Here is a 72,089-nt window from a genome sequence, read left to right as displayed (position 1 = left end):
AGCAGGAAAAGAGGCTGAATGCACAAGGTTTGGACAATTTTGCTGCTGACAGCAATCTCAGTGATATTGGGCCAGCTTCCTTCCATCCCATGGTTGTGTTCACAAATACCACTCTCTGTTCTCAGGAGTGGCAACATTTTACAGTTAGTTTATGATTTTACATACTTTGCAAGGAGGCTGTGACTCCCATGCCACAACAAGAACCTATAGCCTGTCTCTACCATTGTACATGATGTAAAATTACAATCTAATAAAAAGTTCTTTCTTTTGAGTCAACAAAATTCAAATGTGAGGTGTAAAAAAAAAAAAAAAAGGATTCAAAATGCCACCACAAACATGTACAGACCTAAGTGTGATCTCACTTAGAGTATAACAAAATAGGAGAAATCCATACAAAACAGAGAATACATTGCTGAACTCTAAGCATCAGCATCATGAAGATGAAAATCAGCTGTTTACAGGATTGTATTTTGTCGAAGCCAAAGAATAATTCAAGAATTTTAAAAAGAGAGAAATCAAATGCTATTATATCTAAAACAGGGACATAATAAAGAAAAAAAAAAGTGTCATTTTGGATTACATTGTATGGGTCTGTTTTATTTTTAATAAAAAATAAGTATCACAAAAATGGAAGGAGGCAAGCTAAGGGCATTCAGAATGATACAAGGACTCAAGGGTCTTATATATTCAGAAAGGTTAGAGAAAGTAGGTCTGTATTGTTTGGAAAAGAGGATCTTATGAGGGACTTCAACGAGATACATGAAACTCTAAAGGGACCACAGAAGAGAGATGCAGCAATGCTATTTGAGCTAGTGTCAAATGCAAGCTCAAGGGGACACAGAATTATGCCAGAGAAAAGCCTAACAATGAAACTCTTTAGGTGAAGATAACTCATACTAGGAGAAAAATACTGATGTCTGCAATGACTGTAAATAGACAAAGAGTTTAAACACTTTAAAAACAAAACAAAACACAACTTGAGAAAGTGGTGTTGAATCAAATAAATGTTTCTGTAAATGGAAAGACTCAAATCAAAGTTTGAGTTATGATCTTTGTCTTCATAAGAAGGTGTGACCCAGAATTAATTTTTTCCCCAACAGCATAGTGGGCGGTAGAGAAAAAGTGCTTTGAACTTGGCCCCTCAATATCCCTATTGTTTCACTCCCAGCATGGTCCATCAAGTAATCAAGTCAAAATGCAGTAATCAGGTGAAACATCAGGCTTAGAGAATTAATTGCAATGTCAGCCCTTGGCTGGCCCATCAGGTTCTCCCGTTTTAAACAGTCACTTCATTACTCAGCTGCACACCGTCTCACAGCCTATCCACCAGCCACCTCCCCAGCAGGGCTTTCACTCTAGCACTGACTGGGTCATGAGATGCTCAGCGGGCACTTCCCTCATCCTCCTCCCCTCATTCAGTCCAAAAGGGCAGCAGGCGGTGGTGGTATGGCAGCACATGCCACCTGCACCTTCCCCCAAGATGTGCATCCTGGCACTGGTGTCCTGAGGCTGGGGAAGTAATAGCCTGGTGCTGTGAGCAATCATCATACGAGTCCACCAGGAACCTGACCAGCTGGGAGAAGAATCATAAAATCAGAGAATGGCTTGGGCTGGAAGAGACCTTAAGAAGAAAGGCACATAACAAACATCAAAATGCCAAAAACTCTGGGGCAAAAATTGTGTTAGAACGACCTGAAGGATGAGGGAGACATCAGCACCTGAGGGGTAAAAATCCACGCAGTGTCTCATATCATCTCCAAATGAAGCTATTCTGTGCATCCAATTACTCTAAACTCTTCCTATAGTGAAATCATCAGGAAAAAAAAAAAAAAGTATGAATCACACTTGCAATTCAGTCAAGTAGCATCACCACAGGTTAGAGTTGGGTTTGACAGGGATCCTAATTTGTGTGTGAGTCCTTGCCCTGTCTGCATTTCTTACCTCAAGACTTCCTACAAAACTGCAGCAACTCTATAATCCTCTCTACATCCAAATCATTAACAGATATTGGACCTTAAGGTTATACTGTTATGGACATTAACATCAAGTTTTATAACATTGTAAATATGCATTCAAATACATCTTTATTCTCAGCTAACACATGTAACATTTCATCCCCCCCCCCATGTATTTATTGGTATTTATTGTATTAAAATTAATTACTATGATCCACTTGCCTTACCCAAATGTGCCCTAATTCCAAGAAAATTATTTCATTTCAGAGACAGAAACTCGTACTTTCACATACATAATTATAGAAAAAAGGTAACAGTTACCTGACAGAGGTAAACCTAGCATCTATTCAGCACCAAATTTCCAACAGAATGGCAATATTTTGAAATGTAGTGCATGAAGATATTTTACATCCAATTAGGCAGGGAAGCCAAGCTGAATGGGTTAAAATTTGCCACCGATCCCAGCTAGGTGATTTTCTTAACTCCCTAAGGGTTCAAACTGCAGTGGGAGGAAAAAAAGTAATTACGCAATCAATAGGAGAAGGGAAAATATGTCCCAAACTGGTTTGTCTGCAACAAGGTACAGATTCCTCAGTGGTCTGCAGGCACAGCTGAGTTCCTCAGCTTATTCTTTGGCCACACCCAAAATAAAAACTAAGGGATATTTTGGGGAATAGAAAGACACAGCAGCTCAGCTAATGTCCCAGGCAGTATATTCGTTACAGGCTCATCAGAGTGGATGCCTGCAATAGGAAGATTAAATACCCATTTACCAGCATCAGAGGAGAGTTTGGTTTTATAATGTATTGTCCCCTATTCCCCGTGAGGCTGCTTTGTTTGATAAAATGCTGAGTGTGGTGTAAAAATATCCCTCTCTCTGTAATTTGCACTCCTCTCCATTTAAAGCTATTCTTGCTGCAAACGAGAATTGAAAGCTGCTAAAATTAAGTGGTGTCAGTTCTCAATGACACTTTAATGATAGAGCGCTCGGCAAATGAGATGAGAATGAATTCCAGCTTCTCTGCTAAAGATAGTAACCAGCACTAAACAGCACAGTGCTCCAACCAGGCTACACTTCACCTGCTTCATTCATATTTAGTAGAACTGAAATAGGAAAACTATAATTAAAATGGTCATAAAACAAAAAATGCTAATTTCTAGCAGAGATGACAGGAAACAACTGAGCCTTGTGAAATCAAAGCATAGCCCTTCTTTGTCACGTCCGTACTTCCACAAAGGTTGTCACTGGCTGACCATGGGGCTCAGGTAGGGCTCTCAAGTTTTCTGTGCTGCAGAAACCGCTGCTTATAGAAAGCTTGGTATAACCGTGTTTAACTAACACTGGCATGGGAAAAATGATGATTAGGAAATCTTTTTGGGTTTGGGGCTAGATGAAGCCACCATCTCTGGAAAAGTCTTTAAGGAAAAAAATGTGTAAACATTTTCTTTCTCCCAGTATGATTTTAATCGGCCCTTCAAAGAAGTCCATGCAACCTTTCACTTGGATTGTACCTGTATCTTGACTACTGTTAGCTAATGATGCCTTTAAAGTATATCAACTGGATGCTGACAATTCTGTGCTCAACTTGTGCCACTGCAGTGTTGCAAAGGTGTTTTATGAAGGTTCTACTGTTCTCTGAAGCAAATTCTTTTGCTCCAGGCTTCTGAATGTGGCACAGCAATGGAAGACTCATCTCTGGTTCAGGGGGGAGATGAGAAAACCTCAAGTGTTGCATGATAGTTAAGTTTCTATGAGTTACTCTAGCAGAATTATGACAGTTTAAACCAAATTTACCAAAAGTCCCACCAGTTCAATTGCTACATCTCCTATTAATATAATAAGAAAAATTAAAAATAGTTAGAACGGGACAATAGTAGCATATTAGGATGCAATCCTAGATAAGCTTGTATTGAATTTTATGAAGATAAGCAAATGATTGTCAAGATGTGGTATATGACAGAGAGATTTTGCTCTTGCTTTTTGGGTAGCCAGGACTGGAGGCAAAAAGGGATCAAATGCATGCTGACACCAGCAAGCAAACCTGTTGGGCTTGTTTCAGCAATGGTCTGTACTCTCAGTCGTGTCAACGTGTTGCCACTCAGGGAGGCCTGAATGCTGGCAAAATAGTGAAAATTAATTTCAGTGTTTTTCCTTCTCCAAGGTACCCCAGCATAGGTGAGTGTGTGAGGCAGGTGAGAGAGAAAGTGGAAATTCCTTGCACATGGTTCACTCTCCTTTTTATCAACTTCTCTGAGGCTGCCTACTATCCTACCATTGTTTTTTTTTGTTTGTTTGTTTTTTTGTATCTTTGGTGTGTGTGTATCACAGATTCACAGATTCACAGATTTCTCTAGGTTGGAAGAGACCTCAAGATCATCGAGTCCAACCTCCGACCTAACACTAAGTACTCCACTAAACCATATCCCTAAGCTCTACATCTAAACGTCTTTTAAAGACCTCCAGGGATGGTGACTCCACCACCTCCCTGGGCAGCCCGTTCCAATGCTTAATAACCCTTTCGGTAAAGAAGTACTTCCTAACATCCAACCTAAAACTCCCCTGTCGCAACTTTAGCCCATTCCCCCTCGTCCTGTCACCAGGCACGTGGGAGAACAGACCAACCCCCACCTCTCTACAGCCTCCTTTCAGGTAACTGTAGAGAGCGATGAGGTCTCCCCTGAGCCTCCTCTTCTCCAGGCTGAACAAGCCCAGCTCCCTCAGCCGCTCCTCGTAAGACTTGTTCTCCAGACCCCTCACAAGCTTGGTCGCCCTTCTCTGGACTCGCTCGAGCACGTCCATGTCCTTCCTGTAGCGAGGGGCCCAAAACTGAACACAGTACTCGAGGTGCGGCCTCACCAGAGCCGAGTACAGGGGCACAATCACTTCCCTCGACCTGCTGGCCACACTGCTTCTTATACAGGCCAGGATGCCGTTGGCCTTCTTGGCCACCTGAGCACACTGCTGGCTCATATTCAGCCGACTATCCACCAATACTCCCAGGTCCTTCTCGGCCAGGCAGCTTTCCAGCCACTCATCTCCCAGCCTGTAGCTCTGCTTGGGGTTGTTGCAGCCCAGGTGCAGGACCCGGCACTTGGCCTTGTTGAACTTCATGCAGTTGACCCCAGCCCATCGCTCCAGCCTATCCAGATCCTCCTGCAGAGCCTTCCTGCCCTCGAGCAGATCGACACACGCACTTAGCTTGGTGTCATCTGCAAACTTACTGAGGGTGCACTGGACGCCCTCATCCAGATCATCAATAAAGATATTAAAGAGGACCGGCCCCAGTACCGAGCCCTGGGGGACTCCACTAGTGACCGGCCTCCAACCAGATTTGACTCCATTCACCACAACTCTCTGGGCCCGGCCATCCAGCCAGTTTCTAACCCAGCGAAGCGTACGCCAGTCCAAGCCCCGAGCAGCCAGTTTCTTGAGGAGAATGTTGTGGGGAACGGTGTCAAAAGCCTTACTGAGGTCAAGGTAGACCACGTCCACAGCCTTTCCCTCATCCACCAAGCGCGTCACTTGGTCATAGAAGGAGATCAGGTATCTCATACATTGGAGTAAAACAAACCTAACTTGCATACAAATCCTGTACTGAGAATCACTTTCAGGATGATAAAATCTCAAATCTCCTATGACTCTGAAGGTGTTCAGTACCTTGCAAATTTGGTTTCTTAGACTTAGAAGGGTGATAGTCAAACAAAAAGAAGAAAGAAAAAGAAAAAGAGAGACTGAGAGAGAGACAGAGAGAGAGAGAGAGAAAGAGAGAGAGAAAGAGAAAGAGAGAGAAAAAGAGAGAGAAAGAGAAAGAGAGAGAGAGAGAGAGAAAGAGAGAGAGAGAGAAAGAGAGAGAGAGAGAGGGAGAGAGAAAGAGAGAGAGAGAGAGAGAGAGAGAGAAAGAGAAAGAGAAAGAGAAAGAGAAAGAGAAAGAGAAAGAGAAAGAGAAAGAGAAAGAGAAAGAGAAAGAGAAAGAGAAAGAAAGAGAAAGAGAAAGAGAAAGAGAAAGAGAAAGAGAAAGAGAAAGAGAAAGAGAAAGAGAAAGAGAAAGAGAAAGAGAAAGAGAAAGAGAAAGAGAAAGAGAAAGAGAAAGAGAAAGAGAAAGAGAAAGAGAAAGAGAAAGAGAAAGAGAAAGAGAAAGAGAAAAGGAAGGAAGGAAGGAAGGAAGGAAAAGAAAAAGAAAGAAAGAAAGAAAGAGAAAGAAAGAAAGAAAGAAAGAAAGAAAGAAAGAAAGAAAGAAAGAAAGAAAGAAAGAAAGAAAGGAAGGAAGGAAGGAAGGAAGGAAGGAAGGAAGGAAGGAAGGAAGAGACAAAGAAAGAAAGAAAAAGAAAAAAGGAAGGAAGGAAGGAAGGAAGGAAGGAAGGAAGGAAGGAAGGAAGGAAGGAAGGAAGGAAGGAAGGAAGGAAGGAAGGAAGGAAGGAAGGAAAAGGTACCCTCTCTCCTTCAAATCAATTTTACAGAGCTTTGGAAACAGCAAGACAAAATAAACATTTAGTGAGAAGGAAAAAAGACAGTATTGCATCAAATACTTGCCCCAGGTCTTAGAACAGCAAAAATGAGGTGACATGCAGCCATACATGAGTGGACAACATGTCAGCTGCACAGAGGGTCTCTTCATCATCACACATGTGCCCTAACTGGCAGATTACCCCCTCAGACACAATGTTAAGAGACACAGGAAGAATGTTCTCTTTTTGAAAAGTGTCACATAAAGTAGCTTACCAGCCTGGTTGGCAGAAAATCATATTTTCTGATATTTGATGTCACATTTTATTAGATTTAGGATACTATTATCCTACTTACTTAGGGTTTGAAAAGTATCCTTTTTATAGCTAATGCCACAGGTAGAATGTTAAACTACAGACATTTTGCAGTAAAGGACTAGACTGTTCCTTATACACATCTGGTAATTTTTTGCCTCAAACAATGCAATAGTTGTTCGGTATTTTTTATCCTTTTTTGGTTATATTTGTCCTCATTTCATCCATTAACCTATGAATAAATCTTGTTATAGAGCCTACAGAACTCTGGACTATAATTTGAAATATTTTAATATATTTGAAAATATATAAAATGTATTGAAAATTATTTTTAATACCTATTGATAGTTTCATGTGAATTCCATAGCCCTGAAAGCAGTTGTGCTTTCAGTTTAAGTATAATGGTATTTGCACTAAGGCTCAGTAGTTTCCACTTGCTAGTTACTAAAATGCACTGTACACAATTTGTAATGTTTGGGATTAATTATATCAGTTCTGAACTACCCCTTTACATTTACATAGAAAAATCTTATCTCAATTTCAGTTACTACTAGAACTTCAAAAAAACCATAATTTTTCTTTTGTCTTTACCCCAAATTTTTATTGTTGCCAATTAATTTTTTGAACTTATAGCCATTTCACACTCTAGAGCTTTTAATTGATTTTTTTTTTCTCAATGTAAAACTACTCTTATATAAAACAGCAAAATCTGTGTGTATATAAGGCAGAATTTGATTCATACCTTCATGTCCATTCATCAAAATATGATTACTTCCAATATATTCTGGAGGAAAGTCATATTTATACAGGTGAGAATTGCCTTATTTAAATAGATGAGAATTAATCCTGTCCAGCAATTAAAATATAAATGTGTTTTGCATCAATTTTATAATATTTAGTGATTAAGTCATAGTTCTTATCCTTGATAATCTTGTGCCTTTAGTTACTTAACAGTGCTATAATTTAATAATAGCAAAGTCAGGCTGAACAGCAGATTCTAAGGTCTAAGAGATGAAGGAATCAAAAATATTCTCAGAAATGTATGTCATACCTGACATGTTCACACAGCTCAGTCATAATTTTTGTGAATATAGAGAAACATAAAATTCTAATCAAATACTAATATTTACTAAAATTAAATATCATAAGTTTGTCAGGGGTTCTTTAGTGTTATTTACATACCAATAGGAAGCAGCTCCACAGAAACTCAAACATATAATCTAATTTCTGATCAAGGAGGAATATGTTTTATAATATTAGTTAGTATTAGCTACCATCAGCTTTAAAATAAAATTCCAGAAGACAATGTGATGCTTTTAGTAAGGAGAAACAATTAGATATTTGTATCATTCTGTCTTTAATAGTTTTTTCTCTGAACAAAGATGTGAAACATCTAATTTCATGAGTATGAAACATTTAGGTCTGAAATAACAGACCTCTAAAGAAAATTGAGTCATAACATTAAGGGCTCTAAAGCTGGGTAAGAAATGCCCTCACTGCCAGATGAAACCTACAAGCTCATGCTCTTGTAGTTGCTGGCCTAGGTCGGCTGTAGGCTGATGGCTCGCTTTGCTGGTGATACCTGAAGATCTCAAGGCACATTTCACTGGAGTGAAGACATTAGTTTCAGTTACCTTGGCAGAGCTTAAGCTTGAGCAAAAAAATATTTCCTTACTTTGTCAGAGCAGTGTCCTAAGGAAAACTACCTGTTGACATTGAGTGTCTCCTGCATGTGAACAGAGCCTCATTCACATGCACTGACAATGCAATTGTCTCTTACTTAAGATTAATTTATCAATCCAATACAGCATCTATGCTATTTATATTTCTGTCATTATTACAAATATATTTTCCTATATTTTTATATATCATATTTTTCTGTATTTTCTAAAAAGTATCAATTCATCTAGTTCATCTAAATACAGGTGCAGTCAGGGGGTCCTTTTCTGCTTTCTTTTTTTTTTTTTCCTTGCTGTTAGTTTTAAAATGATTTTAAGATTTTCTACCTTTACTGAAAGTCATGTCCACATTTTAGTAAATTATTTCTTAAAATCACTCTATATTTTCTATTTAAAAAACTAACTATCTTCATATTTAGTTCAGGAACTGACCTTTAGGACTGATCTCCTTATTGTACATTTTAGTAGGCATAATTGTTTTGAAATATGAATTAACTTGGTAGTAGTTCATCCCTGAATACTCTGGATTGTTTTAAGAAGATGAATGTAACCTTCAGCTATGTTCTATAGAGATTTTATTTCAGATGTTTTCACTGCAATTTGAGATTGAAAGCTTACCAATATGTGAAGAATGCCATTGAGCACTAGGCCATATTTGTTTGTCTCCTGAACTTACTCAATTAGGAAAATAATCCATTATGGAAAATCTTGATTAAAAGTTGGCTTATTCTCCCATTTGATTAAAATTCAGCATTACACTGAATCAATTGTTCCGTACTTCTGCATAACCCGTATCAACTGCAGGCAGAAGACTAATTGCTCTATTGCTCTTGCATCTTACTCACCTTTTCTGTCCTCTGATTACAAAATCTGCTGTAGAACTATAAGCATATAGTGGTTTGGCCGAGTCCCTGATGCTGTTCTGTGGCTGGCTGAGTGCTACCAGAGATGGCAGCCTGAGGAGACTTGGGGTTGGAAAGGATTCTACTGGTCATAGGCTTTAGCTCCACAGCTGTCCTAGGATGGAGACTGTGTCATTGCTTATTCCTGCCATAAACTTAATGGGATTTCTCAGATTTCTGAGTTCTGAATAAGATCTTCAGGATTTAGTCCTTTTCATCTTTTTACAATGACATCACCAACCACAGTTAATCTATCTTTTAAATAAAATAATTTTATAGCTACGTAGTAAGTCCCAAATTAAACTTGCCACCTAAAAAACACCGCAACATAGTGGTCAAGGTCTGGTTGCTACCTGACAGCCAAGTAAAGGGAAGGGATGGGTCCTTTATCCCAAAACTTAACCTCAAAGTATTCTACATCCTTCCTGTCTGCATTTATCTCTCGAGGACCTAACCCGGTGCAGCTTTTTAAACTGCTGGACAGTTTGACTTCAGCCAAATCAGTGTCAAAACTCTCATAGATTTTGTTAGAGTCTGTATCTTCACATGTAGGAACAACAACAACAACAACAAAATCAGTAATGAAATACTAGTGGGTTAGCTTTTTAGCATATTTTAATTCTCAGTTTATGTCTGCTTTGGCAAATGAGATAGCTTGCAGCAATTATAAGTCTTGACTCAGGAAGATTCTCAAGCCATAAACTAGAACATTGCCATAGGTCTCAACCAAAACTGCATAGAGAAGTTTTTCCAATTTAATTTTAAAGAATTACTAATTCTTTCTACTATTTCCATAAGCAACATTTCTGCCAATTCTCCCTAATTTTCACACAGAGTGGCTTTTACTGAATATAGTTGAACTCTAATATTGAACCAACTAACTTCTAACATCAAAACTGCAGCATTAGGACTGTATTATTATTATTATTATTATTATCATCATCATCATTATTATTATTATCATTATTTCTATGATATTTAAATTACACTTTTGGCTTCTATATTCTTTTATTCTTTTTCCTTACATTGAGACATTTTTAACTGAGAAGTTTGTCTAGTGGAACATTTTAAAAGTAAAATAAGAGTTTACACTTTCAGCATATTAACAGCATACCATAATGTTATATATATATATATAGGAAAAACTATAGGAATAGTTTTTTATCTTGTTATTTATGGGGAAACAAGATAGAAAAAATTACATAAACACAGGAAAAGATCTTCAGCTGCTTCAAAGTTTTAATGGCTAAGGATGTGAGCTACTGCCCTTGCTAGTAAACAAACATTTTAAAAGTGACTGTAGCAATAATCCAAAATAATGAAAGAAACAGCATCTTTAGGAAATAATGTGCTTAAGTAATGTGGGCAGGTGAGGCTGAGCACAGGGGAAAGGGAGAGTTACTTAAATGACTTTGAGGTCAGTATTTGTGATGAAAGAAGAAGATTTATGGCAAAGTAATTCAATCAAAAAATCTGAAGCAGGTCAAAAGTATTTCATCCTAATGCAATATTATAACATCTGTAGTCTTTGTGTAATTAAATAAAAAGTGAAAGCAAACCATAGATTGTTGCTGAAGAGAGGAAAATAAAAGAAAAAGAGAATGTCAGCTGCAAAAGATCTCATTTTGGAAATCTACAAAGTGTTGATTGATAGGGCTAGTATTTTTCAAGCTCTGTCACAGCTGAAGTATAAAGCTGTCAGTGCACAGGATAATGAGGAACGCTCTAAAACATGCAAATAGTATGAAAAATCATTTTTCACATAATTTTGGAAGATGAGAAGAGATGTGAACTGAGGGGAGAGGGGAGGGGAGGTCAAGCTTAACATTCAGCCAAGAGGAGTAGGGGGCTGCCTTGCTGACGTTTGAGTTTTTAATTACTATGCAAGTGAAACAATGAGTTATGTGGGCCTTCTGCAAATTTTCCCACGGAAATTTTATGCTGACCAGAGGAGGAAAAGAGGCAGAGCTGCATCTTCAGAGTTAACCACAATGATGTGCTCCCCCAGAACAAATCCACCCAAAAGGATGATGCTCCAGGGGTCGCCAGCGCTGCAGGAACATGCTTGTCTCATGAGCAGGCTGTGTATTTCAGAGGTGACATTTACAGTATACCATCAATATTGGGGGTGTTTCAGTTAATTAGCCATTTTTATTAACATTGAAATACAGTAAAAACCAAAGTAAGTGTTAGGAATGTAAATTAGAACTATCCCTGGGCTGATCTAGCTCAAAGCAGTGAGCTATCACACACTGCCCCCATATTTATGATACTTTTAATTTTCTTCCAGTTAACTTCCAGTTGATTTTCACATCTTGTCACTGTGCATGTGCATATTCCTGTGTGCACATGTGGCTACAGTCATGCATATATCTGCACTTCGATGCAGTCAGTGCCAGCCAATGTTCAGAAGGAACAACAATGTTGTGGATGCAGTCTTTGTGTTGCTGGATTTTATTTTATTTTAATTATTTATTTTTTATTTTTTCATTAAACATGCTGTTTTCAAGAAAATGATATTCATTACAGACTGGTGAAAAAAAATATAACATTTTTTTTTTAATAGTACAATGATAGCATCTAATCTGTCAAAGAACAGTTTATATAAAATAATTATTTATAAAACAGGCCTTGCCAGGGCTTTATGGAGTGGTAGAAAACACTCAGCTCACATCCCTTTCTATTCAAAATTCTTTATTCCTAATTTCTTATTCCATATTAACTTTTGATTGTACCTTAGTTTCAAAATTCTTCCTCAGTCAGCACAGGTCTACATAATGGATCTTGCCTCTACTGAATCTTTTTGCTTACTTAATTCCACCAAGAATATCAGCTTCATATGAGCACACATGGGTGTTTTCAAGTCTGCCTCCACATTTGCCTTTGATTTTATATATGTTTTTCTTCCATCTCAGGATTCCTAATAGCAATTCCTGATCATTGTAATCCCTCCTAACGAGAGACTGCACAGCGTAATATCTTTACACATATTGGCATCCTTCCAATATTCTCAGCCTTCCCCAGTTTGACAGTAAATAGTCTGATAACACAAAATAAAGAACAATACTATTCTAAATCTTTTACTCTATGTTTTATACCTGGTCTTCTCTGTCTGTATGTCAGACTGCAATCTCTTGGAGGCAAAGATTGTCTCTATTCCACCTGTGCATTTTGCTGAACACACTGTCACACTCCACAAATTACAAATGATGAGCAATGATGATGGACCTTATTTTCTACTGCCTTCCATCTTACTGCTATTTAGCTCTGCACAAAACAAGTGTTAAAGAGGTGACATTTTTAATGAGCACTGTGGCTCCTCAGCAGCTCAACATATTCTAAGCTGAACACTCGTTCATAAAAGAGAACAAAAATCTGAACACCAGAAATTTTATCTGAATATTTTACCAAGTTACAAATTGATTTTCCAGTTGAGTTCTGAGTAAACCTGTTTTGTATTTCACTTTGTTAAATTTTGTTACCACGTCTTGATCATCAGGCCCTGGTCTTGCTGTTGTGAACAGCCTTATACTGAGTAATCCAAGAAAGCAAGCCTTTGTTCAAGAAAGTGAGTTTTGTTCAGACTGTTTCTTTTTCATTGGATTTCATCTTTGTTTCAGACCTGAAACAGCAGCTGATATTCACATCCAGATATTAGTAATGTCTCATATTTGTTATTTAGCAGGATAACTCTCTTTTGGATATATACAAGTTCACATTTAAAAGTAAAAAAATCTCAGTGCTGCTGCTGCTGAGTTCATACCTTTCTTTATGTTTTTGCTTTTATTCTGAAGATTGAAAGGGTACAAAGGTGAGAGTCTCCAGAAAGCAGATGTGATGGCTGCCCAGCACCCAAGTTGCCAGGCGGAGTTTCCAGAACAGATATGAGAAGCAGTATAGCCAAGCAAAAACACCCCACTCATCTAACATGTGGCCCACAGCCAACTTTTCCCAATAATGGTAGGTGACAGGCCAGAGCTGATCCAACGTGAATTTTAATTGATGGCAAAATCAAGTAACAAGCTTTTGTTGTTCATCTGTCAACAAAGAAATAAACATATAGCACAGTGTTTAGTGTTTTGTTTTGGTTTTTTTTCTTTGTTTTTGTTTGATTGGGTTTTTTTTGTTAGAATATATATTACATATATTTGGTAATTTGTTGAAGGTTTCTGGCATCTAAGAGAATAGAAAGTGGATTTTTCCCTGCTAATTTCCTAAAACATACTTTTCCAGAAGAGAACAAGGATAATACCTCTGTGGTCTGACAGAGCAAAGAAGACCCTGAGTTGTACTGATAAATTGATCAACAGCTCATGCAGTTAAAAGTTCTGAGTTAAAATGGTAACCATATATAACAATGCTTTTGCTTCACTAAAATACTGTGAAAAACGGAAACAGTTACTCCAATGCTGGGTTTCCAGAGCAAAAACTTGCCATTGACTTGAGAAAGCTTACTTATCATTTTAAACAGATTTCTGAGAGTTTTTACTGTTTTCATTCAGATTTTTCTTTAAAACATGAAAAATAAACACCAAAATTCACAGTGGGCCCTGGTTTAGCAAATACCCTTCATTAGCATACACAGCACCTTCTCCTTCTTATTTTTTAACCTCTTTATTGGAAAAAAAAAAAAAAAATTAACAAATCTGATCAGTCTAAAGGGGCTGAAAAGAACATTGCATTGTTTAAGGGCAGGCTTTCAAAACCAAAAAGGACTCTAGCCAATTTCTTATGACCGAGAGGTGGGTACAGTTTCACATGTTGCAAAGTATTCGTGTGCTGCTCAGGAGAGCACAGATTGCATTCCATCAAAGGCAATTTTTCAGAGCTTGTCCCTCCTTTTGCTTTCCACGAAAATGAATCTATACTATTTACATGGAGCGCTTAACCTTCAGACTGTCCTTACTACAGCAACACTACTCCTATTGCAGATACATGTTTACTTAGACAAATCTAATTTACCCTTTGTTAATGTGTGCTGTCTTTACTTGCTATATTACATTAAAGTTGAAATACAGTTACAAAAAAATTATCTTGCTTAAGATCATTCGTAGGCTTTCATCAAGGGAATAAATTTACCAATTTCCCTCTTAGTTTATAACCATCCACTGTACTAACTTGACCTTTACCTAAACAGGGCTATAATTGCAGTTAAGATTATATAATTTACAATAACAACAAAAAATTACTTTTGAGGAACTGCTACTGGGCATGAATGTCTCACAGCCATTAAATGCATCATTCATCTTGAGAAGAAAATTATTCTTATCCACGTCGACATTTTTAACATAAACTGTAGTACTCTCTGTTGGCACTTTTTTACGTACCCATTAATCTCAATAGTAAAGCATAAGTCTCACCCACCTATTCTCTGAAGTTTGGATGTCACTACTGTGTACAATAAAAATTGTATATTCATGAACTCCATTTGTTTTATGTCCTTCTCTCTGTCAAAGTCTCCCAAGCAGCATATGCTTTGCTCTGTGGAGAATAAAATCAAATTTGTCTGTCTTGTCATATTGTCATCAAAGTGATACTATCACAATTAGATTAACATTTTGTGAAGGAGCTGAAGGGAGGGAAAGGAAATAGGAGCACATTACAGAAAATCCCAGTTAACCCCTTCTGCAGCATCAGCCCCCCTCTCTGCAGCACCCAGAGGTAAGGGAGGTACCCAGAGTCTACAATAAGTGACAATGTCAAACTACTGCAGTCCTCCTTGGAGCCTGTGAGGATGCTTATCAGTCCCACAAAGTATGTCTTCATATGAAGGGTCATTACTGCTAGAGAGACCAACTGTTGGGAGCAGAGCGTTTCCCAGGCTTTCTTACTTAACAAGGCAATGATGAGTCAGTGCAGGGCTGTATGGGGCTGCTGCAGGGCAAACGGGAGGTCTATGGTTATGTCCTCACACACATGACAGCAATGTAGGAGTTCATAAGAAGAGCAAAACGAGCAACTGTGTCTTTTTTTCCAGTTATTACTTCAGCTCAACTTTCACATTTACTCCTTTTTTTAACAGAAGAAAATGTAAATTGATTATTTGGCCAGATGAAGGGGCAAAAAAAAAAAAAAAAAAAAAAAAAAATCCCTGTTGCACATAAGTGAAGGAATAATCACAGAGAAACATCCAAACTGTGTCTCTAAATTTCCTCACATTGTGCAGAGTTGCATTTCCCCACCCCCATCCAGTTCACAGGCAATGTCCATGCAATAAATTATGCCCGCACAGGATAAAGATATGTATCTGTACAACTTATCTTCATATTACAATTGTATCATCTACACATTGATGTCCTTCTCTGGGGATTACTTCTAACAAAAACAGACCCTGATACTTATCCCTAAAGACAGGTCTGCCAAGGATGTACTTTCTCTTTGTTCTTGTATGCGAAGTTACCCACCAAACTGATAAATTTGACTGCCAGGCACATATGTCACAGTACATCTAATCTATCTTGAAATTGCTACAGAAATTATCAGTTGTTCAGATAGGGCTTCTTTCTTGAATACTTTTTTTCGTAAAGCTGTGTGGAATAGTTACCTTAATATGCATTGCAAATTAATTTAGAAAGTAAAAAAATAAGCAAATTCATTAAAAAAAAAAAGGGGGGGACCAAAAATAACTTCTAAGTCTACATTTAGAACTTTACAACATTTCCTGCTGATAGACTCAATGTTGCCCACATCTCTGGGAAACATTCTTTTCTCTCTAGTCAAATCAGTTCCTTTTCCTAACTCTGTACTGTTCTCATGCACAAGGAATTAAGGAGTGTTTTGTTGTTGTTGTTGTTGTTGTTGCTTTTTATGTAAGGGAAAAATGGAAAATCACCTAGGACTGAACCTTATGTGCCATGAGGTTTGCACGTATTAGCCAAATAATGTGAGCGCAAACTGTGCATGCAAAGAGTAAGAGCAAATATTTTTGTCCTACATTTTTTTTGAATGTTGATTGTTTGAAGAGGGGGTCATAGGACGAAGTTCTGTGGACAGAGTATGGGGAAAGGGAGGGGGAACACACACCAAAGGGATGACAATGTAATGAATAGCAGTGCAAACAGAAGAGGTAGTGGGGAAGGCACAGGCAGAGTGATGCGCTGAGCAGAAAAGTATTTTGGTCACAAAAAAACTGTAAGGTTGAAGAGGAGGAGAAGAAACTTTGACTTTGAGATTTTGCCAAGAGGCAGCTTTTGGTAATCAAGGCAGTTCTAATAAAGCATAGAAATGAAAGCCAACTGGAAGAGATTCAGAAGAGCTGGAGAAACTCAAGGCAATGGTGACAGACTGTGCGTCCACTTAATTTGGAAATAAAGGGAATATAGGGAGGCAAGTACAGGGGGCAGATGAGCTTGAGAGATGCCTCTTCATATTGTCCAGAAAATAAGCTAGAGGACAGTGAGAGGTATAGGAAGAAAATAAGAGGAAAGCAAAAATGGCAGAAGGGTGGTATCTGTCCTTTGTAGAAGGCTGCCTTTCTCTTGAAAGCTGTCCATTTCAATGATGGAAAGGAAAATAAGTTTGAAATATCTTCTAGAAGAAGCTGTTCCATCTTCTTCCTGTAGAGCTTTGTTCACCCTTGTCTGAATGCCAAAAGAAGCTTTTGCTGCCATTTCAAACACAAGACCTGTAGACTGATATCATGAGTGCCCTCAACTCTCGCTGAAGTCCAATAGGAGTTAAGGGCATTCAGCACTTTCCAGGGTCAGGCCATGTATCACTTAAAAATAACTCACCAACATTAAACATCGTTAAGGAAACTAATGCTCATTAACTAGCAATAGACCACTGGGAAAGGATCAATAGTTGTCTCCGAAATCATCTTACCTATTACAGTATATGCATACTCTACTTAATGACAGTGAAGGATAGCGACACTGAATGATAGGTCACTGATGACAGTGAATGGGAAAGACTGTTTCTTAATTAATCAGGACAGTATTAGAAAGAATTCCACTTAACAGGGATACATCTGGGGCCCTAACCAGGTGATTAGGAGGAATGATGTTCTGTCCATTGCTGAAGCAAAGTGGCAGCTTAAGAAGAAGTTCACTGTAATGAACATCCTTTTAATTCTTTTGTTTTTCTCCAGAGGAGAGAGATTTTTTTGTCTTACATTTTTCATGGCGTTTCTTTTCTTTAACTATCTCTTAAACTGGTGTGAATTCATAACCAGGCAGGTTATGAACTGAGCTTGCCAATGAAAAGGTTTCTGCGGTATGGCACTAACATTCTGAACTGAAAGGCTCTTGTTCTCCAAGACTTGTCTGGGGAAATCTTTTGCCATATTTTGTTCTCATCTGTCTTCAAGGTCATTATTTGGCAGAGTGTGAACAGCCAAGACTCTCATGTTCTGTGGTGTATGAAGAGACTGCAGAATTTGGCTCAAATGATCAGTTTAGTTTCTTGTTTCTGATACAGTTCTGGATTCATTTTCCCTAAGGATCTGCATGCGTGAAATAGAGAACTCCAAATGTGGAACACTTTCTGCAGCCTTCAAGATTATCTCAAGGCAATTTTAAGAAAAATAAATAAATAAAGGCAGCATAATCTTATCTGCATTCCACCAGTACATAATGACCCTCCCCATCTGACTGAATTTATTGTAATCCCTATAAACCTAAACCTCAAAGAATTCCAGTGCCTTGCACTTCTCTTCTGCTGTAATTTATGAGAAGTGGGTAATGTGCCATCTGGAGGTTTCACTGCCACTGGGAAGCACGTTCAGCCCACAGTGGAAGCAAGTCAGGCCAAAAGGAGAAAGAAAATGCAGGGGAAGCAGAAGATCTGTCTTCAAGGAAAGAGTATCATGAACTCACAAAGATAAAAACTGCATTGCAAAAAAATCATTTTTAACTTGCATGATCGGCACATACACAGCCGATAACCCAAGGTCTCAACCTAAGGACATTAGCAGCATTACAGGGTAATCCTTACACAAGGACAAAATGTTCTTGAGCAATTTCTGCGATGCACTAGACACAAACAGTTGTGTTTTTTTCTCAAAACTGAAGTCTTGTCAGGCTTCTTGTTTCACCTCTTTTAATTTTCCCTGAATAAACATATTTATTGTGGTGGCTTCAAGCAAATTTCCAGTTCATATAATTTTCCTGTGAGAGAACAAAGGGCTTACTGGGTGGAGCTTTTAGGCTGATAGGTTGATCTATACCCAGGTCACGAGAGGTTTGAGACCCATTTTACTCACTGAAACATAAAAAGCAACTTAAACAAAAATAACATTGAAAAATGTGTATCAACAAAGTCATAATTAATAGACTAAGAAGAGAGCAATACAGCTGTCAGAATAGATCAAATCAACAAGTTAGACACAGGACTGAGAAGCATATTAGATCACAAAATATGTTAAATCATCCTATTAATACTAAAATAGTACGCCCTAACACAAACTTTAGCAGACCCCTAACACATTCTGAAGAGAATGTTAAGAAAGCAGCTGTCCATTTACTATACATATCAATTACAGAATACTTTAATATTGAAACAAAATCATTGTTTAACATCTGATCCATGTCCTTAGCACCACTTTTAAAGTTTTCTCTTCAAACACTTGCTCTTCCTCTTCATGGGTGACCAAATTTCTGTCTCTTAGCCTCTGCCACCAGCACAGCTGCTGAGGCAGAAATGTTAGCCATGTCTAAAAGAGTGTCCTGTTGGCCAGCAGATAGAGAAGTTTCAGATCCCTCACCAAAGGCAGAACCCCTTTTCCAATACACCATTTAATTCCCTCCTATTGTTATCCTTCTCATTAGTGCATGACTGATGTTTGCATCTACCTCTATATATATAGCCACAGTATAAAAAATTCACAGCTCATTATAGTCTCAAAATAGGAAATTCAAAGGGGATAGCAGGTTTCCCAGCTAATGAAAGATTTTTATTTTTTTTTAAAAAAAAGAAAAGAGAAATAGAAGAAAAAAAATTACAAACATTAAGTTGTTATATTTAAATTTAATCTAAAGATATATTCTCAAACTTTGTAATTCTTTTAGTCCTTTCCGGGCTCTAGTAATTTAAGAGATATCAGGTAGAACGTACTTTTATTCTAGGTTCTGGAAGAGGTTAAAAACTGATGATCTGATTTCCTCTCATTCACGTATACTGGAAACTCTAGATGAGCAGCCTTCCATGGGGTGTTTTCTGAAACAGGACACTGACCTAGCTGGTCTATTTCTTACCTCACCAACAATTTTGTCTAGATGAGACACAAAGTGCACTGTTTCCAGTCAAGTTGAAAATACAGCATATTCAGAATAGAATAGTTTCAGCTGGAAGGGATCTACAAAGACCATTGAGTCCAACCGTCACAACCTTCTCCGACACGGCATTGAGGACAGTTCCCACATGTCCTGTCACCAAGGAGACAAGATGAGCACCTCTCTCTCCGCTTCCCCTCCTTAGGAAGTTATAGAGAGCAAAGAAAACATCATTTTAACCATTTTTTTTTTAAATGGCATTTGAAGGCTGCGGAGGTTGCAAGTCTGACCTTCTATCTGTCAAACACTTAAAAAAAAAAAAGAAAGAAAGAAAAAAAAAGGAGGGTTGGTCTTTTATTTATATTAATGGATTTTGGGTGACATTATGTCACAGAAACAAAAAGCTTATACAAATAAATTAAAACCTTATTATCTTCAAATTTCATGAGAACCTTCTGAACATGAATCTGTAGGGAAACCCTCCCCACTTTTCTGGAAGCAAAGGCACTCTGCAGAAAAGACTACAAGATTCACCAAAACCCTGAAAAAGTAATAAATGTACAGCCAGATTCAGTAGTCAGTTGGTAAGGTGCTCAGCTAAGGCAGCCCTGTTTTTCTGACCAGGACAAAGGTTTTGCTAGTAGAAGGAAGGAGGATCCAAGGGGTCTATGTGGTGACAACAGGAAAATTAACTTCTTATGTGAACTGTTTTCAGTGGTACTTTCCCTGTTACTTGAATTAGCCAAAGGAACATGTCAAAACAAAAGGAATGCCTTCAAAACAGAGGACATTACACTTCAAAAGTCCCCTTTGACTTTTACCTGCCTGGGATCTGAGAAAATCTGCATGTCCAGTGGCTGAACCGCTCTAGCTGCCCCGGAGACTCTAAATCACAGCCATCAGGAACAGTCTACCACAATCCTCTACTCTCATTCTGGACTTTATATATATATATAAATATATATATATATCACGGTCATTTATTTCTGTGGTTTCTTGATCTCGGAAAAAGCAGTTCAACACCTACAGAATACTAACCCTAAGGAGTTAACTGTACAAGCAAACTTCAAGTATCCCATCATTGATTGCACGTGCTTCATGCTAAGCTCCTTCCACTATAATTCACTTTCTACAATAGCTGATAGATTTTTCCAGTCTTCCTCTGGGAGTCCTAAATACCTTTGCAAGAGAATTGCAAGAGAATTGTAAAAACTCTTCATTTTCACTAACAAAACTCAGTTCTTGAATGAAATGTTTAAAAATCTTTAGAACTACTTTATAACGCATGTTGAGTCTCTTAAAAAGAAGGAAATTTTGCAAACAGTAGAACACAGGTATCTGTACAAGAATGTGCTAAATGGCATTAGCAATTTGATTTTCTAACCTGATACCTGATACCACAGGTTGTGTAAACCCAAATCAAAATTCTCTGTGTATAATCTTACCAAGTAGCATGTTTATTCTGATACAGAGGCCTTCATTCCAGGAAGCATCTCTGTCCAGAAAAGTATTGACATTTGTGGTTAAATTTAAGCTTAAGTCTCATTCAGTAGGATGTAAGGACATTTAAGCACCTGTATGCCTAAAAAGAGACTGAAAGAGGGCATATCTGAGTCAGAATTTTATTAATGTTCCCTGAAGGTTATATAAGATCAAATGGGTAGATCGACTTGGAATTGTGTTGCAGTGACTTTGTACAATGTTTGGGAAAATGAAACCATTAATGAGATATCACCTGTATAATTTTTCATTGACACTTTGGGTAATAAAATGTGAAATGCTTTATTTCCCCAAATGAGTTCAGCACATGTGGATAATTGCCTGAAACAATATAATTTTTGTTTAACCTGTTCAATTGTCTGGTAACTTGTTTGTTCAAAATCAATATGCAGTGAAACGGTATTCCTGTGGTTTGAGTTTTGAGAAGCCCTGGTTTTCATGATTAACAATGAAGTCCTTTTTGGCAATACTGTGGTGATTGGACTTCAACATGTAACAAAAAGTAGTTTTTCCCATACAGGGTTTTCAGCTTAAATAATCTGGAATTATGTGGGAGTCATTTTCTTTGACTACTTCCTCTCTGGGAAGGCAGAACAGATTCATAGTCATTTCTTATATTTGTATATATCTGTGCATTCATTTTTCTTTTGCCATCTGTCACAGAATCAGCTTAAAAAATGGATATGCAAATATCTGAATCTGATTTTGATATCTATTTAACATTATTTATTTACATAAAATACAAACAAACAAACAAAAAGTATTCTACAGAGAAAGCACAGGGGACTGTAGACACTTCTGAAAATATTGAGATAAACTTCTTCAGAACTATAGCAATAAAACTGGCTTCTAGTCATAGTTTGATATTTTTTCCATCTTTGGTACTAGATCCAGATTTCTGGATTTCTTCTGCTAAAAAGAGCACAGATTCTGCGTCTTATGATATAGCTTGCAATTGCCAAACTCTGCATTTGTAATTTTCCACTTGAAGCCTCAGCTGGAAGTGTGTGTAACATCTGTGTGTGGACTTGGCAGGAGGAGCCCACCACACTGGTCAGTACATGAGTCCTGCCCTCCGTCTTGCAGGATCAGATCCTTATCCCAAGATTTGACAGAACTCAGAGCACAAACATTGCCAGACCAACATTTATGCTCAAATAATTGTCCAGCTTTTCAGGATTTTCCAAGAAACGATCACTGGCTTCTCTTTTCAGGCTAATCCAAATTTTTGTTACTAGGCAAATCCACTGATATAGTTTTAGTGATGTTAAAGAAGCTTCATCAATTTGCTCTAGTTGAAGATCTGGCCCATCACATTTCAGGGTGCTGAAGCCTTTAATTCATAGCTCTGTATCCGTTTAGTAGGATTTCCAATCTCTTATTTTAGTAAAATAAGTGTCACTCAAAAACTAGATCACACCCGTGTTTTTCTTACAATGATGGACATGGTAAGGAAGAGGTGGATTTTCTGCCATGTGGAACAACTACATCATGTACAATCAAACAAGAAAGAAAAGGGAAAAGAAGGAAACCACATCAACACAGTATGCATCCATTCATTTTACTGTGTCATTTAGCATATGGTCATTCATCTGATCAAGACAATAATTGGCATTTTTCCCAGTTAATTCAACTCTTTTCCTCTCTCTTTGACCTCTGTTGTAGCACCAGCCTTTCAGCAGGATTTCAGGTTGTGATCCCCTTGGAGAATGAATGGTCCTTATTAAGTGTCTGGAAGAAACCAACAACTTATTAGTGCATTGAGACTAATTATGGCGCTATCTTAATCATATAAAGGATTGCAATAAAAATTAACAACACACTTGAAATAAACTTTTTTTTAATGTCTCTTTCTCTCTCTTTATATAAATTGTCAGTGGAATAAAGTCCTATAGTTATAACAGCTGTCTTAATGAAGTCAGTAACTTTGCAAAGATAAAGTTTTTTTCTTTTTTTTTTTTTCTGAGGTTTTGTGATTATAAAGTTGTGAACTAAGTAATACTTTACAGAGCTTAGCCATGAATCATTCACTGAAACTAAGCAAAAAACCATGTGAACATTCCTGGGCATGCTATTCTTAATTATATCTAAAAATGTCTACTTAATATTTTGATATCTATTCAGCATTACATATTTGAAATCTAGACAAGTGAAGTCTAGACATTCAAAGTGCCTTCTCATATTTTTTACACTATTTATAAATTTAGATGCACCTTCAAAATGTTGCTATTACTTTCAGATAAGGTTAGATTGTGTGCAAACATATTTAGTTTTAATTCATATCCACTGCATAAACAGATTTTTCTGAAGGCAGCTATGCTATATGGATGAGAGATGAGAGCTAAACTGCAGAGCAGGTAGGCAAACCCTGTTTCTGTGGAACAGATCAAGAAAAATGAGTATTGCTCAATCTGTATACACCCGGGTGGCTTAAGACCTTTGAAGAATATGAAGAACAGAGCTGTCTTTTGATGTTTTTTGTTTATTTGTTTGTTTGTTTTTGTTTTTAATATTGTTTCATTTCATGGCAATAAATTAGCAAAGGTAGGAGACTTTGTTTACACACCTGAAATTCAGGAGGATGGCAATTCCCAGAGCTACATTCTACCTGAAATATTCAAGGACATGCAGCTGACACAGTGGGCCTCTGTCTGCAAGACAGACAGCTCCAGGCCACAAAGCTGCTATATAAAACTGTCTGTGTCTACCTAAATTAGAGCTGACAACCAGCCCTGCGTTTATAATGCTGAGTTCTCAACTTTTAGACACCAAAACCTATCCAGAAAAGGAAAAAAGTGCATTAGATTTTTATTTTATTTTATTTTATTTTTATTATTTATTTATTTTATTTATTTATTTATTTATTTTGCTTTGCTTTTGGACATTGTTTCTTATTCTGTTTCTTTTCTTCTCTTACCTTTATCCTCTTTTTAAAAATAAATCATTTGATACATCAAATCTTTTCCTCCTCTTTTTTGATAAAAATGCCTTAAAGTTAAACATTTAATTAAAGTTTTTGTTTGTTTGTTTTGTTTTTTTTAAGGAGATTATTTAAATTTAATAATATTAAATAGAAACAGTAGTTTGTACTGGATACTTGAAGAAAGATTCCTGGAGATGATATATATATATTTTTCTGAAGTATCACTCCTAATGAGCTGATTAAAACTAATTTTTCAAAAATAGCCACTAATCTCAGGTGCAAGGTTTCAACATTATCCAAAAATATATACACATGGCATTCTGACTAGCTATAACTCCCCATAAAGTGGGTGTCTAGGGCACTTGAACATGAGGACTTAAAGCCAACAGTTTTTATCAGTTTCACATGTATGCCTTAAGTATTTTGATTTCTCAAAGTCTAACACATTTTAAGACACATACACACAAAGGTCTGTTTTATTAAAAATGGCCATAAGCTTTTATGAGATGAAGACCATGGCCTGAAGAACTTAACTGCATGTTTATGAATGCAAAGCCCAATCCAAAAATTTGTAAAATTTAACAATGTCATTTTTCCAGCTTTTCTCAATACCTGATAAATGACCTTACAGCTAATTCAAATTGGTATTACTTCTTCCTTCCTTCCTTCCTTCCTTCCTTCCTTCCTTCCTTCCTTCCTTCCTTCCTTCCTTCCTTCCTTCCTTCCTTCCTTTTTCTTTCTTTTTCTTTCTTTCTTTTTCTTTCTTTCTTTCTTTCTCTTTTTCTTTTTCTTTCTTTCTTTCTTTCTTTCTTTCTTTCTTTCTTTCTTTCTTTCTTTCTTTCTTTCTTTCTTTCTTTCTTTCTTTCTTTCTTTCTTTCTTTCTCTCTTTCTTTCTTTCTTTCTTTTTCTTTCTTTCTTTCTTTCTTTCTTTCTTTCTTTTTCTTTTTTTTCTTTCTTTTTCTTTCTCTCTCTCTCTCTTTCTTTCTCTCTTTCTCTCTCTCTCGCTTTCTCTCTCTTTCTCTCTTTGTTCCCTCTTTTTACTTTATTTTACTATTATTTTTTTCAGGGGAGTGGGAAGGATTTTTCAGGATGTGTGTTCATGCTCATGCAAAAATGTTCTTCATTTTATTATAATAAATTCTAAATTTAAGAAACTAACTAGGTATTTCCTTTCAGTTTTGGTGGTAACAGCTTTGTCATTGCTGCTCAGTTTTTAGATGTCTTATGTCTTTGTTTTAAAAGTGAGCAAAATGTTCTGTGTGAAGAATCTTGCACTACTCTTTGTTCTGCAACATATTTTGTTAGAGAGCCCACACTAGTATCTAAAATAGTGTAAATCATCAGTTTTTAATCTGGCAGAAAGTAGATAGTGGCCCATTAAACTTTCGTAATTAAATTTCCCTTGCACTCCCCCATAGAACCATTATCTGAGTTTTCTAATTAACACAAGAGGAGGGAGTCAGTTCAGAGTGATGGGATCTATAGCCATCCCCTTTCATTTTAATGACCTTTAATAAACTTTTATTACTATTGATATTTATAATTATAATACACCCTTTCCTCTGCAATGTGATTTTAAGGGTCTTGTCAAAAACTGAAAAATTCTCCCTTAAAATTGGAGCAAACTAAGTAACTGCATTCTCAAACACACAGAATTTGGAGCCAACAGCATCAGCAGGAAAAAAGACAGTGTATGCAAGTGCAGCAAGATTTTCCTCTCCCATTGTTGCCAGTGGGTGATGCCTTGGTCCTGATCTGCTGCTGCCCTTTGCTCTGGCAGCAGAGCCTCCCCCAGACAGTCTGACACTACAGCTGAATCATGAGGTGACTTTGTGACAGATAACCACAAGGAATTATGCAGAGTTCATTTAACTTATTTTACTTCCAGCCTTACAGAGGTCAGATACTAGAGAGGAGGATTAACCACTGTGACATCTAGTCCTTTCTTAGATTTTTCATCAATGGCTTTTATACCAACTAAACACTTTTACACAGAGCTTTTATTGGTAAGTCAAAACTTCTAACCTCTCCACAGCCTCAGTAAAGCATATCTCGTATCTCAACGATCCTCTTTCATGTAAGCAATTATGTTCCCATCAGAACTACAGTGCCACATTTTTCTTTGCTAAAATGAGATGCAAGGCTGAGCACCTTAGACAGTCCTTCTTTCTTCTGAGTATGTAGGAGAAAGGCATTCTGTCCTCCAAAACAAGAGGTACCTATACCAATTAACGGAGCCTGTATGTGTCTACACCTTCCTTGGAGCAATCAAATAAGGGTCCTCACTACCTGAGGGCAGGTTTTGGCTCCTTCTTGCCACTTGCATGGATGTCTTCTTTGGAGAAGTGGAGAAGTATCTGCTACATTGAACATGTGAGCAAAATTATAGGGCATAATGCAGCTGATCACAGCCTGGTCTCTATCCTTAACTTGCAATGTAAATTTAATACCTGGTATTCTGGATCTCTGAGTCAAATTTTATGACTCCTCAAATCTCAATGCCTTCAGTTCTTGAAGAAAGATTTGAATTTAGATCTGGATCATCTGGACCTTCTAGTCTGGGAGCATCTTCAGTTTTTACGAATTCATTATTGGAGGTTGTGAGCATTAAGATAATCAGTGTCAAAGAAAACCAGTTGCATATATATCTATAGGTAGAAAATACAGAAAAAATGCGGAGAAGAGGACGCAATAATTATTTTAAATTAAAGATACTAAAAACAAACAAACAAAAACAACAACAACAACAAAAAAAAAACAACTTATAATTTCAATGTAAATGGTGAAAAAGTGGTTTTGAAAGTCTGTGATTCAGGTAGATGAGATCACAGGCAAAACATATTGCTTTAAAAAAGGATCACTCTATAAATAGCCAAGAAACATTGGATGTTAACTACAAGAGACTTAGCAGCCAATAAAATTGTAAAACATGAAGAATGCATTTCCTGTAAGAGTGTCAGAAAAAGAAAAAAAAAATTTATAGCATCACTCAATCCTACATGCTGGAATCTTAAATTTAGATTAGGTAAAAAGCAACCATTAAATTGAATTAGAGACCTGATATTTTCTTCTGTTGTTTGAATTACAGATGATCTAATGACAAGCATTTAAACTGAAGTTCTCCAAAAGCAATCAGAAATGTGTCTTTACACTTTCAGTAACTTTGAAACTTTTATATCACGTTTTCAAGTGAACTTTGCATTCCTAACTCTGAGACTGACCAGGCTGCTCTCTGAAGTTCAGTGGTAGGCAGATACATATGGACTGGATGAATGCAGAGAGAAATTGCTTCGTAAAGGTATGCACTAAAATTTGGCATATGTTGCTGAAGTGATTATGAGATCTGTGTGAAAGCAGTAGTAGGTAAATTTTGGCTGGCACAGCATACAGACACACAAGAGAAAAAACACAGCCAACAGTGTGATCACAGGACAGGAACCAGCTGCCTGGATTTTGCCTCCTGAAAAACAAACAAGGAAAAGCATGGGGAGAGTTCCTCTGTGACTTACAGTATCAGGGATATAACAAAGCATGGCTGAATAGTCAGCAAATGTGATTTGTACATGTGAGCAAAACTCCATAAGAAACTCTTCTAAACATGCTGAGCTCTCTTTATCACCACCCATTGTAATTATTTCTGCCCTTAGTGTGGTGTACCCAGGGGTGGGGAAGCAGGTCTGCAGATAGTTTTTTGTGAGAGCACATCAAGGAGAAGACCAACATGATAACCCATAATAATTAATGTTTGGGACTGTGAGGATGTTATACTGTGTTCAGGGAGCATTTAAATCAGCAGTACATTTCAGTGTTTGTTTCTACTTTGTCATTCCAAGAATTTTAAATAGTGTAGAGGTTTCCAATAAATATTAAAAAATGTTGAAAGATTTCCACCATTAAAATTTACATACTGGAACAGGTTAATGACATACTCCTTGAAAACATCTTCTAAGAATTGCCAGAAATGAAAGTTTGAGAAGTAGGATACCCACCAAATTGTCACATAATACCAAATGAATTTAGATTTGATTTTCTGACCTCAACTGTTGATCAGTTCATGCCTTAAATATGTAGGTGCAAAGTCCACATAAATTCAATCCACGTCAACTTCTGTTTTTATCATTCTTCAAAAGTGATTTAACTCATCCTTTAATATTAGTCAACTGTTTTGTTTTGTTTTGTTTTTCCTATGTATCCTGCGTCTTCAAGTTTCACAGATGAATTAGAAAAATGAGAAAAAAGGTAACTAGGTAATAGAATGTCCTAAGTACCATGAATATTAACTGCACTCTTTATTCAATGCAGATATTGAATATGTCTTATGACCCACTATTGTATTAATTTGCTTTCTTGTCTCTATTATTGTTTTTCAGTCAGCGATGGTTTTGCAAAATACAAATTCCCACCTTGTAAAATGTTGTATTAGGAAAGATTAATCAGAAGTCTGTCACCCATTCACTCATATATGGTATGAAGTATCATATAAAACAATTTTTGAAGATTTTATGATATGCATATGATTAGTATATACATTTTTATATTCATTCATAACTCATATGCATTTTTGTTTTTATTTTGTATACACAAATATAATTGTGTGTGTTGTATAGGTATGTAAATATTCAAAAAGCAAAATTTAAAGATGAAGCAAGCAGACAAGAAGAAGAAGAAGAAGAAGAAGAAGAAGAAGAAGAAGAAGAAGAAGAAGAAGAAGGGGAAGAGGAAGAGGAAGAGGAAGAGGAAGAGGAAGAGGAATGACATAGAAATGATGAGAGAAGCACGAAGCACATTATGCAAACAAGTCAGTGGTGCAATATTATCAGTTCTTAAAGTGGTAAAGACAGCACTATGTTGGTCCATTCTTGTATACAGACAACTGTGCCTAAGCAGCACCAACGACAATGTCTCCAGGTCATTTGCATAGACCTCTAAATTTTTGGTGAACTTTTCAAAACATTGCTTAAGATTGCCATGAACAAATAGTCATTTTTCCTACCTCCAGCAGATTGCCTCTCTTCCCTGATGCTGTTGCTTCCCTGTTTGCTCTGTCCCCTGTATTGTGTTGTGAAGGTCTGCACAATAAATCACCAAAACCAAATATCAAACTTGTTTATATCTTGCTCATTAAATATACATCTAATAATAATAAAACTTATTAAATGTATTGAATATTAATAATTATTCATAATAGTTATTATTAATAATAATGAATTCGTTTTTATTATTATGTACCTCAAATTTAAATTGTAATCATTAATAGGCTGCTTGACTTTAATCAGTACATACAATAATTTGCTAAAAAGAATTTATGCCAAGTCAGGAAGAACAGTCCAAGCAAAGAAACATCTGTGATAAAAGCATCAAGCAGTCTTTCTAACCATGTACCACGTTCAAGGTCTCTGATAAGCCACCTGGCTATACCTACACACTCTGATAACCCCAAGCTGGTATTACATTGTTCAGCCAGGGAAGGTCTTGTTGCTGGGCACTGAGCTGATAGGCTTGTGGCTCTCTCTGTTATGAGACACAAGAATATTTGAATATTATGTCAGAAAAACATTCACAGAAAGCCATAAGGATGAGCATCTTAATAAGCAAGGCTGTTAATAACCAATATTTTTGTAAGTCAGAGCATCTGCATTTTTACTTCTTTAGGGTTGTCCTTCACTTCTGAGAAACTTCTCTGAAAAAAAAAATGGTTTAAATGTGTTCCTCAAAACTTCAGGTTTCTGCCTTCAGCAATTAAATGCCTTCTGAATCCCAGACATCAACCCTGTATTATTCCTCTTGTTCCCTCACTGGAATCCTGAACTCACTTGTCATCTGTAAGATATATCTGTTCATTTACATTTCAATGTCCTTTCCCATAACTTTATCTTGTTCTGCATTTTCCTGCACAGAAACATTGTTTTTCCTTGCAACAAATTGTTGTGCTCCGAGTATATGCTCAGCATTAGTTCTACATGTACAAGCATAGCCATATTTCATGTTCAGTAGGGTCTTTGTGTGTGTATGAATCTAAATCAACTGAATATAACTAATCAATGAACCCTCAAAATTTTCCAGTTTTATCTGTAACTCATGACTCCAAACCCCTCTTTGCTCAGTGCTAAGGTGAACTTATTTCCTCCATTTTCCCTTTGAATCTCAAACATTTTTTCTCTATTCTTAATGCTCCTGTATCCCTGTATGAGCTAGAATTTCCCATAATTTCCACAGATGAACCATATTGATATACAGCTGCCTTGTAGTAGTACTTGTAAGGTTTAATCCTTTGTACATTATCTAGTCTAGTATTACTGTTAATTCATTTTCTCTTCGTTCATAACAAAATTATTTAGCCTTCAAAAGTCCTCAGCCTGTTCTGTTCTGTTTTCAGGTCCTCGTAATTACTCAACAGACCTCAGTCTCCAGGTGCCCTCTTCTCACACATTGGTAATATCTTTGTTATTTGCTTTCAGCTTTCAGCTTGCACACCTAATTTTCATCTTGGCTTTAGTGAATATGCTTTTATTTTTAGAGGGATCTTTCCTTGTATCAAATGATTTTATGATTTATATGTTTCTGAGAGTCTCCTTTTATCTGTAACTGCTTTCTTCATTTCTATGGGTGTATATATATTGTTTTAGTGTATATATATATATGGGTGTATATATATTGTTTTTGTGTATATATATTTTGCTCTTTTGCATCCCATAATGTGTCCCATACCCTCAGGCAGCAATGCCCTTCAATCCAAAAGGTGCTCTGGCTTTGACACATCTTGATGTGTTTCATGCCTCGACAGTGGGGCTAAGACTGTCCCAGATTGTTGTGGTATCTCCCTGACTTCTATTTCCTTCTGCTGTTGTATTTTACATGTAGTTGGACTGGGAGTTCCCTGGGCCTTGCAGCATGCTATATATTTGTCACCTGTCTAGGATATTTAGGTCCTGTTCTCTTATTGAGGTTCTTATATATTTCTGAGATACAAATATTAACTGTGGAGTATTCCTTTCTTTTGTTCAAACTATTATATTGTACCCCTTGGTTACGATCATCTGTGAACTCACTGTGTTGCTTTCTTTTATAAATATGTCAAACGTTTGCTTAACCACCCCATGCTGAGATCTTACCTATAGTTTTTAAGCTCAAAACACAGGCACTTATGCTCAGAGCTGTGTGTTTTTTCTTTCTCATGTACTTTTTTTTCCAAGATTTGCTTCCTGTTTCCTATCTCTGGTGTTCTCATTTTGTTGCTTGGGTTCATCACAACTCTTCATCCCCCTTTCTTACAAACAATGTGGGAGTCTTCTAATCCTGACTTTAGTCTGTGGGGATCCACTGTATGTCACGTCAGTTGCATCTCAAAAAACAATCTCTCATCTATCTTGATCATCAATATTGTATAGTATTTTAACATATTGAAATGACCTTAGCAAAACATTAAATAAGCTATTAAATAAAATATTTATGTGAAAATAGGTATGCCTTGATATCATCAGGAGAATCTGTATTTCTTTCAGTCATGAGGCATCAAGTTTTATTTTGTTTATGAGGCCACATATGTAATGCCCACTTATATTAATGGCATTCAATTAAACAAGAAGCAATATGATGGCAGCACAGCACAAAGAACAGGAAGGTACCAGATCCAGAAAGCCGTTTCTGAATTTTATTCCTAATTAGTGGGTTGCAATCGATAGCTGACATTTGACTTATTAATGTGTCTGCAACAGTTATCTGTTTTTACAGACTTTTTAAATTTCACCTAAAGCATGTTAAACTCTGAAAATAAATTGTGTTCTTGTAACATCATTACTAGAAATGAAAGAAATGAATGGTAAATGTGGCATTTTCTTTTTATTCAGGTTACTCACCTCTACAGGGAACTTTGTGTACAGTCAGTTTTACTGTTTTCTCATGATCAGTCCATAGCTTATACAAGTATGAGCTGTGGTTGAAGTGGGAATTCAGAGGTATTGGTACAGAATTTTGAATGCTGTTATTGCATTGCAAATGCTCTCCATGGGAGATTCTGGTATATCTGCTTGAAGTGTTATTATGGCATACCAGCACATTTTGTTCATTCTGGAATATTTCATTTCCCCAAATAGTAAAAGGGAATAGAAAATAATTTTATAAAACTGGAATGCAAGCCAAAATATCAGTAGGTTTATCCAGGGATGTGTGAATTTGGATTTATTTTATGTAAGTAGAGAGCATTTAAACTGGCCAAATATTTCTCCTATGTTCATCCTGTTATGCTCAAAAGATTTTGTTTCAATACTGTTTCATTATTTTTCTTTTTCAGTCTCACTGTTATGAAAACATCAGAATTCATGTGTCTTGGGTGTTGAAGCCAGATATGAATAATACTTTTGTCTAAAGTCACTTAACACTGAAGAGACACTGGATTTTCAAATCTCATTTAATTTTCTGTAATGACTAAAGGGCATTGTGGTACTTCATGGCTTTCATAGAAGTTATGATATTTAAGAAAATGATTAATTAAAACTGGGTTTGACAACATTGAAGAGAATCTCAGAACAAACATGTTGCAAAGACCCTAACAAATTTAAGTAATTTTGGGAAAAGCAGAAAAAGAGGTGGAGTAAAAAGAGTAAAAAGGATAACTGTTCACTGTTACTAACACATATTTTTTTGATTTAGAACAAAATTCTGAAAATAAAAAAAAAAAAAGGAAAACTCATCTCAATGAATGTTGATTGACAGTCCTGCAGCTGACTGACCATTATATTCTTATGAATACAATTAGAACATTTGGAGTGAGTTTGAGTCATGTAGTTTCAATTCTCGATGTCATTGATAGACAACATCTGTGGATTTTGATTCTTAAAAAAAAAAAAAAAAAAAAAGACTGTGGCTAGCTTTGTCTGAGAAACAGTTCACAAAACAGACGTAGTAGCCTGTGAAGCCTGGCATGGAGCCACGTACCACCTTCAGGAGGGACATCTTTCACAGCTCTGCTTCTTTGCAACCTTATTGCCACTGAAAGGTAATGACAAGTGCTGTGAAATGGCCAGAATAAACAGTAATATTCCTCCTCAGCCAGCTCATTCCATGGACTATATTGGTCCATTCAGTTTTCAGCAAAACTCCCCACTGACTTCTATGAGGATTTAGTTTTAAAAAAAAATTGCTGGAATAATATGGTCCCTTTCCAATAATAAACATTTATTTTCAGAAGGTATAGTAAAAACATAGAAATTCATTGTGAATGTTAATTGTGGGTTCCAATTGTTTCTTAATTGCAATAATTTCCTGCACTTCCTTTTGTTACTGCATATAATTACTCTCTATTACCAAGGTTTTAAGGAAACAGTTGTACATATAGGATAACACACCATGCAGAGCGTATCATATTCTATGAGGGTTAAATTTATGGTGAGCAGCAGAGGCCATTTGAATCTGCAAAATTCCTTGATTGATTTTCATACAAAATTTCCACAGAGAATAAATTTTATCTAAGATGTATTTAGGTTATTCTTGAAGAATTTCTGATTTGTGAGCTGCATATTACTCAGGTTTACAATAAGGAGTTAAGGTATGCAGCAATACTGTTTTGACTATATGAAAATGAATTTTTAGCTTGACCTTGAATAATGCTCAAGTGGATAGGATAAAGAAGTTCCCGATTTTTGCAGATTTAAAGGTGTATTGACATTTTTGGATCTGGATGTAAATAGATAGATATCCATCTTTTAAAAGCAGAGTTAGTAACAACTTCATAGTGGAGAGACGTATGTACAGTGAGAAAAAGATACAGATATCTGCAGAAACAGTGAGATACAGAGAAAAATGTATTTTTCAATAAAATTTATAATGTCCTTCCCCTTCTAATTAGTAACAACAACAAAAAGCTAGTAACAATATGTAGGTAACCATACTTTATTTTTCAAATGCTTTTACAGAATTATTGACTATTTGTTATCTGGAAAAATAAAATTACTAGTCTTTCTTTCAATCTTCAATATTCCTCTACCATAAGAACCACCCATGACTATTAGGAAGGTACTACTGATGCAGCACTGAAGCCATAACTCATCCAGGTGTTAACTACATTAAATAGCTTCTCTAGTTCTGCGACTTACTCTTTACTAACTAACAGAAAAATTAGATCTACTATCACAGGATTACTGTCAGGAGAAGAAAATTAAATCTGTAGAAAAGCTAAAAGAATGAACATAAGAAACACATCAAAAAGAGAACCTTGGCTGACTGTGAAATTTTATGGTTTTTCCATTATGGGAAACTTCACTCATCCATATTTGTCTTTTACAAAGGATTATGAATTGAGGACTACAAGTCCATAAAATTTATATTTTGTCATCTGGTTTGATTGGTGGAATTATGTTATTGAGAAGGATTCTGAGATCACATTAGCCAAGAAAGAGTAATGCACTACACCCACTGAAGAACAATATATGTTCTTATCTACCCAGGCAGGCAATCAATTCTCTAGTGCATATATCAATACACGCTAGAAGTCCACTATTGGCAGATCATGTGGATGAGGTCTTGATACAGGCTTTACCAGCAATGATAACCACAGCTGAATTCACTGTAGGTTAAACAAACAAACAAACAAACATGGAAAACAAACAAACAAAAAACACATAACTAACTAGTTCTTTATTACCATGAATTTATTTCCATAATATGATAATATGAGGTCCTTTCAAATGCACAAATGCATACATGTATGACCCACTTTTGAACTGTAACCTAAGGAAATATGTTATTTTGAAATATTGAATGTGATAAAATCCTTTTTCATATTAGGGAAGTGAACTTCAAAAAAGAAATGTTCTGAAACTCTTAAAAAACAGACTACCATAAACATTCAGCAATGCTCCCAAACTGCTTGTCATTTTCATGAACATCAAGATCAAAAAAAAAAAAAAAAAAAAAAAAAGAATCAGGAGACATGGGAACAACTTCTAATTCTGGTTCTGCATCACCAGAAACACAGAGATTCATGAATACGTAGGTGGGACTTCTGTCTAAGAGCTAGCCTAGGAAACTGTTAGTACCTTATCAGACTAGACTTGAAGACATCCATGCTTTCCAGTCACAGGAAATTATTATATTATACATGATGACTTAACAAAAATTTGGGGTAGGGATTAATAATTTAAGTAACAACCAGGATGAAGTCTAAATACTGTTACATCCTTGCTGGGAGCTAGGTTCAAAATCCTGATCTCCCTGAAATCTGTGGTGATGTCCACTGACTTCCCTGGGCCAAGATCTTTTTCAATGACACCTGTGGGTATACTGCTGACTCCTTGGCCTCTGTACAGTTTGGTCACTGTAAAAGTCACCGGGTCTTGCAGGAGCAGCTCAGATACTAGAACTGTGTAAACCACCTGACTAAAACTACTAAGATATTTGGAGGACTTGTTAGTGTTAGGTCAGAGGTTGGACTAGGTGATCTTGGAGGTTTTTTCCAACTTAGATGATTCTTTGATTCTGTGACCACCCATACCTCAGTATTGAACTACACCTTCAAAAATCCATTAATCCACTTACTCTGTTTCTGCATTTATGAGCTTGGTGAAGGTTCTTCTTTGATTTCAGGGTATAAATCAAGCCCTGTATATACTCTCCTCACCTAAGGGCTATTCAGCAATTTACATTCAGAACTGATTTTCTGGGTTGTAAAATATGTGACATGCTTTGAGTTTTATCACAGCTCTGAGTGTTGCAACCCATAACTTTTAGTATCTAGCTTCACCATATTGTCAGTGTGAGCCTCAGAGCAGGACCCAAATAGCCAGCCCATTGAATGGGGAAATACCTGGTCTTGCCAAGGATGAAATGATTCAGCTAAGGTTCATCCTAACCCCTACATTCTTCTCTAGCATTACACAGCTCCTGGAGAAGTATCTCCCTTCACTTGGTAGAGAATGAAACTCTTGTTAAGATTCCTTCTTCTTAAAATGGGATGAAATTATGTTTTAAAATCACTCCTCAAGGGGAGGTCTTACTGCCTCTGAAGTCTCTTTAGGGCTGGAACAGCCTCTGTCTTCTTTATAAACTGTTAAACTGCTTCCCCCCAAAATTGTATTCATTTGAGAAAAGTAAAGAAATGTCCATACTTGTTCTTGCCTCAGAAGTTAGACAAAAAGTGAAGACCTTCAGACCAGCTTGTACTGCAAAGACTATTTTATGCATTGCCTAGTTCATGCCAGATACTGTCATACTGCAGAGACCAGGACTAAAGATGTTATATGAGTAGTTACCTTATAAGAAGAAGAGTCATGATGGTACTTTCTTGCTATTAGGTCCAAAGAAATGGGTTCTACCAAAAGAAAATATTCAGTATCACCATCTTGCTTGCTTGCTTGCTTGCTTACTTTTCTCTGTAGCAATGGAATATGGTCCAATATACTAATAACAATCATTTGATCACATAGCTACGATATCAGTTATGATGACAATCAATTCTTGGCTTTCCATATCCTTTTGGCCTATAGCAAGATTTTATTGTTATAAGCATAAAGCATAACGATATGATGCAGGCACCAAGCTATGGTTATGGCAAGACAGATGTCTGGGGTCCCCTTAAAGGAGCACAGATTCCTGGTACCCAGGAAAGCATCTGTTTTGTAACTGAGGCATCTGTAATGCTGAGAAGCCCCTAGGATTGAAGCAGCAATGGAGCATCAACTGCTTGGAAGCTGTGGAGACTGGATGTAGGTGCTGACATTGTATCCAAGGCAATTTTTGACCTGAAGTGCAAAGCAGAGGAGGGCACCATGTGTTAAATATTCCCCTGAGACCTCAGACTCACCCTTATTGATGAGAAGGTCAGACAGGTTTAACAACAGCCATTCATTCACAGACATGGTCAGCCTGTCTACAAGGAAAAACTTTTAAAGATAATTTAGTCCCACAAATTGAAACAGTCATCTCAGAATTGGTTTTCATTGCAGTTTTAGCTTCCTTATCCTTTTGATTGGAATATGGCATAAACAAAACAGGACATACAACACAAATCTTCTGTACTAACTTAAACTGTTTTCAAAATCATGGTTTAGGTGAAAACTGGAATTTTCTTCTGCAGAAAGTTTCAGCTTTCTTCTGGAGGCAGTACTTTAGCTGAGCCTTTCTATCCACCTGGAAATACCTGAAATGAAATATTATCACTATACAGTCTGATTCTGACCCCACTAAATATTAACATGACAATTACAATTTTTCTTAAATTACAATTTAACCCAATGCATGGGTTAGGGACTTGGTTTATGTTTTTTTCCAGTGCACAGCAAGCTTTACTAACATCTATCATTTTAGACTTGGCAGTGCTAGGTTAACAGTTGAACTTGGTGATCCTAGAGGTTTTTACCAACCTAAATGATTCTGTAATTCTATGATTCTATGATCTATGTACTACTACACAAAGATGTAACATCCTATCCTGCTCTACAAACTGCACAGTTGCAAGGGGATTTCTTAATATGTGATCACAGGCATAACTATAAAAAGACACCTATTTTCAGTCTACTTTGCCATTTCCAGTACACATATAGATTTTTTTCAGTCCCTCCACAAAATGTATTTGTGTTTCTGCATAGTACAAAACTTTTCTGTATTAATAAAAGAGCTGATGGAAGAACGGCAGCTGTGTGTTCCCCTGCAGCAGACATTTCCCAAAGCTCAGCATCCTGCTGTGGAGAAAGCCAACTTGGTTGTTGCTGCCTATGAGTTTATAAAACTCTCTGATTTGGCCCCCATCACTCATAACATGACTGTAATAAGCACCATCTTGGTGACCTGCCATCTGGGGGATGGGAGGAACCCCCACTTTCTCTCCAGGGGTTTGCAGCTCACCACCACGGCAGAAAGGTTGATCAGCCCCTCAAGCACACAGAGGAGACTTCTCCATTCAGGGGAATAAAAACATAGGGACCTTCATAGGCCTGGGTGTCTGCACACAGCACAGGGATGCTGGGTAGGGCAGGGTGGGAGAAGGTCTGTTTAGATCTGGCAAAGAGTTAATATAGGACACTAGAATTGAAATGAAACAATAACAGAAATAGGTGTCCTATTTCTCTCTTCTGGGAGATTGCTTAAGGATGAATCTAAACTGACATAGGTTTATACAACACACCACATCCTACAACATAAAAGAAATCCACACATTTCTTTTGGGGGGCTGAAAAAGAAAAAAAAAAAAAATCCATCCAATAATGAGTCAGAAATAACCAACCTCAAGTTATAAAATATGAATAAGCTGAGAGGATCAGTCTGAGGACAAATTTTTGTAGAAAGGGTTATTTCTCATGATTTATTAAAGGGACTTACAAGAAACCTGCAACTTGCCATGGGAGAAATGAAGTCTTCCTCAAGCCTTACATTGTTTTGCCACCACTTTCATAATACTTGTTTACGCTTTAAAGGGGGGAAAATGTACAGCGAGGTGGAACGGTTATCGACCAGATTGATCATGGGAACAAATCTGCTTGTGGTAACCTTGTTTAATGATATGTTGCTGGGCTCAGCACCTTGCTGAGGCTGTGATTCTTCACCGGCTGGGCCCGCATGATGGATCACGGTAGGAGGCTGATGGTGCAATCACTCACCGGCAGCCACTGACACCTGCACCAGCCTGACACCCGTCCCCCCTGGATGTATCAGCCAGCCTGTTCAGCCTACTGGGAGACACAACTGTTCCACCCAACGGCTAACAGCAGTTCTTTATCTGTCTTGCAACTTCTTATGGAGGACATTCCCTTCTCCTTCTCTTGCTGTTTTATTTCTTTGAATCCACTGGTCTGAGCCACAGCTGACTTAAGGGCAACAAAATGAAATGGCGACTAAATCTATGGAAAGAAAAGAAAAAAAATAGATTCTCTTGCAAAAGTATGAAAACAGCATTTTCTCATTGAAAGTCTCTTAACTGTTCATGCATATTCCATTAGACAGCTAGACAGAAAATTTTTGTCTCTAAATGTGGTGGAGCCCACATTCTCAGTACAAAATTATTTTAACGAGATAACCTTTTACTCCTCTCCATACTGTATATTGAACATCATTGTTTGCCAGTAAAAACTGATAACAGAAAAGTGAGCAACTATTATTTTGCAGAGTTCTTTCTCTCTCTTGTCCTACAACCTCGAGACATATTTGAAAGCTAGTGTATGTGACATTACTTCAGATTCTATATTTTAATATCAAAAACACATGCATAGTTCTGCTCCCTCTAAAAGCAGTTATATATACATACACATAGGCACTCTCTGCACAGTCTGCCAGCCAAGATCTGCACTTATATTAGTTCATTTAGGTTGGGGCTTTCAATAATTTGTCACTTTTTTTTTTAATAGTACAAATAGTATGTAAATGATACACAGCCACTTAATAGGTAGCATTTTAAAATATATCTAGCCTGTGAAATAATGATTTCAACTGATCTTCTCTTCTAGTCCCCTCACTTACAGGGTTGATTAACCTTTTTTGTGGGGAAAAAAAAAAACAAAAAAACAAAAAACTTTGTTAGTATGACAGGTCATTATAATGATAAAAATGTAATTATCTAGCCAAGGAGGCTTTAGTACATACATTCCCAATCTCTAATTTTATATAAAGTCTTCTTTAGTTCAGCACACAAATCTATGCTGCTGCTTAGAAAAAGAATGTGAACATCAGTCCAGCTACCATGTTTTCTGATTGCAGATGGGACAGTTCTATAAATTACACACATCTGTCTTTACAAGTCACTGTCAATTCACATGTATATAACCTCATGCTAGAAGGGTCTGCACAGCTATCATACAAGCCAGACTGAGCACTGTGTCCACGCAGACCTCAGGCTGCCTCTCAAGAAGAGCAGGGATGGTCACCACCAGTCTTCTTTTCTTGATCCTGATAGAAGGACTGTGTTGCAAGGGCAGATTTGCTCAGCATCTTTTTGTTATTTAACTCAGACGTGGTAAATTGGGTCCTGCAGCCTTGGGAGCCGCAAGCCATGCAGGCTCTCTGAGTCATCCCTGCTCTTATGAAGTGCCTGCATGAGTGAAGGTTCCAGCATCATCTCCTGAGCTTCCTAAGGTTCTGGATACAATGCCCTTGCTGAGCCTGGTAGACATTAAACAGTGCTTTAATGACTCTTGGACTGCTCTGATTCATTTTCCCCGAAAAAAAAATCCCTTATTCACAGGATGGGGAGGGATGTGAGAGGGAAAGCTTTGTATTTTGAGGGCTCCCAAAACGCACACAAGTAAGAGTTAGTCATTCCTCTGTCAGCCAACAGCTGTAAAAAATACAAAATCTGAACTAGTCATCTTCAACATTTTAATTAATTCTGTTAGTATCTTTGACAAAACAAAATAATACCTTTCACTCACTAGTGAAAAATAGTTGCTGTCCTAATTATGTGTATGCAGGTCTATGCACATGCACACATATAGAGAAGTGTAACTGGGTACCATTTAGTTGATAATCGCACTCCTAATTCCTTCTCCTATAATCACACTCCCAATTCCTTCTCCTCCTTTTGCGATAGCAATTGCAGTATGCAGCTGCTGAGACAATGAAATGCTTTTCCAGCTGCAGCATCTGGCTCTTTGGCAGACTCATTTAGTAGTTGTGTTGGCAGCTTTGGTTTTGCCTCTGGGTCTATCATATGTCTATAAAGGCAGTGGACTGTCAACCTACACTCATGTGTGTGTGTCTGTTTGTCTGTATTTCTTATCTTTGTTTATAGCTGCTTTTTGCCTGCATTTTTACACAGAAAATATGCATGAAGCACAGGGGAAAAAAAAAAAGGAAAAAAAAAAAAAAAGCCCTGTCTCCTAACTACTCATTTAGTGGTCATCTACCTCTGTATACAACTCTATTTCTTCAGCTTTAGCCATCCTCTATTCAATAAACATCCATTTCATTTGCATCAAAGATAATTCATTAGACAAATTCTCTGTTTCACAAGAAAATTACACCTTTATATGTGCAAGTATACAAATCATTTTTTTGTGACTAAGACCCTTAATGCAGTGAGATCATAATAAATGGAAGGGGACATTTTTCATGTTACAATAATAAATGAGGTGCTAAAGGAATATCCTGATATGTGAGCATTTTATAACTACTGCTTGTTGCTTTGTGGCATCTGTAAAGCAGGGCTCACTGAATTAGCTATGATGTACTACTCCAGGGTGATGTTAATTATGCTATAGTGGTAAGCATTTTTTAAGTAGCTGTTTCATATTTTTACATGTTTAGGTAAAACACACTTGCAAAGGCAGGGTTTAAACAACAGGTAAGTATCCTCTCAAAAAAAAAAAAAAAAAAAGAAGGCTTAACTGGGCCATATTTCAAAATGCTGCAAGATAGGCAAGGGGCAGGAAAAGAAATGAAGTTTTGAATTATCTTGTTATCTGGCATATTTTCCATATCTTAAAAACAAAGTAGGGAAACTAATTTGTACTCAAGTGTGCTATACATAAATCAGTGTCTATATACAAATACCTACACTAATATATGGTCATGTTGTTACTTTTCTTCCTCTCTGAAAGACCTCAGATATAATTTAAAAGATACTGCTTTCTTACCTAAAATGCTCATGAAAGAAATGTGATCTTTCCAAAATCACAAGAGCATGGATGTGGGAATGTACTTGCCAGTGTGGCATGGTCTCTAAAACTCCCTGAAAATTATTTAAATGCACTCCAGCACAGGGTAGATAGTTTAAAATGTATTGATCATTCATCCTACTTTTTGTTATCAGTATTAAAAAAATAAAAAATAAAAAAAGGCGCTAAACTAATAAAATCAGAATAATAAACTAAGATTATTTAAAAGAACAATTTGTAGTAGCAAGCAATTTTCACAATTTCTTTTATTGGTTTAAAACATACAGCCTCCTTGCTTTCATATTTTTTTCCTGTAGAAATGAAATGGAGGAAGGGGGAGACTACAGGATCATAAATTAGAATTCATAAATTAATATCCGAGAGTTACCCGTTTCAGCAAATAATTATTACAAATTTAGATGTGAACTCAAAATCCTATTTTTAAATGTAATTCCATATTATTGTAATTCCTTAATATTTTAAAACAAAACAAGGCTCTGTTTTCCCCCAGAACCACTTGCAATAATATTTTTATGTTCATTCTGATTAAGTTTGTAAACATTGGTAGAAATCTTTGGGGATCACATAAAAGTCCCAATGAAAGATATTTTCCATTTTAAAACTGGAGACCTTTTATGCAATTTATTTTGCCTTTGGCCATTTCAGGAAGAAGTGAAGGAACTGGAGGATATTATAAGTTTTACATAACACTGGTGAGCTTGTTGTCATCTTTGATCTTACATAAATTAGTCAAGATCTTGAATGATCATAGGCAAAGAAACCTAAACTCTTTTCCCCGGCTGAACAAAAATGCGTCAAAGATTCTAACTGTATAAATTATTACATTATGTCCTAGAGCAATAATAGTTCCTTTAGGTAGACTCTCAGGTCACCTGTTATATAGTGGGAATAGAATTTTACTTAGTTTGAGTTTTACATGGAACAATCTGCTTATGTATATTTTATGCTATTTTTCTGACCAGTAACTTTGACACCAAATGTGCCTTAAAAAGGCAGCGCTGCACCAATAACGTGCTCCTTTTGTCAGGTAACTCTGATGAATAAATTAGTCTAAAGATAAGGGAAAGTATTCAAGTACACTGCCCACTGAAGAAGTTCCCAATTAAAACAGAAAAAAAAAAAAAAAAAAAAAAAGCTTGAGACACAGAAAGCAATTTTCTGAAGTTATTATTGATGCAAGCAAGCGCTAGACTTCTTTTCTACCTATTATTACCATGTAAAGCTAGAAGCTACGTTTAACTTATAGGGAATATGACCTTTACATTATGTGCAAAGAAGTAACATTTCTGAACAGCCCTGAAACACCAATCCCAGCAGCAAAGTTTCCTTTTCCCTACAGGTAGCATGAAATGGAGCCAGGATGACAGGGCCCCATCTGAGCCATGCCCAGCTCCCCCAGTCTGCACAAACCCACTCTATCAATCACTGCAGGATAATGCATAGTGGCTGCACCTGTGACAAGGGATGATTGAGTGCTGAGCACGGGCCCGGCTTCGCCTGTCGCTTTGTGCATTTGTATTTCTCCAGGGCCACTTTGAGAATTTGCAGAACTTGGGGGAAAACAAAAACAAAGTCTCTCACATTTAAAAAAAAAAAAAATCTTAATTCTGTTTGATCATCTAACAGTAAGGCAATACAAAAACCTCGAAATGAACAGCAGGATAGCAAGAGCTCCAGTTTTATTAAGGCAACATAGCTACGCAAAATGTAGTTTTATTAAGGGGCAAGTAATTTAATCTGAATACAGTAAGTAAAGACTGCTAATTTTTGCCATCTATTTCTTCTCCCTTAGACCAAACACTAAGTGTCAGCATTTCCCTTTATCATAAGAGCAAGGCAGAAAGCTAGCACTAAGTACACCTGAGGCTCCTACAGCTATAAAACACTGATTATGAAAAGACGGGTCATTGTCTAACTTTCTTCAGAAGTATTCTTTACACTGACAATTTTAAGAAAGAGTCATTGCCTCACAATTATTTTGGGGAAAAATGGTTTAAGCAATGGCAGTTAAAGGTTAATAATTTTAATTCTTTTATTTAAAAATTAATGTAAGCAAGAAGTGTTGTCTTTTATAAAGGAAAAACTTTCTAAATTAATCTGCAAAGAATACAGTGGGTTTTCTTTTATAATATGTACACTGGTCATATAAACCAAGGTTTGTTTTTTTGTTTGTTTGTTTGTTAAAGATGGAATTGAAGCATACAGTGCAGATATTTATTATGTCTGTGAAAAAAATGCTAATTAGCATACCTAAAAAAATAAATAAATAGGAGCTATCTTAAAGACATCCATGCAAATTTCAAGTGAAAATCACGTCAGCCTCCAAAATAACAAGGATGTTTTAATCCCTCTGAAAATGGATGAAGATGAAATCCATTTTCCTCTTGTGACAGTTCATTTTTTTTTAAGTCTCAGTACTGTTACATGTACAGGATGAAAAACTATATTAAGAAGGGTGTACTGGAGAATACCATCTTTTATTCTCTTAATGTGTCTTTGACAGCTGAGATAAAATGCTCAAACAAATCCTTCTTACGATAAGTTTTTTGAAAGGAAAAATATGTTTGCTTCTAAGTCCCACGGCCAGTTTTAGCAGCCAGTTCCACGACCCAGCGTTGCTTTGAAAGCAGCAGCGATGCCTTGTTTGTTGTTGTTATTTTTGGTTCATTTTTTTCTTCAGCCTCACCATCAGGCACGTACCTCCAGACCAGCTTTTCCCATCCCCGCAGTGTATGCGGGCGCAGACATTTCAATTTCCACGGCCTGGGTTGCAGGGCCCCACCGCTTTTCAGGGGGCGGAGGGGCAGCAGAGATGCCAGAAGAGATGCCTCAGTGGCAAAGGAGAGTGGAGGTGACATTTGTCCCTCGCCTCCCTGGCCCACGGGGCTGAGACCGCCCCTGCCCATGCTGTAAAAACCATCATTAAGTTTCAAAAAAGCAGTGCTGCTTCTCCACCCGCTCCTCATCGCCTCTTCATCTGCTGGGAGGCTGTAAAGGGAAAAGCATCCCTCGCTACCAGTTAGAGCCCCCCAGCAAAACTTTGGAGGAGGAGGGGAAAAAAGAAAAAAAGGAGGAAAAAAAAAGAAAAGAAAAAACAAACAACAACAAAAAAAACACGCCAGGCTTCCCAAGTAGCCGGTCTTAGAGGGGAGGGAGAGAGAGCAGGAGAGAGACAAACATCTGGGGATTGGACCATATGCTAAAGCTTTGTCTTGTCCTTCAAAGTTAGGCTGCCCTTGAAGTGATTTGTCAGGCGGCCTAACTGTGACAGGGAGAATATGTAGCAGGGGAGAGAGGGATGGGGGAAGCAGGGGGAGATGGGCCCAGCCGCCAGGGACGGGGAAAGGTGAGAGAGGGAACGAGGGGAGGACAGAGGGGAAGAAAGAGGGAAAGGGGAGGCAGCAGGCAGCAAGAAGTCAGAACAAAACAGCCTCTCCATCAGATGTCAGCTTAAGTGGGAAGGGGTGGGTAGAAAAATGTGAAAGAATGGAGGAGGAAGGAGGGGAGAAGTGACTACTGGTAAGGAAAAGCAGGAGAGGGGAGCGTAAAGCAGAAGCAGAAAGGAAGGGCTGAGGCACAGAGGTGGCTGCTCTTACTGCTGCTGCCTCCTACTTCCCTCTTCCCTTTTGCCCGCCAAGTGCTGAACTGATTAGAGTGTAATTAAGGCCATAAAACCCTCAGCTTATCCACCTGTTTATTCACTAAAGTCGCGGGCTCATCAGGCAAATTAGCTGCTTCCAGGCTGCACGTTGGGCCTAGAGCTGGCCTGATTAATGAAGTTTATTGGGAGCTGTTAAAAGCATTAACTGAAGGAAATCTCAGCAATTCGTCATATTTAAGGGATGGAAATTAAATCTCCCCATGCAAATGAGGGGAGATTCCAAAGCAGCTTCTTTTGGAGGTGGTGAGGTAGGGACTGGTCACAGCTCCCCCTCTGTACCTTGGAGAGTTTTTCTGATCTCAGTGAGGGGGCTTACAAAGGAATGGTTAAAAGGTTTTACAGAACAGTCCTGAGAGCCCCAAACGCAGAGCCAGGCCCAAAATGAGGCACCACAGTCCCATTGCTCACAGGGTCTCTCCAGACACCCAAGGCATTGCCAGTGCACCTCATCCAGCCAGGGCTCGTTGGACAGCTTTGATACCAGCTGGCTGTGTCCCCCTCAGTTGAATAAGCTCTCTTTTGTTTCTGCTTTAAGCATTTTGCATGCTTTTCAGCTCTGGGTCATGTTCCATGGCTTCAACACAAATACAAACACCCACATAATTTTGAAATATAAAAAAAAAAAAATTAAGTGAGCCATAATAAACTTTAAAATTGCAAGGAGTAGATGCTCTAGCTGGCAAGCACCTAAAAATATATTGAGGTGAGCTGGTCGAACCAGCAGGGAATCCTATCCAGAGCTGAATATTCACCAGTTTTAAAAGTGTTTTCTTCTGGCACGTCAATATGATTTTAGTTTTGACATGAGCAGCATTTTCATACCCAAGGCTTTATGGGCTACAGTGTTTTTATATTAACAATTTATAATTAAAGAGAAATTACAAAGGCTCACAACAAGAAAAGAATGTCCTGAGAAAGGGATGATGAGAAGAAGAGAAGGTCAAAAAAAAAAAAAAGGCAACATGGCCTTGGTATGCGTATTTAATGTTAAGTTCACAATCTTATTAGGCTTACCATTTATTTATTTTTAATGTTTTCATTGGAAGAGAAGAAACCACTGTCTGGCATCTCATATAAAAGATGTTTTTACCAAAATAGTCATGAACATGATGGGGATGGGGAAGGAGGATGGAGAAGAGAGAGTTCATATTTTATGTAATTCTTATTCTAAATGCTTCTCTGTCTAATTATTACAAAGCTAATTATTTGTTACAATTATTGGATTAACAATTTGCTAATCAGTTTTATTCTCCTTTGTAGAGCAGCACCAGCACAGTGAAATGCAAGGTGAGAATGCTGTTTAGATTTTCAACAGAAAATTAGAGTGCCATTTTCATTGCAGATTTCTTCAGCTACTTTGTGATTTATGACCAACACAGCAAGTCCTGCTTCATATTGTACTGTGTAGCATCTTTGTTCCTATAGCAATAAGTTGCTAACTTTTTTGATATGGAGACTGTTTGCCAGTAGCAAAGAGATGTTTCCTCCTACCACCTCCAATCCCTTTTGTAAAATGTTTCAGTTATAAAACCACTGTGTAGGGCAGGAGGAACCAGCCGGCTTCTGCAAACCATATTGGAGAAGCACTGACAATGGCAACACATATGCACAAGTTTTTAATGTAGTTCAGGCTCAAACTAATACATTTTAAAAAGAGGCATAATGTCCTTAAATAAAATGCACAACTCAGCTGCTATGTAAAGCAAATGTTTGTTTCAGCTGCTAGTAAAAAACAACAACAGCAACAACCCCCCCCCCCAAACTTTCCTGCAATGTGTATATCTGTCTTTTTATAAAGGCAGATGGTAGAGTATGTTTGTAACACCACATGCAACACTCCAGCACAAGTTTCCTACTGATATTTCTGAGGAAAAGAAAGCAAAGAGTTTCAATGAGAAAGCAGTGGATTATTATTATTACTAACTGCACGTTAGCAAAACATTTCCTAGAGAATTAAATGACAACAATATTTTCTAGTTATGGGCTTTAATTGCAAAAATGAAAAGAGTAATTTTAGTCAGTTAATTTGCAGATGCCTTTCATATTTTTTATAATCTATCTTTGCACATACTTTAAGAGCATTTCCTAAAATTCTATCTTAGCAGAAATTAATTTTAATTTTGGCTAACAAATGCCTAAATTTCAGGAAAAAAGAAAAAAACAAGAAAACACTTTGGGATTTTCACTGAAATAGGAACAGATCTGTATAAGACAGTGTTTGTTCCAAATTAACAGATTTCTTTAGAAGATTTCCTAAATGAAATTCAATGTCTTGTGGAACCTGATGTCAAAACACTTATTTTTCTTGATTGCCAGTTCTTTCAATAAACTGATTTGCCCCATTACATAGGGTCTTTTAGTTCTGCTACTAATGATATGTGCTACTTTTAACTTTTTATCTTTTCAGAAATAGAAGATTTGATTAAAGGGAAATACTGAAGTCAGTCACCAAAACCCTGTAAATACACCAAAGCTAGATGGTTTAGTCAGAGTTTATTTTTTTTTTATAAGAAATATCTGATATTGTAGTGAATATCTAGTTATAAAAGATTTTAGCTAAAGAATGATAAAGCAATGCAGTGGTTAAGCACCCCTTGCACTCCTGACAGCAGTGATTTTTATTATAGTCACTTCTTCATGTATGATTATAACTTTGACAGAGACGTTTTTCTCCAAACTGAAACTTCCTATGCAAGATCTGCTTCTGGAGTTCATACACTTACATGGTTGGGCATAAGTGCACACAAAAAAATTGTTCAGAGATGTAACAGCAATCGATCCAGGCTTCTATACTTAAATCTGTTAAGAATTCTTGGGGATTACTTAGTCAGGCATAGGAAAAAAAAAAAAAAAAAAGTATATTAAACCTGCTCTCTATACAGGTGTGCAGAGCTACAGTCATTAAAATGAAATTATGATGATGTGTAGGATTCAGGTGTACAACAAGCAAAATTGAGTTTATTTTCCAAACAAACAAACAAACAAAATAACCCAATCAGTCAATTTCGTCTTGTCATATCAATAATATTTGTATATCACCTATTGGAACAATGGCATGCCCAAAGTCAAGTTAATCTTTGTGAAAATACTGAGATAGTTGCAATTTTTCTTTCACGTGCCTGATATGACAGAAGTGAAAACAAGGGGTGTTTATCACAGCAGAAAACCACATTACAGTATAGTCAGAACTTAATTTAACCCTCTCAGATCAAGAATGATCTTTGGCCAAATTATTATCTTTAACCACACTGTGCAAAAGATGTCCTAAATTATGAAGACCCTGCTCTGCCCTTGAATAAGAACATCAGACACAGAGACCTCAGTGGGAGGAGTACCGGCTGCTTTTACGGTCAGGATTCGGTCCTAAGTGACCTCACGGTTTTGCATGTGGTCTACTACTTAGGCATATCAAGGTTGAAAAGGATACTATTTTACTCTAACTTATTTTTTTCTTGTCTCCTGGTAGTTTACTAAGCTATCAATGATGCAGTTTTTGTGGCTTAATTAATTATTTTACACTATCTCATTCCTTATGAGTCATATCTGAGTCTTTCTTCTTGCTAACATTTTACAGCATGTTTTTCAGCTGTGAGTAGAGCCACAATGTTAATGAACGACAATTATCTTTCTTACTTATCTGAGAACTTTAATGAAGCTTCATTAAAATTAACATGACACAGTATTACTGGCAGAGCTGTGCAAAATCTTTTTCATTTATAACCTTTTAATTTTTCTATTAAATAGAAATTTTAACTTACGGTAGTTTGCCAGGCAGCAATTAATGCTTTCACTGGGAACTCTTTCCTCAACAGCTTCACAAAGCTAGGACCTAAGGGGGAAAACACGGCCATGTCCTTTAGAGGGATCTACTGTACCTTGGCACTTAGTTAATCCTCTAGTCAAACACACTCAGGAAAATGAAAGCTGCATGTCACATTGTCAGTGTGAGGAATCGGTTAAACACTTCTCATTTGATTCCCTTTTTCAGAAAAGACAACGCATGGTGGAAGAATGCTGTCTGCATAGCTTAAAGCTGAAATAACTGTAAATAGATATGTGCTTTTACATCGAACACTGTCACAGACGGTCCAGAATTGTAATTGGCTTTATTATAAAAGCTTAGCATCTATGGGAATTTTGTCTGAGTTGTTAATTAGTTGTAGTAGCTATACCTTAAAATTCAATTTCATCCACAGATTTTTAAAGGGGATAAAAAAAAATGTTCTTTGAACCAAAATAGTGTAACAAAAATACATGAACTGAAATTCATGCGATTGCTGGTTCAACTTTCATTCATAAAAGGTAGTCCATGTTTTAAACATATTTCTATCTTAGTATTTGTAGAATAAAAATAAGTTTTTCTGATTTTATTTTAATACACAAAATGATTTCTTCTGTGTCAATACCATGTATTTCCAGGGCAGAATTAAGCCATTTTAAAGTAAATCTAGATTGCAACAGCAAGTGTTGTACTGTCATTTTAATGACAGCAGTAGACTTTAAGTATGGAATGAATCAATTATTGCAAGTGCAGCCCCTGTGTAAATCACTGATGGCAAACCAACCTCAGGATTATAAAATGAATCTTTGACAAGTATTCAAGGTTTCAGCATATTCTCAATAATGAGGATTAAGTACCTACTATCTGCAAAAGAAAAGTTTTATTCACTTACTAAAGAACATGTGAATAATCATTAAGAGAGGTCAGATTAACTGAGGTAGTTTTTTAAAAAGGGCATCCAGTACAACATCTGCTGAAAAATCAATGATAAATATGTCAATTTTTTAGAAAAAGGGAAAGATTAAGAGTAAGGCACTGTAATGGAATGACTTAATGTTCTGTTTTTAAAGAATGGAGAAGAATTATAATGACATCATAAACTATCATTATGATTTTTTTTGACATTTTCATGTCGAGAAAAAGACTCTTCTCGAATCAAGAACAAATAGAGATTTCTGCTATCCATGGGTAACTCTGTCAAGTTCAAATAAATCCTGATTCTACTCTGAGAGATTATGAAAAAAAGCACTTTTGCACTGTTCTGTAGTACTTCATATTTTCTTGTATTTGATATTTTTAGATAGAAAATTCAAACTTCTAATCATAGCTGAGCTGTGAAAATGGAAATGTTTTTAATTTGATTATACGTCAATAACTTTTGGAGAAGCCTTTATGGTAAATATTTCATATGACTTTGTTCTCTTTGCCAGTACCCAAACAATATTGTATTTTCCATTTTTTTCTGTTTAATATGCACAAAATAATGTGAAATTGAGAAGCAGTGTTATCATAATTGTAGACCAACATCATTTCATGATAGAAAACGGCTTTGTGTTCTGTCATCATTTGGATTTTAATTATTAATGAACACCTTTGCTTTAACTGTCAGAATATTTTATAAATGTCTTATGATATTTGCATACTCTTTGCCTTTATATAGGGAAAGAATGTACAGCAGAATATGTGTTTATTTCTTGCATATCACTATATTTTGACCTGGAAGGTTTACTTTTGAAGGTTTTAACAGTTGATATCATACTGATGAAGAGGTGCTTTATATACACTGGGATGAAGGAAAAAAAGAAAAAAAAAAAAGCAATAATACTAGACTTTATGATTTGAAATTCTCTGAAAATAACACAGAATAACTTTGAATGAAAAGAAAAAAAAATCTCTTTTTTTTTAACAAAATTATGTGCTTTTTTCTTTTTCTGAACTGCTGCATTTCCCTTGCTTTGTTTTTATCAAAATTTTATTTCTTCTATTTGTATTCGTGTATGTTTCTTCCTGTTTATGGCACAGTGCACTATGTATCTGGCTCAATATAGATTCATAGTTCAATATTTTCATTCTGCACTAAACAGTCAATTCACTACAAATTAATACAATATAAATTTTGCAAAGTGGTGCATGGTTTTTTAAAATAATATATTCAACAAGAGGAATGAGAATGATATTAATTCTAATAGGAAAACCACGATTGCATAATTTTGCAATATCCAAATTTTAGATTGAATCAAACATAAGTACGTACATTTGGAAACCATTACATTTAGATTAAAAATGTGTATACCAGAAGGGAAAGTTATAAAATAGTTACATCTTCAATTACTGTAAAAATACGAGGATAAGCGTTTCAGATAAGAACATTTTAGCAGATATTTCTGCTGTAATTATTTTGATGTTTGTTTATCTAAGGTAGTTGTCAAATGCAGTTGATTTTGTGTTGTTTAATTCAAACATTTTGTTGCTTCTCCTCATAAAGTGCTCGAATATGCTTTTTGTATGTTTCAGTAGTGCTTTTTTTTTTTCAATTCCACATTTTCATTATTTTGAGAGAGCAGGTTTGAACCACTGGCTACTCAGAGAAGCAAATAGTTTACAAAGAGGTTGTTTCTCAGTAACTACCTGCAAGTAGTTTACAAATTATCTTAAAGAGTTACAGTACATGCTTAGAAATAAGCATGAAGCTCTATGCTTAAAAGGCTTACCAGCATTCTGCAGAAAACAAGACGGAAGAGATTCATGAAAATGTAAAAGCATAAGAAGAAACGTTTCCATTGTGCAGGTGGAGGAATAGAGTTTTGCAGTAAAAGTGTGGCATCTGGTGGTGCAGAGAAGAAATGGCAGCCCACTCCAAAAAAGAAACGCGACGGTTAAAGCCCGAACCAGCTCATCTTCTTGTAATAAGATAATTATTTCCAGTGTATGCATATGGGAGAACTTTGGCTTCTGAAGGACCCCCATTGCCACAGCTTGGTTTTTGTTCTCCCCTCAGAAGATCTGTATTACTTCCCAAAGAGATAAATAATTGTATATATTCAGAATTATGTTGAGTTTTGAATGTCAGATAATGCCTCTTGTAACACTCAACAGAAGACGGAATGAGACAATACCATTTTCCCAAAAAAATAGTGGTTGTAAGACTGGAAATGAATTAGGAGAAGTTTAGGAGACCAAGACCTAAGTGCAGCGTTCCAGGAAAGAGGAATTTCTTCTGTCCAGTGCTGAATCATAAGAATATGTCACCTTACAAATAAATTCAAAAAAAAAATATTCCTTCCCAACTTCCTCGAAGAGCACTGACTTGGCAGAGACCATGAAGGTCTGTGTGGGGAAGGAGCACAGAAGAAGGAAGGACCCTTGGAAATACCAAGTCCATTCCCTGCTTTTGCGTGCAGTAACTTAATGTAATCCCTTTCAGGAATGATCTGCTAAGTTTCCAAGTTATCTTTAAGTACTCCTATTCTCACTCACTCATGTACCAAATACACATTTATAGACAGTGACAAAAGCCTCTTTTAGCCTCCTCTCCCCAGATTGTTTGTTCTCACGACCACCTTGCTAGCTCTTCCCTGAGCACGTATACTTTTCAGTCATCTTTCTTGAATAGTGTTAGGTACAATTACATGGTGTTCCACGTAAGAAATCTCCTAAGCTAACACTAATGGTATGAATTCCCTCTTTGTGGAAAATTTTTCTCTTGATGCTGTCATGCTTTTTCCACGGCTGTAACATGGACAAGTTTACAACACTGCATGACCTGGTATCCCTGGGTCACCTTTTCATCTCAAAATGTTCTCAGAGAAGCTCCATTAGTAATCTTCCTCCAACTTAATGCCTCCTCTTCAGTACTGACTGGTGTCATCACTCTTCAGCAAGTTCTTCACCTGTATTGCAATTTCTCCTACTAACACCAATCTTCCTTAACCTATTATTATTTCCCATTCATCAGACTTTTGGATGCTTTACTGAAGTTTGGAGGGATTATATCTCTGGTATTTCCTTTGTCTTGAAATCAAACACAAAGATAAGGTGGGCACACATCATTCTTTGAAAAGAAGATGTGTGTCAATCTATTTTACGTTTGCCTCCATATTTTAGGAATTATTCTTTTATTCAAAATTAGTTGTAGAGGCTTTCATGAAAAGAAGGGAGAAAAAAAAGGTCTTCCAAATGTATTGCCTTCTTACATTAGCTATTTTTTAAGTGCCTGGTCCCACACAGAATATAGATGTATTCCAATATTTTGCTTTTTGTCCCAGTTGCAAAATCTTGCAGTCAAGCCCTATTACTTGAGCAGATTCAGGTCTTCAAGTTTATATTTTTCAGTATATAAATAATTTAAGTCTCTGTAAGGTGTAACTGAGCATGACTTTTGGACTTCAAAGCCAGGGGTTATTTTGCTGATCTCTTTTCATTTATTATACTTTATGTGATGTTTTTTCTAGTGCTTTTTGGAAGTTGTTATTTATCCAGTCGGAAAGTTTATTCCCCTGAGCTGCAAAAAAGTTCTAGAAAGTACTAAAAACCTTCATATATCAACATGCCAGATCTCTTCCACATCCAGGCCCCTGAGCTTCCCTGAAGACCTGTTTTTTGTTTGTTTGGTTGGTTGTGTTTTTTTTTATTATTATTTTTGTTTTTGTTTTTTGTTTGTTTGCATTTTAAAATAAAATATAAAGACATTTATTGAAGACTCAGCCCAAAGTATTTATTAAACACACCTTTCTAATGTCACTCTTTTTACAAAAAAAAAGAGCAACTCAAAAGAAAAAGAGTAACTTAAAGGAAAACAAAATAATACAAGTAGTTATGTATTTACATGTTGCTTGCTTTTTGTAATTTGTACAATGTCCATGTAGCTTCTCAGGGAAGGATCACAACTATTTATGTATGTCAAGTACGTAGAACCACTTTGAGTACAATAAAAAGGAGTACCATTGAAGTGCTGCGCTTTCACTGAATGTATAGAATAGGCTGACCTATGCACTGCTTCAAGGATCTTACAGATTTGCCCTGTGTTTGTACAGTAAGAAAAAAAATAGATCTTATTGTTATTTTTGAAATAAAATTTCCTGAAAATGTTTCAGTTACATGCATTCTGTAGAGAAACAGGAAAATCATTATCTCCTTTCCAGTAGAAGGGGCAGTTTGGGATTTTTCATCTCACAGCAGCATGGGACAGAAAAATGCCGATAAGATTGGCTGAAGCACCATGAACAAAGAACTCTGCAGGCAGCAGTGCTGGCTTCCAAGCAGCTCTAGAGTGATGCTTTTGATGACACAAGCCAGGCAGAAGAACCTTTATTAAGGGATGTTAATGTTGATCAACCCACAACACGACCTTTCATAAACTCGAGAGTGGTTCTCTGTTATTCCCCTTTTCACAAATGAGGAAACTGTCACAGAAATGGGCTTTATATCAGGCAGATATTCAAACAACAAACATCAATGTTGTGTTGACGGTTAGCAGTGAGCTGTAAATGCTAGTACATAAAAATACTTCTGCTGCATATCAGGACAGCTGAGTGAATTTGGGGCTGATTTTCAACACTTCTTTTTGCAGATGGTTTCTGAATTGTGCTTGTTGTAGAGAACAGCATGAATTCTGAAGGTATTGTGCAAGCCACAAAGGCTGACATCAAGTCTCATCTTTCACTGTATTTGCAGAGCATGCCTGCCATTGTCAGTCTTGTCAACTCTCATGGTCTCTGCTTTTTACCCTGTGCTTACCCCTCTCTTCTTTCATTAAAAAATTGTGAAAGTTTCTGTCCTTGTGGATTTGCAAAGGGAAAATATAACCCCCAAAGGCTTAGAAACCAGACAGCAAATTAAAAATACCAACACTGATACTTCTTTGAGCTTCTATTATTTTAAAGGCAATCTCCTGACTTTCAGGGCCTGATTTGTGGCTTTTGAACTGTAAAGTTCAGCCATCCTTGCACTTGGCAAGCACCTGGAAGTGAAGCGTGTGCAATCAATCTCTATATGTAATTCTGTAACATGAGAACTGTTTATCTCAGCAGCTGAAATATTCATTATTGAAAATAAGCATTTCAGTATTCAGAGGAGGAATCATGTGGGTTTCGAATAACAATGATCTGAGAAGTAGTAAAAAAGTGTCTCTGAATGGATGCATCTGAGAGGGTCTGACCCTGCACAAGGGTGATCAGAGGAAAGATCCTACTGGCTTGGAGATGCCTTCTGACTCTATCCCAACATTTCATCTCAGATACTATTACTGGTAACAGGGACTACAGATAAACACTGGAAGAAATTAATGACCAGTTTGGCTGAAAGAGAGGAGGAGTAGTACAGAAGGAGTGAAACTGAAAAACACCAACCTTTGGAATTTTTCCTGAATGTTTTAATAATTGGCAGACAATATGTGTTTATTTTGTTAAAAAGGAGCATTTTACTCCCTCTATTGAAAAATCACCCATTTGGCCACATTTTATATCTGAGAGGACACCCCACTTTAATGTAGCAGCTAAACCCTCTCAGAGTCTTCCTTTGCTTGCTCGCTTTGGGCACTCAAACTTTGCAAGTTGTAAACAGCATCCTCAAAGGGCAGTGGAGTTGGCTGTCTTTGGCCCAGGCCCAGACAAATGAATATGGGCACGCTTGGGAACATGTTTGTCCTGTATTTTAGTGACTACGTTTCTTGGCACTGGTTCAGGAGGTTAAGAGTCAGTCTGAAATGTCAAAGGAAAAAAAAAATAGAAAATGGATATGGGGGAAAAAAAGTAGGTTGGGAGAAGAATATAGTGGGAGTTTTCTACTTTAGTTTTGCTTTTTCTAAGGATAAAAGGTAAAGTAAGGGCAACCGGGACAAGCCATGAAGGAAAAGCAGATGTTCAGAGGGAAGGCTGGGGCAAAGAATAGTATGTGTGAGCTGCTTGCCTCTGGCAGTGGTGTTGGGTTTGTTTGAGCTGGCATGGTAAAAGGAGTCTGTTCTCTTTAAAATGCCAGCCTCAAAGGCAAAGCCAAGCTGAGCTATTTTGCCAGCCTCGGCAATAATATTTTGATGTGCATTCTCCACATTGATATGATTAATTGTTAAGTCAAATAAGAGGCTGTGTGACAGAAATGTCATTTAACTGATTTGCCAAACTGCATAAAGTACGGTCTGGTCTTGTTTACAATCAAAATGGGAAAGTGTTTACCAGGACATTCAGGGGCTTCCAACAAAAGAAAAAAATAGGTTCACAGGAAAGTTCTTCCAGTGCTGCCTGAGAAATCTGTTTTTGTCTCTGCTTCCGCTGCAGCATTTCTGATGCTACTGAGCAAAGTCCTTAAATCCAGCTTCTTCCCCATAGCTGCTAGCTGGTAACTGAATCACTGACCAGTCATAGACACCACTGAAACCAACTGAGATGTGCTTCAGAGATACGATGCATTATTTAATATTGCATACACCAAAAAAAATCAGGCCCTTAGTATCTAAATTAAATCCATCTGTGCCTCATTTCCCTTTCCACAGGAAATAACAGGGATATAACAATGTCACTACACCATGAACATGTGAAGATAAACTAATCCAGGTTTGTAAAGTCAAACTGAAGTTGTGTGTACTTACAGCAAGGGGCTATACACTGAAAACTGAGGATAAAAAGGAATGCTAAACAGATGCTTTTTAAGTGAGCGTTGTGCTGCCTGTGCATTGAGAGAGGCAGAAGTCTTGTAGAAAATACAGCTCATGATCATGTAAATTGAATTGTTACCAAATGTGGGTGGGAGAAGAGAATTGCCTTACCCAAGCTTTGAGCACTGGAACGTGCACGCTTATAGACATTCCTTTGCCGGTATGTTTGTGGTACCATGTCTGTGGATCCAGAAGAGGAGTAAAAAATAAATTAATAGAGGGTTTACACCTTCTTTCAGTGGTTAATGTCACAGACCAAAATTATTGCAATCTTTGGCCACAAAACTGACCTTAGATTACTGTTCTGTGGGATCCAGCAACACCGGCACTTCCTTAATCAAGCTGGAAGTGTCTGTGGTTGTCACTTAGACAACACAAGGAGCAGGACTGCCTGCACAATTTTGTACGTTCTTAGCGTTAATAGCTCTTTTGTGGAAAACAGGAACTTGGGTCTTGTAACACAAGGAAAAACGTTTTATAAATAATTTAAAAATATAGCAAAAGGAGCTTATTGTAATAGCTAATAAAAGGAAATTCTAGTCGATGTTGAATTAAGAGAATCAATCACAAGGTGGTGGGATGGCATCTGTGCCACCTGTCAGAAAATTTAGAGTTCCCTTGGATCATGTGTCTTCTACCCACATACTAATGAAGGGAAGTCTGACATAAGTTATTAGATGTGATTAGATCACATCCTAAAATGATACAATACCAGTAAATGTTTTTGAGTGTTGCATTAAAAGCTGAGTGTTTTGGGTAATGAGTCCATCCTTTTAAATTTTGCCAATTAAAAAATGGTTTTAAACATTTAATCAAACCTGTATACAATATTAACAAGTGCTGAGCCAGAATGAGAGCCTATTGATCACAGGTGATATATCCAGAAGCAATACACTGTTTACAGTAAGTTATCTCTCAACTGAATAACGATTTAGTCATTTACAGGGAAAATCCTTACAAATAAAAGTCTAATACTGTGACACTCAGTCTTTCTGATGGAATCCTATTGCCAAGATTGAGTTTTGCACAGCGCTTCACACAAATTTTATTGAAACTACTGTACAGTGCTTTATGTGAAGGATATGGAAGCACATAAAGAATTGTGCAGTAAATTTTGTAATGAAAGGCCACAAATGGCTTGTTAAAGATCCCTATGTGGATGTCAAGTTTAACAGCAAGTATTGCTAGCCTAATGTATTTTTTTAGTAGTTTTGGTCAAACAAAATATTGTCAGGAACAAGTGCCTTTGGATAAATGACTTCATTTGTTAATCAAAGAATAGCATCTCAGCTGAACACATGATTTGGCTTCTCTCAGAAGGTTAACCACCTAGCAGTAAACTGACCAGGTCAGCCACCTGAATATCTCTGAAGCCCCATTCCATAAATTGTGAACTTGAGCTAAGCAAATAATTTGCAATACATAATTTACCCAGTGTACTTAAACTCTTTTTCTACAACTCTTAGAGCAAGTGATGAGTTCTTGCATTTGCTCACTATTCAGACTATGCAGGCTATTCAGACTGTGGATTAACTGGAAAATGCCCACATTAAGAATACTTGGCATTTGTTCATTGTAGAGTTTAGGTCAGTTAAAACCACTCAGATAAGTTTTGTGTTTTCGATGCCAAGCATTGATTTTTAATGGAATGTACATTGAGAAATATATTGTTTGACAGATAAGTACAAAGGCATCTTTGAAATACACTTTCATCAAATGAGTCGATAAAACCACAACATTGAAGAAAGCTTCTACTAGATGTATGCAATTTAATATTATATAAAGTGTCTGAACCTGTATGAAATAAAGACATGGTAAACTCTAGACAAGCAAATTCATTTCTAGAATTCAAGAAAATAGTGCTGCAAGATTTTCTACATGAAGTATCTAATATTGCTATTAATTTCAACAACACTGGAAGTTAATAAAAGCTTGTGTTATTGAGAATGATGTATGAAAAGCATGTCCAACAAGATTTAAGATGCTGTAAGGTTGATTTCTTAACAAACTGTTGACTTTAGCGCTCATGACTGACTCTTGAATAATTTCCCAAATAATTAAAGTCTCTTTCAACAAAAGAGTTACATCAGAAACAGTTATAATGCAAATCTTTGTCTGCCTAGTAGAACTGGGTAAGGAGCTGACACACCTCAAGTTCCTGTATTTCTGCCATGGCTGCCAACTCATGTTGGTAGTTTTTTTTTTTCTCTGTCTTTTATTAACTAAACTACAGTTATTGACTCACTCAATTCACAGAGGTCATCAAATAGCCACAACACAAAACTTATGTTTTTGTGTTGTGGACTTGTTTGGTCCGTGCTGATCTTCTGACTTATGACAGCGATACCATCTAGAAAAAAAAATAAAAAGTTTAAAGGCTCTGCTGTAATTGTTCACTCTACTTTCACTCTCCTTTGATCTAGCTTTTTTCTTAGGTCAGCTGGACTAAATAAACCTAAAATAAAAATAAATAAATTTTAAAGAAAAGGTAATTTTAAAGTCATTTACAAAATTTACTTGCATAAAACATCTAATTTTTAAAGGAAAAGCAGCAGGTTTTATTTTCGTTAAGTGCTTGAAAAGGACTCTCATGGTGTAGAACTGCTCACATTCTTCATCTGAACACAGGTATGTGTAAACACAGAGACAAAAGCATACACATTGTACTTTTAAGCTGTCAAAAACCTTTACAGAGAGAGCATGTGCTGCTCCCCCAGCTGCAGTTTAACTCTAAAACCATCTCAAAGCTTGCTGTGTTCTTCATCAATTACCCTGGCCATGGTGGCTGCACAAGAGGATTTAAGAGAGCCGATCTGCCCCCTCACTCTGGGACAATGGATATGCATGTTGGGATGTCTTAAGGCCTTCCTTCAGCCCACCTGGCATCAATCAGAAATGACATAATTACTGACAGAACAGACAACTGCCAATAGAAGATTGGTTTAGGAGTTTTGCTGCTGAACTTTCATACTGTGGACCTTTACAGTGGTAAGAGGATCAAAGACCTTGAAAGTTCAAGTTTGCAAAGTGTTGCAAATGTAATGGGCCTAAGCTGGAAGAGGTAGAGAAAGTAAATATGAGATTATTCTTCGACAGGAAAACAACAGGATTCAGTGTAACGCTGTAAGTGCAAAATTTCTGTTAGTGTTATCAGGAAGCAAAGTCAGAGATTGCAGGAAGACTGGAAGCAAGACTTCTGTGGTTGTCCTTGGGGATCTCCAGTGAGTCTCTGAAGGCTCTGCACCTTTGAGGTCATATCTCTATCTGAATGTAGAGGTGCCTTATTTTGTCTTTTACATCAGTGAATATGATTAAACTCCTGCTGTTGTGCTAAATTTCAAAGATTGTAAAAAGTCAGGGGAATTAAAAAGGTCACTGCAGTATTTCATTTCAATAGCAAATCTGTGGAATAATGTTGTACAAGTACATTGGAAACTGCTTTGAAAAGAGAACTTGTCGGTGACTTAGTTCTGGTAAAAAAAAAAAAAAACACGCTTCTGGAAAAGGGAATCCCATTTTCTAGATAACTAGTTAGAAATGAACAGTTACACACGAATTAGATGCCTTTCAAACATACACACGCAGAAAAGATGCACAATTCCCAAATATTTGCATAACACGTGTGTTTTGTATCTATACATTTACAAATGGCAAATTCTACTCCTATAAAGTAAATTATTTTTCTAGAAAGATATATTCCACTTCTGCGAAGGTATGAGAGATGAAACTTTAGTCTAAAACTGTGTAGAACAGGTAAATGTTTCAAACCCACTTATAAAAAAAAAAAAGGACAAAACAGTGCATTTCTAAACTTTGAACAAAGCTTTTCTCATTCCTCATGTGTATATATACGTATATATGTATATATATTTCAAAATGATCTCATATTTCCTTTTTCTCTTTCAGTTTGTTCAGACAAACCACTGATCAAGATAATTTCTGCCAGTTTACAACCTGGCTAATCCTAGCAGAAATGGAGAAGCATGAACAGTGTAACCTTCATTCAGGAGCAGAAAAAATACAATTTCAGTACTGAATATGGAAATTGTGGATTTGTCTGAGGACTGGGGGACCAAAGACCTAGTTGAATATGGTGCACAGACATTTTGTCACATGAAAAGTTTCAGTTATATTTAGGGTTCAAGGAAAATTAGTAGCTTAAACTTAAGCACCTAACTAAACTGGAACCAAGGAGGTCAAGTATCTTGAGTAAGTTTAAAATAGTACTTTTTATGTGTACAACATAAACAAAAACTCCATTAAACCTCATTAATCTGCAAAGTTTGCAGAGGACAGAATTAAAATTTCCCTCAGCAACCCAAAGCTACAATTGTAGGAAAAGCCTTGCTTGGCTTTTTCTTCAATTTTGTTCAGAATGGCTGGATCACCAGGAAATTTTGCCATCAACTTTGAAATATCTACACTGTGTGTTAAAAGGTTTTTGTTTGTTTGTTCTGAGAGGCTTACACATCATCTCACTTGAACAACAGAAGACATGCATCTTACATAAATGTCATCTTATTACCAGATTTCAATCACTGATGCTAAAGTATGAGAATGTTGAAGACTTTTGAAGAGCTTTCCAGAATTATTACTGGGGCAAAATATTTTTCTCTAGCTGGAATCTTAGATAAAATTTACAAAGTGTATAAGAAGTGAAAAGAGAATGACAAAAATAAAAAGAATTAAATAATCGCAAGAACAAAATGTGCACGCATGGAAGACATACAGAAATAGGTATTTGCTATCTTTGAAAGTCAGCATATCTCTGATATCTAAATTCACTACAGAAAGGATTTTTTCACAGGACAGAAAGATATTTCAGGCTCTTCCAGCAGACATGGCAATAGAGAAACAGAAAAAGGATGCTTTTAGGCTGCTTTGTTGAATAGGCATCAAGCACAGAAAAAATGCAACCTTGTTAACATTTCTACACATCACCTATACACATTGATGACAATGGACACAGAACTGATGTTATCAGACCTTGAGGAATAAATTAATGCTACGGATTACATACTGACAAGAAACAAAAGGAAAGTAAATTAATCTTCTAACACCATGAGAGGCAAAGCAGAATGCTTAAAATAGGAGATCCAATCCCCTGTTCTGTTTTCTCCCAAAGTAAACATGAATGTTTTTTTCAGGTTACGACATCCCTCTCTACCTCACTAACACTGGTGTAAGGTGGGATATGTGCAATTCAAAGAATGTGCTTTCAGGGCTTAAACTAGCCCCTTGTCATTTGAAAACTAAATTTTCTTCTTGCTTTTTACCTGTCCCAGCCATTTTAGTGGCTGGGACAAATACCCAAGTGCCATTTTCTGTGGCATCCCCAAACAGTATTGTCTAACAGAGCTAGATAATTGTAATTGTGTGGCACTTTCAGACATTTGGGAGAAAGTGTCCTTGAGAGCGCCAGTGTGTTTTGGCTGGGCAGTGCACACAGATGCATACCGACAGGTGTAATTTTGCTCTGCCCATGCTCCCTGGCAGCTGGACACCAGCCAGTTCTCATCTGGAAGCCATGCAGTCACCTCGCCACAGCACAGAGACAAGGTAATGCACACTGCCTTGGTTTGTCAGCCCATACCCTCTGCTCTCAGCATGGTTGTACATCACGAGGTGTATCACAAAGACCTGCACACTCCATTTGACAAAGCGCAAAGGCCAGCAAGGTGTGGGGTTCGTTTTCTTCTGTGCTGGTCACCTGCCCTGCCTGCCTATGGGATGAGTTCCTGCATGGATCACAGCACTGCTTCTGCAAATCATCCTTTACCCTTCCACAGGATGAGCAGGAATGCTGGTCTGATGTGTAATTCTGTTGCTGACCTTGCCTAGCCACTCAAAGTAGGAAGGTTTAATGATTCAAACTATCAACTCTCAGAAAAATGTTTAGAAAAAAACACTCTCTCATCCAGTGATACACACTGTAATGAAAATGTCCTATTTCTCTTAGTAGGGAATGATAATTTGCCTAGAGGATCCTTGCACTGGCTTAAAGGCCCCCATAGAGCTGGTAATGTCGAGGCACAACACTTCTTATCTTTACTGCACTTCTGCTGTCACTGAACTATGCAGCAATCCAAAGGCAATTCAAAATGCAAGGAGAGAGCCTGTAGCTGCAGGGGCAGATGGCTTTTATCTGTCCCTTGTTGAATTCTGTCATATGAAGCTATACCTGGAGGATTCCTTTAGCTTCACTAGGCTAACTAATGGATTCAATCAGCATGTTTTCCCACCTCACTATTCATCTACATCTGAGAGCCCCTTAGTGGAGTAAATCTCCAGAACAACTATGACATTAATACACTGAACTTTGAGGTACTCTATTGTGAAGATTTTTTTTCCAGTCAAGACTTGGCCATTTACTCATAATTCTCCATATTTCTGGCACAATTTTCACACCATAATGAGGCTTTACTTCTCACACTTACGTAACTGATATACCCTGGTAAGTTCATGGAAGGGGCTTCACTGAGTCCTTTGAAACACTAAATAAACCTAGTAAGACCCAATATCAAACCCTTATAATTACGATAAAAAGCATGTTAAGTTCAGGTTTGTGAAAGCTATTGAGAAAATCAAGGGAAAAATCAATGCTAAAATCTTGCTTTTATGCATTTTACTGGTAATTGGGTCATTAGAAGTAGTAGCAGAAGAATTAAGAATTGTACGAGATTATTCTGCGCAGACAGCAATATCCAAGACTTAAAATAACATCTTCACCTTGAACTTAGGGTAGACTGTTGAAATGCCTAAGTATTTTGTTGAAGGACTGCGAAGTTAAAAACTGATATTGGAAGGTAAATTTTCAAAGGATAGATAAAATCCTATACAAAAAGTAGGTTTCTTACATGAATATTTGCATTTCTGAGTTCAAAATAACTTTTGGCAAATATTCTTCAAATTAGGCCTAATATATATATGTATATATTGAGAATATTTCTGGGATCAAATCCAGTTAAAGAAAATTTGTTGAACATATAAGAATGGAAATGAACAGCAAAGCAAACTACATAAAGTATTCAAGCAGGATTTTTCAGCAATTTTGTGTTTTTAAGAATAACAAGCTAATGAAGACTTGGTATTTCAAATTTCACGACTGATATTACAAGGTACCTTGAGAAAATATAATGTTTCCAATTTATTGAATACATACTGAAGAGGATTAGGAGGAAACCACTTCTGGAATATACCTATTTTGCCTGGATTTTTTTTCTAATATTCTTTTCCAAATTTTGATAGTAAAGAACATTTAAACCATTGCTACTGAATACCTTTCAGTAATCTAAGTAACGTTAAGACCCTTCTGTTGCTATGATTAGTTCTATGTAATTCCTCAATGAAAAAAATGTACTATCAACCTTGATAGGTATCCTTAGTAAGGCTGAAAAGCCTACATGAATTCTACACTCGCTATAGCAGCTGCAAAGTCCTGAGTATGTCTTCTACACAATGTGAATTTTAACATCTGTAAACTGACGGTTAGAGCACGTTAATTTTCCAGTAATCCCTGTAGAACACATGGGTATCTCTGTTTCTTTCTGTTTCCCAATGAACTGATAATCTTCGCTGGTTCCCAAGGGGCCACTAATCTGAGGAGCAGGTAAGCATCTTGCCCAGGGCCAAGTAACAAATCAGTGGCAGAGCTGGTGAAAGCACCTGGAAAATTTTGTTTTACAGATCTGTGTTTTAACATCCAATCCACCTTCCACTTTCTTATTCCAACAGTGGTGAAGAAATGCTCAGATCTAATGTGAGATAGAGTAGGACTGTAAGAGCATAACCATGTTAAGAACCTCTGGTTTTCTTGTTATATTATAATTTCATGGGCATGTTACTCCAGTGAGTTACAGTTTAGAAATGTACCTGGTATAAAATTAAACCTTTTAAACTGAATTACTTCAAATGTTGATTTCCTGGGCATTAGCACAGAACAATTTCTTGTTTAAAAAATTACTCATATTTCAGCATAGCTCCATAAAAATTGAAAAATTTTGTTCCTACACTGATTGACTCAACATCTTGCGAACCATTGCAATGTTCATCACAAATTCATTATTCAGCTGTAACAATGTGAGATGTTTTGTCTGTGACAGCTTAAAATACCTACTAAGTACTTAGTGTACTTGAGTACTTAGTGAGATAAACTATGCTCAGTTTATAATATTTTATCATAATAAAGAAAGATCTAAAATAATTTTATTTGACATATAAGATGCGGCAAAAATTTGAGACAACAGAAATCACTATAAATATTTATAGATGTAACTAAAGTCTTATCTAAAGTTCATCCTGTTAAAGGACATGTTTTATGTTGTACAATTCCTCTTAGAATATCAATCTAATAAGCACCAAATGAGGCTGAAGACAATGCTGTTATAAAAAATGGAGAAAAATGATTAAAATGTGATAATTATACTGACAGTTTATATGCTCAATCTAATCAACCAAGCTTCCAATTTGTCATAATGTACACTCACTCATACATTATTGCTTAATTATAGCAACACTTCTATTTCAAAAGGCTGTCAATCACGCAAAAGCCCATCATTTTTCTTTATTTGCATTTAAGAGACACATTTTTAGTTTAGATCCAAAGCCCACTGTGAACCTGAATTAACCCTAACTCTTTCTTTTGTTTGCAGTGCTCATTACTGTTTATTCTGTCTTCACAGTCAGTAGTAGTTTATGCTGTGTGAATTGCTGCTTTACAATTCATCTAATGCTGACGAGATTTTTTGAATCTCATCTCTGCTCCTAACTGTGGACTCAGTGATCCATGTATTCTTGGGAAATACGGACATAAGCTTGATGTGATTAAAATTATTTGGCTATCTTTCCTTCTGTTCTGGACTTTTGTTGGTGGTGGCGGTGGTTTGTGTGTTGTTTGTTTGTTTGTTTTTGTTTGTTTGTTTTTTTGGTGGTCCTGAAGGAATGGAAAGAAGACAAGGAACCTTGCCTTGCTTATTATATATGCAGCCCTACCAAAGTCAATAGGACTAGCTGTGGGGTATATGAGCTCAAGTCTGGATAAACATCCTGAACAAACATACACACCTCAAAATATGCATTCTGATACACACTACGTTCTGAATTGTTCTTATTCTGTTTCCTTTGGTTTAAACTTTTGCACTATATATCTTCAAGAACTTCTGCTCTCTTCTGTCCCTCCCTCTAATTTCCTGCTCTAGAGCATAGAGTAGAAGAGAAACCTGGCACTTTATCTAGAATGAGAAAATCTTAATGGGATGTATCACCAACTGTAACAGAAAACTTAAGGCAAGAAGTCGGGCAGAATTGTTAAAAAACATATTGGGATTGCTAAGGCAGCAAGGGAAGTTGTGCAGTTCTATCAGCATGCAATCTTTTGGTAGTAAATAATACTCTTGAAACCAATAACTCTTATTTTGCCACCCTCCTGTATTATATCTCAAATGGTACATTCACTGAGAGTACCAAGCATTCAGCACATAACAAGTTCTGCAGTTTTACAATGATGATCTTTTGACCATGTACAGTTTGCAGCAACTATCATGGCAGCCTCTGCAGGGCTTTCCAAGAGTGTGATTTTCAGGGTGACTTTCATTCTTGAAACCACTTACATTAGTCCATATACTAAGCCACTGACACTATATGATTTCTGGTAGAATTGATTTTTGTTTCTATTTAAATTGTTTCCAACACACACATGCTTTCTTTCAAATTTCACAGTAATAACTCAGTCTAAACGTCAGTCCGATAGTAAAGAGATGTATCTTGTATGAGGCTACAGGTGCCTAATGCACTAGTAGGAGGAGAGCAGGAAGCTTTATCAAGTGAGTTGGCTACACAGAGCTGAGGTATGACACCCCAACAGGAATCATCCCCTTGTTCGAGGCAACCACTTCTCTAGCATCACATATCATAACTGTGCTTTGCTTGTGCCTTTCCCTTGTCATTTTTCAGAAATCAAGACTTTCCCAAGAGCCATCTGCCACCAGGTAATGTATGGAAACTCGTATTCTTACATATACATTTTGTATATGCAGTACATGAATATATTCTGCTTGTGCTTTAAATGGTATACCATATATATTTAATAGTAACTCAAGATAGCAGTTCTGGGGAGCAAAGGAATTAACAAGAAAAGACAAAAACATGGCATTTTGGTATGAAAAATGTGAAGTTATTCTTTGAATGTTGGCTCAGGAAAATCTCGATACATTTCTGGTAAATGAGGCATGAAACATATTCTTAAAAATATGGTGTCCAGGAGATAGCACTGCCCAATATTTTATCTTAATGGCAATATATAGTACTTAAAAAAGCTTGAACTTTAAATCAAACACTTTGGGGAAGACATGGCTAACCTATTAGTTTTTCAGATATAACTTAATATCAAGAAGATGGGATAATAAACCATTTCTAGGAGCTTACTTTGTTAATTACAAAAATTGTGTTTTTTATTTTCTAATCAGCATGTAAGCAATGTAAATGATCTATCTATACCAACTCTATTTATCCAAAACTTCATATTCTTGACTGTCTTGTTGAGTCAAGACGATTCTTGGTGAACATAATCAGAAAGATTGTGCTACCTTTGTTTCAGTACAGTTATTTGGGTGAAAGACTATACTACTTATCGTGTTTATAAATTAAATTAGAAAATTAAGTACAGCCAAAAATTTTAATTACTTTCATACTTGTGTCTGCTTGTCCATTAGGCTATGTCAACATTTGTATGGTCTTCTTATGAAGTAGCTCTTAGTTTTCTTCACCAGTCCTTTTTCTAAGCAACATTGATGCAAGAGATTTTCTAACCTTCATTTTTACCATAGATATTCACAAAACAAGGATTATTTCCTGTAAAAAAAAATGATTCCCAAACAGTCTCCCTGTCATTCTAGACAGCACTAAACCCTACATTTTCCCATGATTTTTGGGAAATAAACTATTACTTCTTACTCCAAAATTAGTAGAATTATGTTAGGACCGAATCTTGCCCTTAAAAGGCCAATAAAATATATTTCCTAGGGTTGACAGGCCACTGAAAGATATGTTAGAAATATTTCATGGATAAATTTTCTTGGGAGCCAACCTGGGAGTGCCATTTGCTCATGACATTCTTTAGGACTACCTTAGCTCAAAAGAACAATCAGGACAATATTTACTTTATGTATCCTTTGAATTTATGGTTTCCATGATAGTACTTAAAGGACAACATAGGGCTTATGAATACTGGAGATGACAGGAAGCAATGAGAGACTCTTTTTACTTATACATGTAAGAGGCATAGTTATTCAGAATATGATTTGGATTTTAGAAGAAAAAAAAATCATCACTGTACTAAAAATAACAATCTTTGAATTAGAGAAAAATATATACAATTCTTTTCCTCTTGGGATTTCTCCAAATAAGAATTCCAGTTTGCTGGAGTGCAGCTATCATAGTAATAAACAACAAAGTCCAAACAGAAAATTATCAGTACAGAAAAAAAGGAAGAGGTCCTAAGGACATGCAAGTGACCTTGACTCTGCTTGTGGCTTGTAGCATGTAGCTGCTTTGTGTGGTTCTCACTGAGAGAGGAAACAGAGTTGTGTACTGTCCTGAGGGAATATGTGTTGCTGTTTATATATGGTGCTGAAAGACAAGAGGTTGAAGTATGCCTTGTAGAGTGCTGGGGAGGATATGAAATGATTGAGGATGTGTGTCCTCATGTGTGTAATAGCCTTGGTTGGGTTGAGGGGCTGGGTGGGGGGAGGGAAAGAATTAAAGAATAGGAAGGCATTCCTAATGGGTTCTCTATTTTCTCTTCAGCAATCAACAGCACTAGAAGAACTCCATCCTGTCCATTATGCTTTGATGTATTTTTCTTGGTTTATACAGTTTTGCAGGCTCATATTTTTTGTTACATATGTGGAAGAAGATAATGTTATGTCTCATGAAAATCAGATAGCTGCCACAGATACTATAAAAAAATATTACATTGAATTCAAGTTGAATTTGTATCTTTTTATCTGTTAAGGACTCTATCACTCTTTGTTAGACATTTCTTAAAAACTAAGAGAGTTGCTATTAGTAAATAATAGAGTTGAAACAACTAGTGCTTAAAGTTTACTTTTTTCTCTGTCTTGAGAAAAAGTGTTATTTTGCAATTGTTACAAGACTAAGATCTTTCAGTAGCTACTGTTCTTTAGCTACCCATTCAGATTTGTCCTATGACTGTCTTGTTCTTTGGTAATGGACATATATATATTTTAGAAAAAAAGATGTGGAGCTGGGTTGGCCAAAATGTATCCACTCAAGTCAAGTGTCAAGTGTAGTCTACATCATTTTTATGCCAATACAGCAACTTTCACTGAAATGGCGTCTTTTCCAGGGGACTGGACTTTTAAGTCAATGAAATCATGGAGGATACATGTTTGGCTTCCATATCTGAGGAGCAGAAATTAAGATCAGTGGATTTTTTCTGCTTTTAGTGAAGGCAAGATTTGGCCAAAGGACTCTGAGAAGATGGCAAAATAGAAATAAAACTTACCAATAAATAGTTGGAAAAGCTACTGCAATTACTGCCTTGTGAATCCAAAAGTATTTGACTTAATACTAATGATCTTGATACTGGTACTGAACCATAACTAATGTTACAAATTTGCAAAAATTAAAAGAACATTGCCTAAAATATCAATGTGTCCTAACACCAAGGTCATTCTGAATTGATATGGCTCTTGTCTAGCTCCTCAGACAATCTGTGAAGGAAGGAAAAATCATTTCCTAGCAGCCTCCACCAAACTAACCATAGGTTTACTACTCTGAAAGAAGATAATTGATATAATTGATAAATACTCTAACAAAGCATTTTCCCCATGATTACATTAGCCCTAGATGTGCTCATAGAGCCATGATGAACCATATTTCCTGCAGCAAACATCTTCTGTCACCTTGCTTCCTCCCGTCCCCCCCATATCCAGATAAGACCCCACACACACTCCCAGCTTGTAAGCAGCTGTTGAATGCTGACACCCTGATGGACAAGTGGGCAGAAGAGTTCCCTTAAAAGCTCACCTTGCCTCCAAGATGCAGCTTTCTGTCATTTCCCAAAGGCTAATGTTGCCATCCTGCAAACATCATGCACCAAAACAAACATGCTGAGAATTGAGGCAACAAACAAAATGCCAGTTGTATTGTACCAGAGGTATTAACCACATGTTCATCTGAACCTACATCTGAGAAATATTTAAACAAAGGCTTCATGTGTGGGTGGAAAAGGACCATTCACTCAACTTAGTGATCTAGCCTTAAATCCACTTTATTTCTGTTCCTGAGTAGAACTATATAAAGTACATTTTGTAATAAGATAGGGCTGTTTCTTATCACAGGATGACATAAGAATGTGAATTCCTTCAAAATTTCTTGTAGTATTCTCACACAAAATTTCTAACGCACATTTCCCTCTTTTTATTTATATGTGCATTTACTTGCAAATATTAGATGTAATAGGCAATCGGGTGGGCTTGATGATTTCCTGTCACTGAGTGAGTTGTTCTGTGATGTGCATTAGCAGGCACACAGTATCATGTGAAGCCTAGGAAAACCACTGACACTCAGTGTAAAAGAAACGAAAGATATGCAGAAAAGTAGGCCTGCCTAGAATACCCTATAAACAGACAGGCAGATAAATTCAGATAGGCTGAGGACTGTATTTTTAGGCATGGGTGGAAAGCAGCTGGTTCCAGCCTGCAGGTAAAAGTGGCCAAGTTTTCACCTTCACATTTACTCCCAGATCTTCCCCCAGAAGATCATTCTCTGAGCTGAAAGAAATAGGAGGCAGGAACGGTGCAGTGGTGCATGCCTGCTCAGCTTATTAAAACAGGGGAAGAAGGCAATATTTCACCCCCCAGAAATAATAAAAAAAAAAATTAAAAAAAAATAATAAAAAAAAGAAAAAAGATAGACAAGTAAGAGAGGCTAATCCATCTGATGAAATTAGCAGGCAGAGTATGTAGCTGTTTGAAATGATGAACGAGGTTGAAATAGCTACACAGGCTAACATCCAGTGGGATAATTACTCCGAGCTCTCAGGCTAAAATCTGTCTTGGAGGAACTGGGAGGCTTTGATGACTCAATTTCAATGGGCATGCTTATGAAATACATAGTAGAAGCTATTAAAATTGAAATTGTTCTTGGGTGGTATTCTGAGACTGGGCTACTGACCCTATCAGGCTGCTTTTAATAAGGTACATGCTATTTTTGCTCTCAGAAGTGGCAGATACTTTAGCTGCCCACCTACTTGGTCTTAACCATTTAATACCCCAAATGTCTTGTTTTGAAAAATTACTGTTTTGAGAGTGAATTGTGTTCTCTATATAAAAGGACTCCTTTCTAAATCATGCAAACAATCCTTAAGCCAAACTATTCAGTTGTCTGTGTTATCCTTCCAATTTTAGAACCACTCACATTGAAAACATTTTACTATTTCTGATGACAGATAAAGTGTTTTATCATTGACAGTAGCTGTCAAAATGCATTTGATTTCTGCAGAGTGCAAAGGTTTTATAGCATACCAGTAATCTGAAAGTAAAACAGAGAACCAGAGAATGCCAACATTCACCAGAACATCTATTCTCATAGTTTCTAAGTATATTATGGAATACTATTTTAAGCCTTCACTTTGCTACAAGCATGGCAACAAAGCTATTAACTGAGAGCTCCTGATGGCTGTTCTTGGTTCACACACTGAAGCAGCTTCTTGTTCTGAGTCTAGTCTAAGGGGACTTATGTTATTGTGAAGTATTGGAGATCTGCTAAAGGTTTCAGCTCCTCATACTGTATATATCCAGGCTTTCATGTGGGCCAATAAGAAGGCTATTTGTATGTAAGTATATGTTAAAATATGGCCACTTTACTTAAGACCTTTTGAAAATCTGATCATTAATTTATTCAAGGTGATTAATGCAATGAACACACTTACCTTTCAGCTCCAGGAGTGAAGTGAAAATTGCCACAAGGAACAGCAACAGTTGAGTTTTGATAGCACCCATCCCTCCCCTGAAAACAAATGTAGTCTGATTTACTCCCCCCAAAGCCACAAGGACAATTCTTAGAGCTAAGTTGTTTTGTTTGTAGAAATCCTTGCAAGAGGCTTTCCCAACAGAGAATTCCTAACTGAAAGCTGGTACGTGACAAAAAGGGAGTGAGCGAATCTTTAGAAGTTTCACCTTAGAAGTAGTTACTCTGCAGAAAAAGCCCACTGCAGTCTTAAATGGTTAAAATCAAGTGGGACCTTACTGAAAGAGAATGGATCTCAGGTTATCCTGTATGATTGTTTTGGATAATTAGTAATTCTTCTTAACACTTGAGACACATCTCAAAATTATACTGTAACTATACTTTCTAGGTTATGTCTTGATCACATTCTCCCATAGACAAAGTGGAAGCTTTGAAAGGTTTGAAATTTAAAGGCGATGAAATAGGAGAGTCTGAAAATACCAA

General features: G+C 36.7%; 1 protein-coding gene and 1 long non-coding RNA gene across 14 annotated transcripts; one reads left to right on the top strand and one right to left on the bottom strand.

Annotated features, from left to right (window-relative positions):
- Positions 1-21,375: 21,375 nt before the first annotated feature.
- On the bottom strand, positions 21,376-63,162 carry LOC310896756 (uncharacterized protein). 13 transcript variants are annotated; one of them, XM_083829473.1, is made up of 10 exons: positions 51,679-63,162; positions 48,945-49,015; positions 38,239-38,756; positions 36,725-37,060; positions 36,174-36,232; positions 29,380-29,439; positions 28,922-28,997; positions 27,150-27,388; positions 26,379-26,576; positions 21,376-22,736 (listed from the first exon to the last, which is right to left on the bottom strand). In XM_083829473.1, the coding sequence occupies exons 4-8, from the start codon at positions 36,777-36,779 to the stop codon at positions 27,234-27,236; spliced, it is 405 nt and encodes a 134-aa protein (XP_083685599.1). In that variant the 5' UTR covers positions 36,780-37,060; positions 38,239-38,756; positions 48,945-49,015; positions 51,679-63,162; the 3' UTR covers positions 21,376-22,736; positions 26,379-26,576; positions 27,150-27,233. The 13 variants fall into 13 exon arrangements, 8 of the variants coding, with proteins under 8 accessions (XP_083685599.1, XP_083685597.1, XP_083685604.1 ...); XM_083829471.1 differs by having other exon boundaries at positions 36,725-38,756; positions 51,679-63,157; XM_083829478.1 differs by adding an exon at positions 27,918-28,127 and having other exon boundaries at positions 29,351-29,439; positions 36,174-38,756; positions 51,679-63,155.
- Positions 26,591-28,997, top strand: LOC310896758. The gene is made up of 3 exons (XR_014581819.1): positions 26,591-27,226; positions 28,299-28,393; positions 28,536-28,997. It is a non-coding gene; the product is annotated as an uncharacterized lncRNA (long non-coding RNA).
- Positions 63,163-72,089: the final 8,927 nt, after the last annotated feature.

This window comes from Anser anser (assembly GCF_964211835.1).
Source record: "Anser anser genome assembly, chromosome: 3".
NCBI classification, from domain to species: Eukaryota; Metazoa; Chordata; class Aves; order Anseriformes; family Anatidae; genus Anser; species Anser anser.
This window is presented reverse-complemented; position numbering and strand designations above follow the sequence as displayed.

Coding starts and splice junctions, on each gene's coding strand:
- LOC310896756 (XM_083829473.1), bottom strand. CDS start 36,779: ATGTCTGTGAATGAATGGCTGTTGTTAAACCTGTCTGACCTTCTCATC. Junction 29,440..36,173: donor ATGACTCTTCTTCTTATAAG/GTAACTACTCAT, acceptor GTCTCATAACAG/AGAGAGCCACAAGCCTATCA. Junction 27,389..28,921: donor AGAGAGGCAATCTGCTGGAG/GTAGGAAAAATG, acceptor TTTGTTTTTCAG/GAGGCAAAATCCAGGCAGCT.